The sequence below is a fragment of the Nothobranchius furzeri genome, chromosome 16 (genome assembly GCF_043380555.1).
Source record: "Nothobranchius furzeri strain GRZ-AD chromosome 16, NfurGRZ-RIMD1, whole genome shotgun sequence".
In the NCBI taxonomy this organism is placed as follows: Eukaryota; Metazoa; Chordata; class Actinopteri; order Cyprinodontiformes; family Nothobranchiidae; genus Nothobranchius; species Nothobranchius furzeri.
Window position 1 is genome coordinate 30,916,794 of NC_091756.1, and position 71,685 is coordinate 30,988,478.

The window sequence follows — 71,685 nt, forward strand, 5'->3', positions numbered from 1 at the left end:
AAAACAAGATTTTTGCGCCGTTGTCAATGCCTTTTTTTTTTTTTTTTTTTACTACAGCTAATAAAACTACAGAGTTAAGCGGTACATTCAGTATTTCCGTCTTCTTTCCTGATCGGTTATTTTTGAGCTGCCTAGTCCCGCCCCTCAGCCTGTCAGTTACCAGACTCTTTCTGTGCAGAATTAAACAGGACGAGTTTGGCAGGCCAGGCTAAAGATTCCCAGGATTGTGCGGGCTTGATTTAAACTCATGTCAATTGGATTTGATGCATGAAAGTTTTCATAATAAAACTTGAACTGATTTGATAAAAGCAATGACTCAATTTCTTTGTTTTATTTATTCGTACAAAGAATATCATGGATGCACAATGAAGCTAAAGAGCAGCAGCAGCAAGAGTTCAGAGACTCCAGACAACTTCTCACCATGGCCTCCCTCTTGGGATTCAGTGAAGTCTGTTCTACATCACTTCACATGACTTCTTTGAATGGACCACATCAGTATTCTTGACTGGGTAAAAGAAAAGGAGGAAATTAGTAGACTGATGTGCACCATGTCTGAAATATTCTTCATTTAATCCTTCACAATAGCACTGTTGCCACTTGGATTCAAGGTCTCACCCATCTCCTGTGTAGCCCTCAGGAATGGGTGGGACCCAGTTAAATTCTGGCCATCCCAGGGTCTCTTTCACATTTTGTTCTTGCAGCCACTTTGTTAGAGGCTCAAAGTATTTCATTAGTGAGTTGGCATTTATCTCTCTGGTGCCAATGGCCTCCTGGAGCACATCAGGCCAAGGTTTGGAAGAACCAGCCTGAAGAACTTTCCTTTGAGAAGGACAGACATTAATGTTGCTTTTTCAGTGTTTTGAACTCAAGATCTGGCTTGGGCATACTTTAGAATGGCTCCTGCTTCTGCAGACCGGTAGATGTCACATGTGTGCAGAGGGCCAGTGTGATGGGCTGCTTCACACAGCTTCTCGTGAAACTGGAACTGCAGGATGAAGCTGATAAAATAGCTGCAGAAGACAGGGGAGAAAAAAAATTAGGTTGGTTGCGTTAGAAACTTGACCCGTTTCATATTATACCACTTTGCATCCCTCTGCTGACAAACCACACTTGTTTGTGGAGCAGATAGGTGTCCGAGGGGGCACTCATTACCTCCTTTATGGCTGTTAGCTGTGATGCTAGCGATTAGCATTTTCAGTTTGCCAATCAATAAAAAGCACAGAAGAAAAAGAAGTTTGCTTTTTCTATTGACTTCATGGCAGAGACTGGAAGTAAAAAGTAAGTAATGTCTTTGGAGGTGAAGCAAAGAGCTAAAACCAGAGAGAACGTCGGCATGTCCTACACTAGTTTGAGGGAGCTAAACAAGGTTACAGAACCACATACAGATTGTGACATGGCTTTGTTGCTACTGGACTAAAAAAAGTTATACATTTTGTTCAACTGTGTAGAACATTACTTTGTTTTAGTATTAATTTGCACATGCTAATGTTACTTTGTTAAAGCTAGCTACAACAGGGCTGTTTATGACAGATGTAATTCCACTTTCTACCAGTAGGGCAGAAGAGCAGGAAACTACTCTATTCCTTTAAAGAACCAGACAATAAGTTATTTTAACCTGAAGGGCATTAACAAAAGGAATCTAGAATGGTCATTGGGCTTGTTGAATTTGCCCCATGGTCTAGAACAAGAATTTGGTCTAAAATTTACTTTTTTTTTTTTTTTACCTTATTTTTTTTCAACCCTAGAAAGCCAATGTGTCCTACTTGTCCCCTGGCACCATTCCACTTGGACTGGAAAACATGTGATCAGATACCTGATGTATGGATAAGATACCTGACGTATGGATAATTTGCAGGGATGTGGAATTTTGCACCAGGATCAAATTGGTCCTCTGTACGCTTGGTGGGTGGGCAAATTCCTTGGTATTTGGTTCTATAAGAAAAGAGTGCCAAAAAAATATAAATTTTAAATACATAAAAAAAGAGGTACATTCCGAAAAGGCTAGGACTATTACACATAATATGTAAAAATCCTGTTAGCTTAAACTGTAGCAATATGTAAATTTTAATTGAACCCCACCTGAGGTACCACCACTCAGAGTTGTATTTATCAGGAGGGGTGCGCCCATCAAACACCCCCCATCTCCACTGGTCAACAAGGTAGCCAAAAGGAAGGAAGGCAATCTTCACCAGAGCCATATTCAACAGGAAGTTAAGGTCAGTTTCTGGGGAGGAAACATCCAAAGTTGGTTTAGGCAAAACTCAGGTTTGAAGACTGATATTCAACAGGGTGGCATTGTTACCTTCGTCAGAGGTCGCAGATTCTAGCAGGTTAATTTTGTGCAGGTGCCTTGGGGTCGAAACAGAAAGTGCCATAAGATCGCCGATGGCTTCGTGAAATCCGGGGTTGGCTCCAGCGCGAAAGCCCACAGGTTGGTCCTTGTACTGCATGAAATACTCGATGTATGCCATCTCACGGTGAGCAGTGATGAGCTGCTCCATGGTCACTGTGGTGCACTGCATAATCCTGAGGAGGTTTAATGATTATTGAATACAAGCTTTACAGGTAAATAGTTTACCAGATAAACAAGCTTACCTGAAGTCTTTGCGGTTGTAAAAGTCCCAGGCAGACGTTTGACACACTACCTCTCGATCCTCAGGCTTAACAAGCATAGAACCTTCCCAGAATTCTTCAGGCATTTCTGCTAAATCCAAGGAGGTGAAGAACTCCTCGGCCACACGGAACATGTGTGTAGCATTGTAGCCCTGTGGGCAATAAGAGTCATTTTACAAACATTCAGAAAATTTAGAAGCCTTTCCCACTGCAGTAGCACAAGTTTCCCCACTGACTTGTTTAACCATTTCAGCCGTCACATCCACGTTGGGTTTGTCAGGAAATGGGACCATCATGTCAAAGATGTTGTTCCAGGTCTGGGCCCACATATTTCCTTAGAGTGAGGATGGAAACACTTACAAGGCTATTCTGACTCCATATGAGATATTCCACTAAAGAAATCCCTTCACAAAGAAGGTTTATTCAGTTCCATGTCTGCATCATGATACCATGCTGCTACTGACCTTAGCTAACATTAAGGAATTGTAAAAACAGCTTCATTTTTGGACACATTTCCCATTTAAAACTACTTTTTTTTTTTTTTAAACATCTGTAACCAAATGCACCGTACCCAGCAGGTGTGCAGGAATCGGTCCCTTCAGGTTGATATATCTGGGTCCATAGAAGTTGTAGAGCTTGCGGCGCACAAATGCATGCAGGTTCAGGTAAAGTGGCTCGATGGTCATGTAGAGCTTTTCAATATCCTGTTCAAAAGTTGGAGTCTCGAACCAAGAGCGCCACTCTGCTCCAGTGTCATTGAATCCTACAGAATTAGACATCCCAAATTAGATCAGTTTACATCCTCTGTGTTGGATTTCTTTTGCCATTTGTCTTTGCAGTTTTTCCATTTAATAAATATATTCTCACCATCTCCTCTAGAGGCTTTGTTGCTGAGCTCGACAAACCTGGGGTAGTACTCCTTTATAGGCACGCCGGAGTCATTGTGCCAGGCTTCCCAAACGTAGAGCAACGTCTTGTAGCTCCTGGATTTGGCCATGATGTCGGTTAGCTCTTTAAAGACAAATGACAATTTTCTCTCAGAGCAGACAAGCTCCAGTAGAAACAAGTCGCGGCTGCTAAGAGGACAAATGTGAAGTTTCCCACATTAATATTTGCATTTCCTGTAACTGTACATTTTTACACCTCTTTTACATATTTCTCGTTTCATTCTGGTGAATCATTTGTAGCCTCCAGAAATGGTCAGTTTTTCATCTACAGTTTAACCTCTCCAGTATCCGGTCAGATGGAGACATTAGTCTGAAGCTGCTGCCTTTAATCTGCAAGAAAGATACTGTACTTTGCCCAAGGTCCCTCGCAAGCTCCCTCTTATCTAAGACTGCTTTGCTACACGGAAAAAGGAGGATGAACATTCATAATTAGATCATTTAATGAAATGAACTTTTATAAGAAAGAACCATTATAAATAATGAAGTGTTACAATAATGAAATGGAATTAATATGGTTAAATGAAATGTTTGATTAATCTGTGCTTAGTTTAATAAGGATGAAATGAAATATATGACCCATATATTTAATCAGCGTACGTGACTGGAGAAGACACTCACCATATCTCCATGACGCAAGTTAAAATTAACGTCACTGCACATAGATATTTTCTTATCCACAAAATCAGCATCTTCATATCTGAGGGAGGTATGTATCTGAGGTTGGTTGGCAAAACCCCTTTTCATGGCAAGTTCTGATTTGTCAGTAAACCAAAATATGGCCATTATTATAACAGAATTACTTCCTAAGTGATTCAGTTGAGCTAACTCTGACTGGCCATCGGAGGAAACCTCTTCTCCCATCGCATCTTTTGACAAGCTGTCAAAACCTGTTACATGCTACAGCTGACCGCAAACTGCTCCTTCAGAATAAAGCTGAACCAGCTCCGACTCCTTATGAGTCTTCCATAGTTTCAAATAACTACCTGTTGTGACCTGGAGACATCGAGACCGGTCTAGTGGCGCTGCGGTTTCTTCTACGGACTTCATTACCTTTGGGGTCCATGGACTTCCTGACATTTTGGATCTACAACAGGGGTCTCCGAGAGGGTACGTAGACTCGACAGATTGCGTCTGATGTAGTTTTATAAACCACTTATAGTTTATAGCAGACCAAATTCACTCCCACTCAGAACTCAGTTCATCCAGACAAAAAGGTTCTGATATCACATTCACACTTCACACCTCACATTCCATCCACTTAGACTCAAAGTGTTCCCTAGTTGTCATGTTTTTGTTTAAAAAAATAAATGTCTTACTTTATACACCTGATTCTGTCTGAATTGATACAAAATGTTTTACGATCCCTAAACAATTCTAATTCTCCTGGTTAAACATTCAAAGATCAGATTGGATTTCCATATTTATATAGAAATTCCCATCTTATTGGTCAAATGTAGTGTAGTATATTGAGCTTACAAAGCACCCAGAATACATACATACGCACGCCAGGCCGTCGTCATACGTTGTTGGGTAGTTTTCACTTCCTGCCAGAGTTTCCCTGGCTCAAATTGAGACAGAGGTGGTACCATCCTGACCATGCGCCAGCACATGCATACTCTGCATTCAACTGCCTCACTTTTTTAAAGGCTACATATTTTTTCGTAAAGTGTTCTAATCTAATCTTCTGTTGATTAATTGAATATTCCACTTGACAACATTTCAAGTGAAACTGGTTTGCTGCTAATAATTATGAAATAAAATGACAAAATCACGCTGAAACAGACCATTACAAAAGGTTCACTATGCATTAGTGTTCAGTTCCCTTTTCCCATCAGATATTTATAGTTAAAGTATTTTAAAATTGTTAACCTACATTTCAACATTTTGAGTTTATATTAATATATTAATAGCACTCATCTTAGTCAAAATAACAAATATAATGCATTTCATTGACATGCATTTGTATTGGAAATGGTAACATTTAATTTCTGCTGCTAACAATGTAATGGTGGCATGTCTGTGTACGGGTTGGAAATATCCAGTTCAAATTATGTTCAAAGAAAGATGAGTTTGTGAATTATATACTACAACGGCTTGCCATAAACTCATCAGCAGCGGCTCTGATCCAAAGTGCTGCAGGATGGAGAATAAACAGGATGATGGGGACTTCTCGTCCGCTTTTAGAATTTAGTCTTAGTTTTACGATAATCATATATTTTTCTATGCGCCACTTGATCGTGAGACTGCTACCAGTTAGCTTTAGCATTAGCCAATATGTGTTTAGCTGCACTTTTGATCCCAAACTATGGACCGGTTCTGCCTTTGTTGGTTCCTTTATTTTCCTCCACTGCATCCAGATGACCACATTGTGCGCCAGTAAAAAGCATTTCTTACACGTAACTTACTTTTGTTCAATAAAGTTCTGGGGAAAATAGTAAAACAAAGATGTTGCACCAGTGCTACGTTTTTTGTCACAATGTACAAAATGATATGAAAAAGCCTGGCGGAAAATCAGGATGTCAGTAGCACCAACCACAGATATGTACCTACTAGCGAGAAAAGGCAACTTTTGATCTTTTTCTGCAGCGGTTTTAGTGCTTTTCGGTGCACCGCTGCTGATACAGCGCCCCTATAGTGGCGCAACGCTGCAACTGCAGTTACAACATCCATATAGCTGGGGGCAGAGTAAGATCAGGCTGGGGCAGCACAAAATTAGCTGGAGTCAGCCACCATGCAAATTTGAATGCAGGAAAAACCCCACTTCCTGCGCATAGCGAAGGTTTGGCTCCCCACAAATACCTCTGTCACCGGTTTTCTGCTTGATCGGTGAACTAAAGATCGGCATACTATTTGGAGAAATTTTAATTGTCAGTGTTGCATATCAGCTATTTAACACTATTGCCCAGATTGAGGTTACACATCTTCACCATCTTCTGGTGTAAAGCAATAACTTCATTAGGGATTATAATTGCAGCTGTGGCTCGTTAAACACAATATTGCAACTTTCGTGCTTAAAGGAGTCATTTTACTGTCCTCACAAGACCTTTCAGTTTTAAGCCTACACATTTATAATTTATTGAATCTACATGAGTGGGGTCAAATGAAACATTTTAATTCATATTGTTCATTGTTATGTCAGTGCTATATAAATATTTTCATGGATTTGTAATGCCTTAATTTTGTGAAGTTAGTGCACACCGTAGTCATAAATGCTATAGTTCTAAATATTAACATGATCATTTTTCAGCCTTTGTTTCATCATTTTTGTTTTCACCAAGAATTCTCATTATGGTGCACCCCTAATTACATCAATATTTAGGTTAACCAACTGGTGCCACATGTCAGACCATTAACTACTTGAAACATGACGGCTATCAGAAAAACGGTTAACCCTCATTCACATATACTTCACATCTGGTTGGGTTCACTCACCAGGTTCCAGGCTCCAGCTTATGTTTGGCCGTGGGTGTACCTTAGTTGTTGAATAAATATGTTGCATGATGCTGAGAATGGTGTCCAACTACAGACAAATAAAGGAGGGATAGTCAAGATCAGTTTTCTAAACACTGTAAAAAAAAAAAAAGCTTATGGAAATATTAGAGCAAGAGAGACAACCAAACCTCCTCTCTTTCCTTCTGGGGAAGGTTGGCAGGTCCCAGCAGCATGATGCCCTCCATCAGCCTCATGTCTTCAAAGTCAAGAAGCTCATTAGAAAAGACCTGCTTGGCCTTCTTCCCCCAGGCCTTAAGGAAGGCTTGTCCCTCTAGAGCTGCACTAACCTGAAAAGAAATGGCAGACATGAAAGGATGTTTTAGTCATGTTGAAGGGCATTTATGTGAATCCCTTAAAATGAGTCTTCATATTTGTAGACATCTTCCTGAACTAGAAACTAAATCACCCAAAGGCTTGCCCAAAAGGATGTTGCTACCAAATGGAAACAGTACAACTCCGTTTAACAGAAAAACACAAGACCCAGTTCAGATCTGATGTCCAATGCAGGGTGAGCTAATACACATTCCCACCCAAGAATTTTCTTAATGCACTAAAAAAAAAAAAAAAAAAAAAAAAAAGATTGAAGGATTCTCACCATCAGACAAAGACTTGCAGAACTGACCTGACTGGGTCAGGACTGCTGTGTAACATTAGACAAAACATGAAAAACGACTGCATGCTGTAAACTTCTGTAAGATTTAAGATCAACCATCTAAACCACAGGATATTGTGGGAAATGCTGCATTTACCTGCAATATTTAGCTCCTCATTACAAAAATGTGTGACATTCTGAGTCATTTTCCTTCAGATGAAAACAAATGGCTTTTGGCAGAATTCTTACTTGATTACTAAATACACATTCAAGAACAAGATCCAGCTGCATGGTGGCACAGATGAAGCCCTGCAGCCTTGCAATAGAAGGTCTCCAGGCCAAAAATCATGTATGTTAACATAACTTGGCAAGTTCTTTTGTATAAATGTGTCTGCAGAACGAAAACTACCCATGAACAAATGTTTAACGTTTGAGCCAACAAACAGATTCAGAAAATTAAAACTAGCCCATCAGAGAAAAAGCTAGATGAAGAGACCAGAGAGGTGTGCATCATTAACATCCTATCTGGGAACATTGCTGCTTTGATTTAAAATTAAAATTAATGTGAGACAGGGGATCTCAGAACCCTGATTTTATTTAGTATGGCTACTCCATTTTATTTAAACCTGCTTCAGACTGGAGTCTGAAGTTGTGACGAGACTTTCTGGCACAAAGACTGGGGGGTGACCCTACCTGGAGGTTGGCGTTATAATCCGTTAGATTTGTGTAGTAGTTCCAGCTGGCTGACACGCTGAAGAAGAACACCTCCTCAGCAGTGCTGTTGTAATCTCTGAGGAACCTCTGCGCGTCAGCGGTGCTGTTGGTGTAGTTTCCAGGCTGCCAGCTCTCTCGCAGTGCTTCACAGCGCAGCAGCACTGGCAGAAGCATCAGTAGAGACTTTACTAACCTGTCCACACCACCTCCACCCATGGCTGGCTCCAACTTAACAAGGGTTGAGGAGAAGAAAAGGGTTCAAATCCTACAAACAAGCCACCTCATCCACTTCTCCAACCGGTGTGTCTTTTCTCCCAACCTGGCAGCTGCTGCTGCTGAAATGCTCAGAAAGCAACAAGCGCTTCTTTTAAAGTGTGTTTCCCCACCAAAAACAGCCCGCTTCGAAGACCACAATACCCCAACCTCAACCGAGTGAGGACCACCGTGTCTCTCCTCTGAAGAATGACCTCTTTATAGCAGTTCTTCCACCAGCAGCAGCTCACCGAGGAGAGGTGGAGCAGATTGGCGCAATCAGGCACACCAGGTGAGGTCAATTATCCCCCAAAATAAAAATAAAATCCACACGGACCCTTTTTCTATCAAGATTAAGATTGGGACATACTGGGCTTAATAATACGATGCATCTGATAGGGAAACATCCCACAGGTTTGTGTGGATGTGGGGTGGGGGGGAGAAACAGTGGAACATGTTTTATGTGACAACATAAAATATAAGGAAAGTAGAGGACAGCTCAGGGAGAAATTGAAAAACATAGGAGGTGAAGTGATGAATATAAAGAATTTGTTAAATGGTGAAGAAAGGAAATATAAGTTGGTTGTTTGGCATCTAAAGCACAGTGGTTTGTTGAATAGAATTTAGTTTATTTGTTTGTTTATTTATTTATTTTATGCTCTTATGAGCTGAGTAAGCTTGTTGCAAGGCAGAAGCCATCTGGCTCTCCACTTGATGTTCTACCGCCTCGTCTCTGGAAGGCTATCACTAGATCAGGGTACATCTGTGGTGCTTCTGTTATTAGACCTGACAGCAGCCTTCGACACAGTTGACCACGTGATTCTACTCGATCGCTTGGAACGATGGGTTGGGATCAAAGGGTCAGCTCTGGACTGGTTTAGATCGTATCTCCAAAACAGGACATTCCGTGTTAAACTGGGTGATGTTTTTTCTTCTTGGGAGGGGCTCCGGTGGGGGGTCCCGCAGGGGTCGATCCTTGGTCCACTTTTGTTTGCCATTTATCTGCTACCTCTGGGGTCAATCTTTCGTAAACATGGCCTATCATTCCATCTGTATGCTGACAATTGCCATATTTACTCTCCATTGTGTCAGGAGAAAGGTCACTCTATTCAGTCCTTTGTCTCCTGTGTTAATGAGGTGAAGTCTTGGCTAATGTCCAACTATCTACATCTGAATGAGGGAAAGACAGAGCTCATTGTTTTTCACCCCAACAGCAGGAATGTGGATCGTTATGCTGATCTTGGCCCTCTTTCTCCATACTCAAAACCAGTTGTTACCAGTTTGGGGGTGAAACTTGATGTAGGACTTAAATTTGATGCTCACATCAATTCTGTGATCCGGTCCAGTTTCTTTCACCTGAGACGCCTTGCTAAAATCAAGCATATGCTGTTGAGAGCCCACCTGGAGCGGGTACTGCATGCCTTTGTAATTTCTCTGCTTGACTACTGCAGCTCTCTCTACGCAGGGTTGTGTCAGTCAACACTGCGTCGCCTACAGGTTGTGCAGAACAGCGCTGCCAGGTTCCTGACTGGGACCAGGAAACGGGACCACATCAGTCCAGTTCTGGCCTCCCTGCACTGGCTTCCGATTTCCTATTGCTCACAATTCAAAATACTCGTCTTTGTTTATCATTTCTTCCAGGGTGGTGCTCCCCCCTATCTGGCTACACTCCTGAACAGACATTCCCCATCTCGCGCTCTGCGCTCCTCTGACCAAGGCCTGCTCGCTGTTCCTCGGTCTAGGTGTCGTACCCGTGGGGACCGGGCTTTCTCAGTCCTAGCACCGTTACTCTGGAACCAGTTGCCACCCTCAGTTAGGCTGTCCCCTTCTCTGCCAGTCTTTAAGAATCACCTAAAAACACACCTCCTCCGCTTGGCGTTTCCAGAACATGTTTGATTATGGCCCTCTATTATGTTGAATCCATTCCACAGTTTTCATTGGTACACTCAATCCATCCACTCAATCCAATTGTGTTTCACACATTTGTATTTTACCGGAATGTTTCATTGGAAAGGAGAGGAGAGGAGGAGGGTCCGATCGATAGTTGAATCTCAGATAGAGGAGGAGCAATGTGGTTTTCGTCCTGGCCGTGGAACTGTGGACCAGCTCTATACCCTTGCAAGGGTGATGGAGGGGGCATGGGAGTTTGCCCAACCAATCCACATGTGCTTTGTGGATTTGGAGAAGGCTTATGACCGTGTCCCCAGGGGCACCCTGTGGGGGACGCTCCAGGAGTATGGGGTGGGTGGCTTTCTGTTAAGGGCCATTCAGTCCCTTTACCAGAGGAGCGTGAGTTTGGTCCGCATAGCCGGTAGTAAGTCGGACCTGTTCCCAGTGAGGGTTGGACTCCGCCAGGGCTGCCCTTTGTCACCGGTTCTGTTCATCACTTTTATGGACAGAATTTCTAGACGCAGCCGTGGTGTGGAGTGTGTCGAGTTTGGTGGCAGGAGAATCTCGTCTCTGCTTTTTGTGGATGATGTGGTCCTCCTAGCTTCATCCAGCTCTGACCTTCAGCTCTTGCTGGGTAGGTTCGCGGCCGAATGTGAAGCGGCTGGGATGAGGATCAGCACCTCCAAATCTGAGACCACGGTTCTCGACCGGAAAAGGGTGGCTTGCCACCTCCGGGTCGGGGGAGAGGTCCTACCTCAAGTGGAGGAGTTTAAGTATCTCGGGGTCTTGTTCACGAGTGAGGGTAGGAGGGATCGGGAGATCGACAGGCGGATTGGTTCGGCGTCTGCAGTGATGCGGACGCTGAGCCGATCTGTCGTGGGGAAGAGGGAGCTGAGCCAGAAAGCCAGGCTCTCGATTTACCGGTCGATCTGCGTCCCAATCCTCACCTATGGTCATGAGCTTTGGGTAATGACCGAAAGAACGAGATCGCGGATACAAGCGGCCGAAATGAGTTTCCTCCGTAGGGTGGCCGGGCTCAGCCTTAGAGATAGGGTGAGGAGCTCGGACATTCGGGAGGGACTCGGAGTAGAACCGCTGCTCCTCTGGATCGAAAGGAGCCAGTTGAGGTGGTTTGGGCATCTGGTCAGGATGCCTCCTGGACGCCTCCCCGGGGAGGTGTTTCGGGCATGTCCTGCCGGCAGAAGGCCCCCGGGTCGACCCAGGACACGTTGGAGAGGTTACATCTCCAATCTGGTCCGGAAACGCCTTGGGGTCCTGCCGGAGGAGCTGGTGGACAAGGCCGGGGAGAGGACGGCCTGGAGCTCCCTAGTTGGGATGCTGCCCCCGCGACCCGGACCCGGATAAGCGGAGGAAGACGACGACGACGACGACAGAATGTTTCATCTATCTTGTTATTTCCATTTTGTATTTTGTAATTTGTATTTTGTAATTTGAATTTCTTTTATTGTTGATTTATTCAGTATAATTACTTACAACTGTACCATGTTCAGCGCTTTGGGCTTCCTGACAGGGTTGCGGAAGGCGCTTTATAAATAAAGCTTTGATTGATTGATTGATTGATCTTTCACCAAATACAATATTTACTAAGACATCACAATATAACTATAGACACATTACTTGTGTGTGTGTGTGTGTGTGTGTGTGTGTGTGTGTGTGTGTGTGTGTGTGTGTGTGTGTGTGTGTGTGTGTGTGTGTGTGTGTGTGTGTGTGTGTGTGTCTGCCTGCCTGCTCTGTCTTCTCGATCCCCAGTGAGTCGTGGAGGATGGCTGCTTATACTGAGCCAGGATTCTCTGGAGGTTTCTTCCTGTTAAAAGGGAGTTTTCCTCTCCATTGTCGCTGCATGCTTGCTTAGTATGAGGATTGCTGTATAGTCACTGACACTAGTCAGTGACTTGATGCAATTTGCTGGGTTCCTTATATAGGAAACATTATTTCTGATTGGCTTAATGAACTGTGAATTGGAATGTTTATTATGTGAAGTGCATTGAGATGACTCTTGTCGTGATTTGGCGCTATATAAATAAACTTGAATTGAATTGAATTGAATTGTTGTCGTCGCGTTTAAACTTTTGATATTTTACGATGAAAAGAACACCTAAGCCATCGGCATCAGCATTCCGAAAGCAAAGGAAGGTGGAAGAAAAAAAAAAAAAACGGGTCCAAAGCAGAGGTATGTAGACTTTATAAATTTGGCAAAGGAACTTTTTGCATTACAATTTTAGCTAACTGCCTCTCCTGCCACGCACGGTCCACGGACGGACCCTCACTAGCTGTTTACATACACAATACAGTATCTCATAACTTTAACCAATTAATTTTTCTTTTGAATCGTCGTGTCCAGATGCAGTGAGACATATCTGCAGCCACGACAGGCACCTGTTGACACCATGGGGGCCGGGACTGTCTTCTACACCTGTTGAGTCTCACTAAGATGATGAAGAATGTAAGATATTTTTTTACTGGTTTTTGGAGTATTATTGCAGCCTTTTTATGAACTTCGATTCAAGTTTTAAGTATACATACAATACGAATTTAATATTTTCATATCAGAAGAATGTTAGGTGTGTGTGTAGCAAAATTTCAACTTTGTCAGACGCATCGGGCGGGCGGCACCGCCGTGGCCATGGCGGGGACTCCCCCGCTGACCGGCGGCAGCGGGGAATCCCCCGCTGCCGCCGGTTCTGCGTCGGTGTTTCCTTGTTTAATAAATGAAATCCTCAGAGTGCCTCAGATCACCGGTTCTTCTTCCTCATATTCTACAATTTATTTGATGCTGAAGAGCACCTGAGAGTGAGACATGCGTTTTTTCAAATATTCCCCATGGATGCTCTCACTTCCACCTGTTTTTGATAATTTTATTCATGTTTTCATGGAACAGATTAAAAAAGATCAATAAAATAAAAAGTCCAGTAACATTAAAAATAATGAAAAGCATCACTGCACATGGCTGAGGAAAATTGAATGTGAAAGTGGCACTGTTCTTAATTCATGCATCAGAGAGTTAAGTTGCTTTGTGTGTGTGTGTGTGTGTGTGTGTGTGTGTGTGTGTGTGTGTGTGTGTGTGTGTGTGTGTGTGTGTGTGTGTGTGTGTGTGTGTGTGTGTGTGTGTTTATTTTCTCACAGAAGAAGAACCCAACACCAGCAGACTCAGTGCTCCAATCCAACAGCCTGAAGAGACACCATCATCAGCTTCAACAGATGTCTGTGAACATGTATGAGCTGCTGGCCCCATGGATCCTGCTGACTGGCCACAGCAGTTGAACAGAATGGAAAGTAGAACTTTTTTTATGACAACGCTGATATTTGAGTTTTGCTTTTGATTGCACAGTTTAATGCTGCTGTTGATCCCCCCCCCCCTCCCCCCTCCCCAATGACATTTGCACGACATTTTGAGTTGTTGGTTTTTGTAATATTCTCAGGTTACTTATCTTTCAAGCTTACATTTATTCTTCAGGCTGTTGACTTTAAAGAGTTGCTGTGTGAATATTTAAAATAAAAAATTTGTAACTAAGGAATAACTGTGGAGTTGCTTTTTCCAATGTGTGGTGGGTGGGTGGACTTGGGTTTGGGTGAGAGGCGGGGGGGGGGGGGCGCAAATGGGCAGTCTCGCCTTGGGCACCAAATTACCTAGAGCCGGCCCTGGAATGAGGGAAAGACAGAGCTCATTGTTTTTTTACCCCAACAGCAGGAATGTGGATCGTTATGTTGATCTTGGCCATCTTTCTCCCTACTCAAAACCAAGTGTTACCAGTTTGGGGGTGAAACTTGATGCTGGACTTAAATTTGATGCTCACATCAATTCTGTGATCCGGTCCAGTTTCTTTCACCTGAGACGCCTTGCAAAAATCAAACATATGCTGTCGAGAGCCCACCTGGAGCGGGTACTGCACGCCTTTGTTATTTCTAGGCTTGACTACTGCAACTCTCTCTATGCAGGGTTGTGTCAGTCATCACTGCATCACCTACAGGTTGTGCAGAACAGCACAGCCAGGTTCCTGACTGGGACCAGGAAACGGGACCACATCAGTCCGGTTCTGGCCTCCCTGCACTGGCTTCCGGTTTGCTATCGCTCACAATTCAAAATCCTCGTCTTTGTTTATCATTTCTTCCAGGGTGGTGGTCCCCCCTATCTAGCCACACTCCTGAACAGACATTCCCCATCACGTGCTCTGTGCTCCTCTGACCAAGGCCTGCTCGCTATCCCTCGGTCTAGGTGTCGTACTCGCGGGGACCGGGCTTTCTCAGTCCTAGCACCGTCACTCTGGAACCAGTTGCCACCCTCAGTTAGGCTGTCCCCATCTCTGCCAGTCTTTAAGAGTCGCCTAAAAACCCACCTCCTCTGCTTGGAGTTTCCAGAACATGTTTGATTTTGGCCCTCTTTTATGTTGAATTTATTTCACAGTTTTCATTGGTTCACTCTATCCATTGTTTTACAAATTTGTCCTGTACCAGAATGTTTAACCTATTTTGTAATTTGAATTGCTTTTATTTTTGATTTATTCAATATATTTACCTTCAACTGAACCATGTTCAGCGCTTTGGGCTTCCTGACAGGGTTGCGGAAGGCGCTTTATAAATAAATTGATTGATTGATTGATTGATTGATTGATTGATTGATTGATTGATTACTCCGACTCACACTCCAGCACAGTAGGTGGCGGAAATGCACCTAGCAGTTAGTTGCCACCTGCCAAAAAACTCGAAGAAGAAGAAGAAGAAGAAGAAGAAGAAGACCCTTTTTCTGAAGCACATCATCAACAAGCGGTATGAAAAGCTAGAAGCTTGCTTTGCAGAGCAGGAAACAAAACACTGTTAGATCTGTGCGCTTGGATAAATAAATGTGTGCAGCAGAGTGAAGGCTCCTCAGTAAAGCTGCACAGTGGAGTGTCGGGGAGGAAATCCACATATTTCACTCTCAGTTCCAATTCCCCAACTTGGAGACCACAAAGGGAGGGCTTCTTGTTTTTTGTTTTTTTAATAGCGGGTGGCATCTAGCATCAGGTGCATTTTCGTCATCTACTGTGAAGGAGTGTGAGTCCAAGTGGGACAGTCACTGTATAAAATTATACTCATCTATACATTATTATATATTATAAATATACTATATTCTCCAAATTAGTCCACTTTTCTCAGGAAGTCAAACAAAAACTCAGAAATACATTTTACCCCACACCTTTATATTCGATTCGCCACATGCTTTCACCTTTAATTTGTCTTCTAATACTTCCCTATGTTCTGCAAAAACACACAAGCGTCTTCCTGTCCTGTCCACAGTCACATAGACCTGTTGTTAGTAGGGAAACAACTGTGAAATTCTGCCACACTATACAGTTCTTCTAACCTTGCAGTTAGCTTAGTTTCTTGTTTTGCATAACAATCAGCCATCTCATTTCCCTCTACCCTTCTGTGAGCTGGAACCCTCATGAATCTCATTTCTGAACCAACCTTGCTTAATCTAAATAAGCATTCGTGCATCTCAAACTTAATATCGGGTCTACCATCTGTCAACTGAAGGGACATTAGTGCTTAAAGAGAGTCTGAACATATTATACCCTTTTTTTATCCTATTTTGTTCCATCCATTGCATTCCATCCACGATCCCTGAATTTAGATAAAACTAAAGGAATGTTCTGTGGAAATTATAAAGGGAATTTAAACCTAGGAATAAATATAGAGGGTATTACAATAGAGGTAGTGTTGAAAATGTAATGCTTAGGAATATTTATTGGCAGTAAACTAAGCTGGAAACCACATATCCGACACATACAGATTAAGATTTCAAAAAGTGCTTCAATCACCAGTAGAACAAAATACATTTTACAATACAATGTGCTGTATATATTGCATTGCTCATTGGTATTGCCTTACCCAACGTACTGTATAGAGGTGTGGGGCAATAACTATAAAAGTTCATTAAATTCACTCTTCATTCTCCAAAAACCGACAGTAAGAATTATTCAAAAGGAAAGATTTAATGATCACACAAATAGGCGCGCAGATAGGGTGGGGGACGGGGACGGGGGGGGGGGGGGGGGGGAGACGGGTCTGTCCCCCCCCAGATTCAGATCGACCCCGATCCATCCCCCGCACTAAGGCCAAAAAGAAAACAATATCGGAGGTTAAGCGATTGAAGATCCTGTTTCCAATGACATTGAATGCAGCATGACGTAAACAAACACCAACTCCAGAGGCGCAAAAGTGGATGCTGCTAGGATGCTGGACGAAGCGATAAAGGCAAGCAACGATTATTGCATATTTAAAAAAGACCAACAGTAGGCGGGACCGATCTGTCTGTTTATGCATGCTGTTTATAGTTTCAGAACATTGTTGTCAGAGTTGGGACTTACTCGTTAAAAGCGCCAAGCCTCATTGCTGACATTAACAAGTCTCATCTACAAATATGATCCCTCATGAAGGATCCCAGTTGGGCAGAGGAGGAGATGCGTGCAGCATGAAGAGCGCAAATGTTAGATAAAACGTATAATTGCCGGCAGGTCTGGTCTTTGTTGACTGATCACTTTGTCTGGTAATGACTGACTCTGATTATGAAGCAGAATATTGACTCTGATGAAGAAATTCACTCATCCAGCCGGAAAGCTTGACGCTGCTGCAGCATCAGACAGCTGGTGCTGCACGAGAGGTGTGTGGAGCTTACAAACTCCAAACGTTGGGTTTGATGTTTGATTAACCTTCTTTGGGACATGATGGATGTAGAAATGATGATAAAAACACCGCTAACGTGATAGACGTAGCGACAATGTAAAAAAAAGCCATAGAAAAGACACAGATGCCAATGCATTACATATGGAAGTCAAAGTGTGCCACATAATCACAAAAATAAATAGTAAAAGTAAAATATAACATTTAAAAAGAGCTTTATGTATGTACAGTATATCTAAATTAAAACTTTCCAAACATAATGAAAAATTCTAGATAATGTAAAAATATGAAGGAACATCTGTAGGTCAGGCTGAAATGTTTGGGAACTACTGCTCTAAGTGATAACTGAATATCGTTTTAAAAATATATTTTATGTGCAGTTTTTTAGGGCTTTTATGTTTTCTGTAAAGATTGGTATGCTGAAACTCATTTAATGTTTTGCATAAAGCATGAGGTTTTGGTTAGTAATTGATTGGGAGAATAACAAATGACTGACTTGGATAGTGTTGATCAGGCAGAGCTTTGTTGCCAGCGTTCCATTGCACAATGGCTTCAAACACGTATATAAAAGTGTTAGTTTTTTTCGTAAACCATTGGATGAAATTACACAAACCGACTAAGCTCTAGTTAACGTTCTTGCAATAGTGTGTGTATGTGTACGTGCGTGTGTGTGTGTGTATGTTTTTGGGGGAGGGTACATTGGAACTTTGTCTCCCCCAGTTTGAAAATTCTATCTGCACCCCTGCACACAAATAACTTATTTCTGCATTCTAAACTTTTATCATTCTTTGATTTGGTGGACTTTTACACTGCACAGTTATTATACAAAGCCAGTAAAGGTACACTTCCTATAAATATTCAGAAGCTCTTTTCACAGAGAGAAGGGAGCTACACTTTGGGGTGGGGGTGGGGGTGGGGGGGGGGCAACCATCAAGGTCCAAGGTTGTCTTTATTAATCCCCAAGGGGGAAGTTGAATTGCCTTGGACAAGTAAAAAACAACAACAACATGCACATACACACAACAAAACATTCACTGGACACTGCTATAAGCCACAACCATGATAAAAATATCAAATATACAATCATACAAAATGCTTGTTGTAAAAACGCACTGCAGCGGGAATAAAAGAGTTCCTAAAATGTTCAGTGGAACAACGGGGCATTAACATTCGCCCACTAAAAGAATTCCAGAGAGCCTTAAAAATCTGGTGAAGGGGGTGATCCTCCAGAGACATAACTGTCTTAAGTTTACTCTTCATCCTTTTGTCGATGATCATGTCAAATGAGTCCAAGCTTTGCCCAACCACTGAGCCAGATTTCTTGATCATTTCGTTGACCCTGTTTTTGTCCTCAGCAGTGAGGCTCCTGCCCCAACACAACACAGCATAAGACAACACACTGGCCATAATCCCCTGATAAAACACATTCAAGAGCCTCCTACTTATATCAAAGGATCTTAGCTTCCTAAGAAAAAACAATCTGGACCGGGCCTTTTTAACAACAGCATGACTGTTCCTTTTCCAGTTTAACTTATCGTCGAGGTACACCCCTAGATATTTATATGTCTCCACAGTTTCAACAGGTTGGCCTTTGATGACCATTGGAGAGAATGTTTGTTTTTTCTTTCTAAAATCAATAACTAGCTCTTGTGTTTTGCCAACATTAAGTTGTAGAAAATTGGCATCACACCATCTAACAAAGGAGTTAACTTCCTCCCTGTAAGCCGGGTCGTCACCCCGGGAGATCAGGCCCAGTAGGGCAGTGTCATCAGAGAACTTCTGTAAGTGACAAGATGGTAAACTGTGCATAGTCAGCTGCATACAGTGTAAATAAAAAGGAGATAAAACTGTCCCTTGTGGTGCACCAGAGTTTGTAAAAATCAAGTCCGAGCACTTACCCCCAACCCTCACAAACTGAGGCCTGTTTAAGAGATAGTCTAAAATCCAGGCAGTGGTGGATTTGTGCAGCTTAAAATCCAATAACTTCTTTTCTAAAATATGGGTCTGAATGGTATTAAAAGCACTAGAAAAATCAAAGAACATAAGTGGTGGTATTAAATGGTGGTATGGTAAGCAGGATGTTCTTCAGTATGACCAGTATGTTGATGATATTCTCACATCACACAATAGCAGGCACGTGCGGGGGGGGGGGGGGGGGGGGGGGGGCTTGAGACCCTGCCCCTTTTGTCCCATGTGCCCAAAGTGCCCTTTTTGAGGTTTAATGATTTTTTTATATTTATTAATTTTTTTTTTGAATTTTCTGTTTGTGCCCCCTCAACAATAACAAAACTAATAATTAATAAAATTTCTGTTTAATAAAGTTATATAGCTGGCGTGAGTCACGTGACCATACCTACCGTCTCTTCCTCACGCCTGAGCGCACAGCCGGTTACAACAAGCTGCAAGCACCCACGTTTTCTTCATGGCCGAGCGAGCGGTGCAGAGCTTTTAGGACATACATATTGATTGGGAGAAACGGACTAACACCGGTAAGTAGGATGCACACTACTATACACAGTTATTTGATTATTTTGTACAGTATTAAGTTGTTTTGTGGCACTAGGTGTGTGATATATTACTAGCTGGGTGTGTGTCTGTGGCTGGGTACCGATTCTGAACCTCAGTAGCTTTAGGATTAACCAAAAACATTCTGTACATAAGTACTTGTACGAAAATATTTTTTCAATCTTAAATATTGGGAATTTGCCAATAAAATGTTGTTGTTGTTAACTAGGTACCGCAAAGTTGCATTCCTATCGCTGCTGCGTGTCACGTGACTGGTGTCTAACACAGCCCTGCTTCTTGTTTACAAAATCACTTCCTGGTTCGCAGACTGATCAAATTTGAACAAATTTAAAATTTAGCTACCTTTTGTGAAAGGAAATAAGAAAAATACTAAATGTAACATCCGTCACAAGTTTTGTGTTACAAAATATTCAGTCCTTGTCTGTAAATTCTGTCCAGCGTTTTAGGGAACATAGTTTTGTTTTAGATTTTAAGGTTTCACAGCCCTTCTGGTGGGTTTTATAGTTCACTAATACTATGCATATTCTCAAAATGTTGGAGTTTATATTTGCTCTCATTTTGAATGCATTGTATTAAAAACATTATGTTTTAAAGATGTGCATTAAAAAATACTGTTTTCACAGCAAAATTATTTTATCTGTACAGTTCTCTGTTTTGCACAAAGTAGATAGTAAAACTGAATAAAAGCATAAACATTGTTTTATTCTTTATTTGTATTATAATTACTAAAGCACTATGATTAAAATATTATGGAAATATTCTGGATCAGCATCATGAAGCAAATTTGTGGCCAAATTATATACAGTTAGTTTTCTGGAAAAGGAATGAAATGTCCCAGTATGTGTATGCATGAGTTTTATATGCATGAAAATATATTTGTAAATTAATTATGATATATCATTGTACAGACATGCCTCGTAAGGAGAGGAGGCGGAAGCAGCGACAGAAAGAGCTATGTGAGGCAGCTAAAGGCAGTGGGTCCCTCACCAGCTGGATAAAAAAAGACTACAGGTAAGTTGCATCACAGCAACAAGTGCAGAAACAATAATATACACAACTGCAATGTTTTGATGCCAGAAAATGTTTTTTGTTAGCTACTTGATCATGGATTAGGTGCAAGACCTGTTAAATGTGAATAACTACATAATTCATTCATACAATAGCTAATTTTGCCTTGTTCTCAGATGGTCAGCAAGTGGAGAGTGATAGATCACATGAGGAGACTGAAGACACACACACACACACACACACACACACACACACACACACACACACAACTCTTTCTATTTATATTTCTGTCACATTCTTATCTCTGACATAAACGCCTCTATTATCCACTAATGTTTAGATTTCCATTTATTTACCACAGGTTTTGTCTCAGATATTTCTGTCTTACAGTTCTAAGAGTTTTCACCAATTTTTGCCATTTTTTTAGTATCTTACATTAATTTTGTAATTGACTAACATTTCTCCTCTGTTCGTTTTACTACCTACAGTCTGAGATCAACACAGCCTTGCCCTCCAGCATCATCAGCAACAGCAAGAGGAGCAACCCTGCAACAGCTACAGTGGGGCAACAAAGTATTTAGTTAGCCACCGATTGTGCAAGTTCTCCCACTTAAAATGATGACAGAGGTCAGTAATTTACATCATAGGTCACTTCAACTGTGAGAGACAGAATGTGAAAAAAAAATCCATGAATTCACATGGCAGGATTTTTAAAGAATTTATTTGTAAATCAGGGTGGAAAATAAGTATTTGGTCACTTCAAACAAGGACAATCTCTGGCTCTCACAGACCTGTAACATCTTCTTTAAGAAGCTTTTCTGTCCTCCACTCGTTACCTGTATTAATGGCACCTGTTTGAACACATTATCTGTATAAAAGACACCTGTCCACAGCCTCAAACAGTCAGACTCCAAACTCCACTATGGCCAAGACCAAAGAGCTTTCGAAGGACACCAGGAAAAGAATTGTAGACCTGCACCAGACTGGGAAGAGTGAATCTACAATAGGCAAGCAGCTTGGTGTGAAAAAATCAACTGTGGGAGCAATTATCAGAAAATGGAAGACATACAAGACCACTGATAATCTCCCTTGATCTGGGGCTCCACGCAAGATCTCATCCCATGGGGTCAAAATGATCATGAGAACGGTGAGCAAGAATCCCAGAACCACACGGGGGGACCTGGTGAATGACCTGCAGAGAGCTGGGACCACAGTAACAAAGGTCACCATCAGTAACACACTACAACGGCAGGGAACCAAATCCTGCAGTGCCAGACGTGTTCCGCTGCTGAAGCCAGTGCATGTCCAGGCCCGTCTGAAGTTTGCCAGAGAGCACATGGATGATCCAACAGATGATTGGGAGAATGTCATGTGGTCAGATGAAACCAAAGTAGAACTTCTTGGCATAGGCGTCATTTTAACCGGGGACGCCGGGGACATGTCCCCGGCAAAATTCGTGATTGGCAGCTGTGTCCCCCCCACTTTCAAAAAAGCCTGCTGATGAGGATTTTTGTTTTACCAGCTCAGATCTTATACCAGGGGTCGGTAACCTGTTCCCATCAAAGAGCCATTATTACCCATTTCCCACGGTAAAGAAAACACCGCAGCAGCCGCAGCGTTGCGGGCGGGGCCTACCCTCGAGAGCTGCTCACAACAGGTGACAGCAGCCGGGGGCATCGCACCCGTGGGGGACAACACCCACACTTTTCCAGCTGTTTTGCTCACCTCCACACCAGTCTGGTTTATTTACGTCGCACTCACTCTGTTTGCCTCATCTCCTTCTTCACCTCCCAGCCGATGTCGGGTTTCCAGGAGAGCAGGAGAGGGAGGGACGGAAGAGCTCGACTGAATTCACAATTTTACATCTTGACATTAGCTGTACAAAGTCTGAGTTTGATAAAGTGAAGAACAACCATTTGCAGAGGTTTATAACTGGCGGCGCCAGGTTTTCATTTTTGGGTGGGCCACGGTAATTTTGGACAGACCTTAATAAGCAGTGACTTAAGTGAAGCAGGCAGGTCGCGCTAGAAAATTTAGTTTAAAAAGACATCATAAATGTTTTCCCCGTCATTTTTATTTCTAAAATATGAAGTAAAAACTCCCAATTTAATTTTCATTCATTTGTCATTAATATGTAGTCTACACCCGTGCGTTAAGTGGACCAACTTCCAGTAAACGCAAAGCATCCAGCCCATCTCTCCAAATGCGTAAAATGTGCATCAGCCGCTAGTTAGGCGTGCCGCGCGCACCGTCAGCTGATCAGCCCAGACAAAAGCAGAGCAAATAGAGAAAGAATAGAGGATAATTCTGTCTGGATGTGGATGGAGATTACATTTTACAGCAGCCTGATCATCATTTAAATACGTAAACCATCACCTGTCTTCTAGTCCACGCTATCAGCATTATTTTAATTGGGGTGTGTGTGTGTGTGTGTGTGTGTGTGTGTGTGTGTGTGTGTGTGTGTGTGTGTGTGTGTGTGTGTGTGTGTGTGTGTGTGTGTGTGTGTGTGTGTGTGTGTGTTTTCCACTTCAAACACTGGTCTAACCAACCAGACCAGCGTGTCCAGTAACACATTAATGATTAACCCCAGAGCCACGCGCACTGCACTGTACTGACTGTAAATGAGGGGGAAACTATTTAATCGGATCCTTTACTTTTCAACATGGTTTAATGTAAAGTTTCATTCAGTACAAACTTTAGTTACACCCATCTAACGAGACAGAGCCTGGATGTGTATTCTGAACAGTTTAAACATGTTTGAAACGGAGACATGCGTGACGCGTCTAAAATTCGCACCTGCTCCGCTATTACGGAAATTAAACTAACAAGATGAATAACATGAACTTATTTTAGGCACAGACAACATCCCCCACACTTTTGAAAAGCTTGCAACGCGCCTGGTCACTCGTGTACGTCTTAATTATCTTTCATTAGACGATAATCAATAAAACGATTTATATAAAATGGATCCAGAAGTTGTAGCCCGTCTCTGCCTTCAATTTTTGGTATTTTTCACCCTGTTGATGGTTTTACTGAGCAGGTGCCACTTTTGTCCTACGTTTCTTTTTAAAACATGTTTAGACTGTTCAGAATACAAATCCAGGCTCTGTCACGTTTGATTGTTGGCATTAAACTTTGTAGGTGGGGAAGGTCGGAAAGCAGCTCAGAAGCGCCGATATGATTACGCACAAGCGTGACGCGTCAACCCGGTCTCACAGTAAGACCGGGTTGGAACTGTTCAGGTTTACGCAGACAATCTTTACATTTAGAATTGGCTTACAGATGTAAAATTAATGCAGTAAAATATAAAGCTTTTTATTTAAATATCCATTCATTATTTCACAAGCACAGAGAGCCGCATGCGGTTCCAGAGCCGCCGACCCCTGTGCTAGCCTACTTTATTGTCCCCAGCAATTTTTAAACCCCACTCAAGTGTATGGTTATTGTCCCCAGCAATTCTGAAAACAAACTGACGCCCTTGCTTCTTGGTATAAACTCAACTCATCGTGTTTGGAGGAAGAAGAATACTGAGTTGCATCCCAATAACACCATACCTACTGTGAAGCATGGGGGTGGGAACATCATGCTTTGGGGCTGTTTTTCTGCTAAGAGGACAGGACGACTGATCCGTGTTAAGGACAGAATGAATGGGGCCATGTATCATGAGATTCTGAACCAAAACCTCCTTCCATCAGTGAGAGCTTTGAAGATGAAACGTGGCTGGGTCTTCCAACATGACAATGATCCCAAACACACCACCCGGGAAACAAAGGAGTGGCTCCGTAAGAAGCATTTGAAAGTCCTGGAGTGGCCTAGCCAGTCTCCAGACCTCAACCCCATAGAAAATCTGTGGAGGGAGTTGAAAGTCTGTGTTGCTCAGCGACAGCCCCAAAACATCACTGCTCTCGAGAAGATCTGCATGGAGGAATGGGCCAAAATACCAGCTACTGTGTGTGCAAACCTGGTAAAGACCTATAGTAATAGTTTGACCTCTGTTATTGCCAACAAAGGTTATGTTACAAAGTATTGAGTTGAATTTTTGTTATTGACCAAATACTTATTTTCCACCCTGATTTACAAATAAATTCTTTAAAAATCCTGCCATGTGAATTCATGGATTTTTTTTTCACATTCTGTCTCTCACAGTTGAAGTGTACCTATGATGTAAATTACTGACCTCTGTCATCATTTTAAGTGGGAGAACTTGCACGATTGGTGGCTGACTAAATACTTTTTTGCCCCACTGTACATTGTACCCCATCATCAGGTAAAATAGGACAGCAATAGATCAGGAAGTGGAGCAGGTTGTCCAGTAATCGGAAGGTTGCAGGTTTGATCCTGACTTTAATCAGACATTGATGCTGTTGTGTCCTTGGGCAAGACACTTAACCTGCTTTGCCTGCTGGTGGTGGTCGGAGGGACTGGTGGCGCCTGTGCTCAGCAGCTTCACCTCTGTCAGTGTGCTCCAGAGCAGCTATGGCTACATCATAGCTCATCACCATCAGTGTGTTAATGTGTGTGTGTGTGTGAATGACTGATTGTGTTGTAATGTGCCTTGGGGGGTTGTAGAACCCTAAGAAGGCATTATACAAATACAGACCATTTACCAAAACAAGTTATTTTTGCTTTACATTGTCCTTATGTGGTAAGGGTGTATATAATGATTTGCTTCCATTTTGAATTTCTAATAAATATGATTTGTTATTCAGCCGGGTATACTGTGGTTATGTCATGGTGTTTGAAAATATTATTCTGTGTACCCCTTTTTAAATTTGAGCACCCGCCCCTTCAAAGGTCTCTGCACAGCCCTGCACAATAGCCTTGAACAACTTAAAGTTATCACAGCAAATGTGAAACTTATATTAAAGGCAGGAGGATTTGAAATTAAACCCTGGCTTTTTTCAGGGCAAAGTGGGAGGACAGACTGTAAAGGAAATAAAGAGGAATCTGAGACACAGACTCTCATTCTCCCAAACCAGATGTTGTCATGGTTATGCTTTCTCTCTGTTGCTGTTGCTCTTCTCTTTCATTGTTTGCAGGTGAGCTGGTTGGGGAGCCACAGCAGCTAATTACCGTCAGCCTGGCCAGAGAATTTAAGGAGTGGCGCTGCCACACCTCATCTCCGGATACATATATACATACATACATACATACATACATACATACATATTATATGTGTGTATATATATATATATATATATATATATACACGCGCGCGCACACGCACACACACGGCGATGAGGTGTGGCAGCGCTGCTCCTTAAATCCTCTATATTTTTATTTTTTTTTTCTCCCCATGTTTGATTTTGTTTAATGAGCGCTGTTCCAGACCGCACTCCACACTAGTGATGGTGATGTGAAGCTTTTTGAACCAACAAAGCTTCACAATCCAATTGTATTGAAAAAAGGTTCAAGGGTCGATGCTTCAAAACTCTATGAGGACATCTGCTGGTAAATGTTTGTATTTCATTGTATTGTCAGCCAATTCTACTGAAAATGAATGGTGTATTGAACTCTATGGACAAATAAAGCATTAAAAAGCGTCCTCGGGATCATATAATAAAAGTATCTTGAATTTGAACATTACATTAAATATAATAAAATTGCTTTTCTTGGTGTGAATAGTTGAAATGAAATGATGTTTATTTGGGACAGTGCATGTTAATGGACATACATGTAGGGACAACATGAATGTAAACAGGCCCGATTGTAGCCTAGGGCTGATTTCCATCTGTAGTCCTGAGGACTTCGTGTAGGTGAGTTTGGTGAGGGGGGTTGTGAACAGGTGGTTGTGCATGGTGACAATATGGGGATCAAATGTCATTTTTATTCAAAAACAGAATTTGTTCAACAGTTCCAGGGCTGAGTCTATTTCTTTTTTTGCTGACAACCTCCCCAGCTTTAGAAAAAACCCTTTCACAGGGAACAGAGGACGCTGGGATGCACAAAACCTCCTTGGCAAGTACATATAAACTAGGGTACACATGTTTCTGTTTTGCCCAATATTTAAGAGGGTCCTCCCCTCTTGGAATGTTTGGTTCCACAAGATATCGCTGAACCTCGACTGTGGCATTTGCTGTGGCACTGGACACCTTCCTTTTCTCTGAGACCTGGCTGTCCAGCAAATCCCACAGGCCAGCCACTGAAATGATCAGAAACAAAGTGTCAGAAAAGGGCACCATATGCATGAGAACTTTAAGCTGTTACCTGAGGATTCTGCCAATGAGGAAGCTGCAGGCTGTGGTGGGTCAAGGGTTGTGCTACTGTTTCGCAGCAGAGTGGCACATTTGGCGGTCAGTCTTCTTACCGCAGTCTCTGAATTTGTAGCATTACAGAACCCCATCACCTTGAATCTGGGGTCCAGGAGAGTGGCGAGAGAATGTTGACTGGCTGTCTCATAGTGGCTTAGCTTTTCGTTCATGAGCTGCACAATGTTACTACACAGTTTGCTGGCCACAACACCCCTGACCTGCCTCTGTTTTGAGGTGATGCTGTGCCTCAGCATACAAATTAAGGGTATAACTTTTGACCCTGACACAGATTTCTCTGCCGACAGCTCCACAGTTGCTTCTTTTAAGGGTGACAATACCTCAAGGCATTCAGAGATGGTGTCATATTCTGCAGAGGTCAGGGGAGCCACATCAGTATGTAAGGACGCCAGAGCTGCACTTACTGGTTCACGCTGCTCATACAGCCTGGACAACATATCAAAAGTGCTGTTCCATCTTGTGTCCACCTCCTGAATCAATTTATGGACAGGGGCCACTGCCTCCATCTGCCTCTGTAGGAAAAGCAGCCTCTCTCTGGCCAAAGTACTGGTCCTGAAGTAGGCAGCAACCTTTCTGGCCTTGCCCCTCATGTCCTCAAGACCAGGGGTCAAATCAAGGGCCTTCCTTACTACCAGATTCAGGGCATGTGCAATGCAGTGACTGTGCCTTGCATCCAAATTATTTGCACATGCCAGCATGTTTGCGGCACCATCAGTCACAAGGCACATGAGTTTGGACTGTATGTTCCATTCCTCCATCAAAGTAGCCAAAACTTTAGCGATGTTAGCTGCTGTATGCTTCTCAGGAAAATTCCGAACAGTCAGTAACATAGAAGTTAACTCATCGCTTTCATTAATCAAATGGCAGGTTATGGCAAGGTAGGCATCCATGTGAATAGATGTCCACATGTCAGATGTCAGACTAACTGCAGGGGCTTTCTGAATGATTTCCTTGGCCTTCTCTTTCTCCCTCTTATATCTGGCATCAACCATGCTCTTCAGTGCCTGCCGTGATGGAAGGACATATGTGGGATCCAAAAGGCTTACAAAGACTCTGAACCCTTCGTCATCCACAATGCTAAAAGGCTGCAAATCTTTAACAAACATATTGACCAGGGCCTCATCAATGTTGTCCTTTCTGCTGTCTACAATAAAACAAAACAAGTTATTTAAACAGATAATGTGACATTAAAACACATACATACTGACATTTACCCTGACTGCTGGCTGCAGCTCGAGCAGAAGTGTCATGCTTGGCACGAAAGTGCCTCAACATTGATGAGGTGTTGTTATTGTAAGCCAGTTGTTGGTTGCAAATAACACACTGCACCTGCAACACATAACAAATATTATTGAAAGAATACATTTTTATGGGATACGTGATGAAATATATCTAATTTACACATATTCACATTCTCTACATATTCAAATATTTTACTTTTCACATTTCTATTGGATTATTAGGCAGGAATAATTAGCTCAATTTATGTATCTTTTTTTTAGAAATAGAGTAACAAAATGAAGATTAGAAAATTCACATAAGGATGGTAAATACTAAATTCCATTACACGAACAACCAAACTGAAAAGCTCATCAACTATTATATTAATTACCAATAAAAGAGGAAAAAATCATACCAAACTAGATTTTAATTTAATTAAAGGAAAATGACAGACGGTCTAAAAGATACAGCCCTACAATATGCACCAAGTATTACTACTATAAAGGTAATTTACTAGACTAGATCAAATACATTTTCAAACCTTATTTGGAGAGATTAAATTGAAATGTTCCCACATCTCAGAACGCCCTCTTTTTGCTACAGGATCTATTTTTGCGACTCCGTGTTTAATCACTGAATACTGAATCCTGAACCGTCAATCTCAGGTGATACACACCTGCGCCTCTCGGTTTGCGTTGCTTTAAATGTTTGACACGACGTGTGAAGCAGTCCCGTGGGTGGAAGGGTGAATCGAAGCTTCGTCGCTCATTGGTCACGTGACTTTCAGTAAACAAATCAAGCTCCGACACAGTGCTTTGCTCTGCGGTGGTTCGTTTTGGTGATACAAGCTTCGAATCCTGCGTGTCACAGGTAACATCACTACTCCACACTAGTTGGTGGCGGTAATGCACCATTCGTTGTTTGCCAACCGCCAATGAAACACCAGAAGAAGAAGAACACCTCATCGCTGGTTGATACTCTACTGTTGGGTACATTTAGCCATGTCCTGACCTGTGCCGTAGGTCTGAAATACGTTTTACCTGTACTAATCCTGCTCTGCTATCTTGTCTGTACCAGCCCTGGATTTTCTCCACCTGCCTGAGGTGTGCCTTATCCCAGCATCGTTCAGCTCCTCTGGCCTCCCGCTCTCCACTGCTCACCTGCCTTCCTGGATCCAACATCTCCTCCAGCAACCATCTCCACCCTGCATCAACCTGACTTGCCTCTCCCTCCACTCAGTAAGCCCATTCCTCTCATTGTTATACATTTCTTGGTTCTCATTTTCTAGTCACTCACACCGCTGTTCTTCTTTTAGAGTCGCAGTCGCATTGTTTCCTGTCCCGTTTGGATCAGCGCCCTTTGTTACCCCTTTTGTTTCTTTTTCTATAATAAAAGTATTTAATTATTCTCTCTTACCTTCTCCGTGTGATTCTTCATGTGGGTTAAGAAATTACCACCCATCATGACAGATGTGCAACAAAGAAAACAAAGGACTAGGTTATGCAGTAGAAGAGGATAAACTATGTCATGACTGCACTAATTTTTCAAAAAGAAAGAGAAAGATAGAACTTGCACATGACCTCCTGCAAGAGCAGATCAGAGCCCAAACACCAAATCCCTTAACACAAAAGGTTCTCCTTAGTCAAATATCAGGGCTGTACTACCCTGTTGGCCTTGTGACTCCTGCAAAGCAAAAAGAAGCTATGTTGGTGAGAAGAGCATTCCAGGAAGCCAAAGATGTTCCAAACCACTTTGTGAAGGACACATGGGATGTACCACTTACTGAAGACCTCAGAGAAGATGCAGTAAAGATCTTTGAAGAATATGCCCAACTAGGTAGAATCAAATTTTTCAGGGCTCTAACCCCCTTGTGAGTTTGCAGTGATCCTGTTGCTGTTACATTCTCTGATGGGAGTGAACAGAGTGAACAGGCGGCGATGTACCTGAGGTGGAGTTCACAAGAAGGCCCAGTCATTAGGTTGGTGGAATCGAAGGCTAAGTTAACACCTTTGGATCAAAAGGGTGATGTAGTCAAAGCAGAGGTATGTGGAGCAGTGTTTGCATCATGCCTGAAAACATACTTTGAGCTTCACAGCAGGGGCGGCGTTAGGCCCGGCTACTTGGGCTGAAGCCCCGGATGTTTTATGAAAAGCCCCGGATCTAAATTGCAGAAGTAACATGCAGTACCAAAGTCCAACAGAGAGGGAGCAGCTGGCAGTAGTTTGTATACAGCCTGCCTGAGCCTCCACCACTGAAGAAGCCTTTCAGCAGCCGGCTTCTTCCACACTCTCTGCCGGAAACACATGAGTGAATATGGACTGTTCTGTCCCAAGTAAAAGATTAAAAAGGATTCATGATAATTTAGTGATAAAAACGTCATATTTCATTTGTGGTAATTGATGTTAAAAAAGAGAGTCATTTAGTTAAAAAAATATTTTCTATACAGTCAGCATTAGTTTTTCTGTATCTTATTTTGAAGGAGAAATCTGTGTTCACAATGCATTGTGGGAAGCAGAAGCTACAGTCAGTTGGGAAAAAACGTTGTACAGAAAGCCTGCTTATCCGTGTTTAAACTTCATCTCCTGTGCCCTGAATCTTTATATACATCATCGAAAGCAATGACTGTAAGTTTATTACATGTTCTGGTTCTTTTATATGTTCATAACAGCTGATTTAGAGATCGTTTTGTGATTGTGCTTGTTCCAGGAATTAGCCTTATCCCAGAAACGGCTTTTGCTTAGAGCATGGTCTATTAACATAGCAATGATGCTAGCGGCCTAATTTGCATATCAGAGGATTGTTCAAACTACTGTTTTCATTACTTAGCAGCTAAGACTAACTTTGAAACATGTTTTATATTAATAGATATTTCTTTTTATGCATTTATTTCACATGTTAAAGAGCTAAATGGTATTTTATTTCTGGTTTATTTTCAGTTTCACTCAGCACTTTCATCGAGCTATTCAAGCCACAATTGTAAAAGATTGTAAGCTGTCAAGAAGACCGTAATAAAGGAGTAAGACGCTCAGTTTCCTGGCTCATGAAAAATGAGTTTGGCTTGCTGTTGACCTGCGTTAACATACACGGTGTATCCAACACGTAGCGATAACAGTACAGTGAAAAGTCACGTCAGCAGTTGGTGGAAGATAAAGTATATGCCACAGCGATGGATGCCCACGGGGAGAAGGCAGAAGAAATGGCTAACTCAGGAGACAAAGCATCATCAGAAGCTAGCTCTCGATCCAAATACTCTGGCTCCAAGCGCTCATCTTCCAAGTTGTCCTCAAGGTCCAGTGTATTAGAAGCAGCCATCTTTGCAAGAGCTTCTGCTGAAGCTACAAACACCAAAGCCTTGTACAGTAAGAGACAATTGGAAATTAAAAAGCAGCAAGCAAACCTGGAAATGGATTTACAGATATTAGAGATAGAAAAAAAAGCTGCAGCCGCTAAGGTAAAAGCAGAGGTCCTGGAAGCTGCCGCAGCTGTCGAACAAGACAAAGGAGAAAGTTTAAAAAGTTCAGTCCCACCACAAGTTACCAGACAGAGAACTATGGAGTATGTGCAACATCAAAGCCAGCTAAAGTCACACCCGGCTGAAGAAGCAACACCTCAAGTCAAACTGACAGCAAAGGCACCATCATTCACTCCAAGGGAGCCAACCTGCTCTCCACCTGTACTCTCAAAAATGTACACAGAGGAGGAAACTTTTGGCCCACCAAGAGAGTATGTTGAACCGAAAAGTCACCATGCTCCTCACAATAGTGATACACCTATGGCTGACTTTGCTAAGTTCCTTGCACGCAGAGAGTTAATCACAACAGGGCTCTTTAAGTTTGATGACAACCCCGAAAATTTTAGAGCATGGCAGTCTTCATTCTTAAATGCAACTGGAGGCATTGATCTTACATACAGCCAGCAGTTAGATCTCCTAGTCAAATGGCTCGGTAAAGAGTCCTCAGAGCATGTTAAAAGAATCCGGGCTGTTTATACCAGTAGCCCCAAAGCTGCCTTCCAGTTGTCATGGGATAGGCTGGAGGAGTGTTATGCTACACCTGAAGTAGTAGAGAATGCCCTGTTTAAAAAACTGGACGGTTTTCCTCGCCTTACAAATAGAGACAATGTTAAACTTAGGGAACTAGGAGATTTGCTCCTAGAGCTGCAGGTCGCTAAAGACGAAGCCTACCTCCCAGGCCTCGCTTACCTTGACTCGCCACGCGGGGTTAAGCCCATAGTGGAAAAGCTGCCTCCAAGCTCACAAGATAAATGGCTCCACACTGGTTCAAAATACAAACAGAATTATAATGTGACATTCCCTCCATTCTCATACTTTGTAAAGTTTGTCCAAGAGGAGGCAAAAGCGAGAAACGATCCAAGTTTTGTGTCGTGCAGCAGCCAACCCCTCAACAAAGGTGAGAGACCACCATTCAAACAAACTAGCTACAAATCACCTCTAACTGTAAATAGAACAGAGGTTGATACAAGTGCCTCTGCTAGTATCAGAGAGGATGATCTAACACGTTATTGTCCAGTCCACAAGAAAACGCATCCTCTAGCCAAATGTAGAGCTTTCCGGATCAAACCACTACAAGAAAGACAAAACATACTCAAAGAACACAAACGATGTTTTCGCTGTTGTTCTCCCATGCACACAATAAAGGACTGCGACCTGAAGGTCAAGTGTGAGGAGTGCCAAAGTGAAAAACATTGCTCTGCCATGCACCCTGCCACGGGTCAAAAACCCCAGCCACAAAATGCACCTGAACCAGAGCCTCAGCTCCATGACAACACTCTACCCAAGGTAACGTCACGATGCACTGAGATCTGTGGTGAAGGCTGTCCTCCGCGTTCTTGCTCCAAGGTATGTCTAGTTCGAGTTTTCCCTAAAGGTCAACCAGAACGGTCTGTTAAGATGTACGCCATTCTTGATGATCAGAGCAATTGCTCGCTGGCACGTCCTGAATTCTTTGAGCTATTTGGAATCAAGGGTAGCCCTCTGACATACCATATGAGAACGTGTGCTGGTTTAACTCAAATGCTCGGCAGGAAAGCAGTGGGGTTCCAGATTGAGCCTATAGGTGAAGGCCCACGTCTAGATCTTCCTCCTCTCATTGAATGTGATGAGATAGTATTTAACAGAGATGAAATACCTACACCTGAAGTCGCTCTTGCCCATGCCCACTTGAAACATCTGGCTCCCCTGATACCTAAGCGCGACCCAGCAGCCCAGATTGCAGTTTTACTGGGCAGAGACATCATACAAGTCCACAAGGCACGACAACAAGTCAACGGACCCCACAACGCTCCCTTTGCTCAGCGCCTAGACCTAGGCTGGGTAATCGTGGGGGAAGTATGCCTCAATGCTCACAGGCCAACGGTCAATGCCTATAAAACTCACGTGCTGTCTAACGGACGACCATCTCTCCTCACTCCTTGTCCTAACAGCATGAAGATCAAAGAAAAACCATGCTATGGCGGGGAGCACAAGAGTAGCTTCTTAAAACACAGTTCAAAACTCAACGCAGCAGAAGAAAAGCTTGGAGAGAAAGTTTTTGAGCACACAGAGTATGACAACCAGCATGCCCTGTCCTTTGAGGATGAGACCTTCCTTAAGATAATGGAAAAGGAAGTCCACCAGGATGGAAACAATAACTGGATTGCTCCTTTACCATTCAAGTCCCCTCGCTTGCCACTTCCAAATAACAGAGACCAAGCACTGTCTAGACTTAACTCACTGAGACGCAACTTAACCAAAAACCCTCAAATGAAAGAGCAGTTCTCAGAATTTATGGACAAGCTGTTTAAAAACAACCACGCAGAGATTGCGCCACCCATTGATGAGAACACTGAGTGCTGGTACCTGCCTATTTTCGGCGTATATCATCCCCAGAAGCCCGGTCAGATACGGGTGGTCTTTGACTCTAGTGCCGAGCAGTCCGGCGTGTCACTCAATTCAGTGTTATTAACAGGCCCTGATCTCAATAACACCCTCCTTGGTGTCCTGATTCGGTTTAGGAAGGAGCTCATTGCAACCACCGCTGACATCCAGCAGATGTTTTACGGGTTCCTGGTTAGACCAGACCACAGAGATTATTTGAGGTTCCTGTGGCACAAGGACAATGACTTGTCAAAAGAGGTGCAGGAGTACCGCATGCGGGTACATGTTTTTGGTAATAGCCCGTCACCAGCAGTAGCCATCTATTGTCTTCGAAGAGCCATCCAAGAAGGTGAGGCAAAGTTTGGAGCAGACACAAGACACTTTGTCGGGAGACACTTCTATGTCGATGACGGGCTGATTTCAGTTCCCACAGAGTCTGTAGCCATCGACCTGCTCAAGCGCACATGTGCATCCTTAGCTGAGTCTAACCTCAAGCTCCACAAAATCGCCTCGAATAGTGTCACAGTCATGCAAGCATTCAAGCCAGAAGATTTGGCCTCCGGCATCAAAGACTTGAGTCTCGGCGACGATGCTTTACCGGCCCAAAGAAGTTTAGGAATGTGCTGGGACATTAACACTGACTCATTTACCTTCAAGGTAGCTGTCGATGATAAACCCTATACCCGCCGCGGGGTTCTCTCAGTGATTAATAGCATCTTCGACCCCTTAGGACTAGCATCGCCAGTGACAATCAAAGGCAGACTCTTGTTACGCAAAATGTCAAAAGGAGTCCAAGATTGGGATGCTTCTCTCCCCCAAGAGGAGATGGATGCATGGGAAACATGGAAAATGTCCCTCCAAGATCTGAGCAGCCTCAGAGTGCCACGCTGCTATGTACCGGCCTCCCTTTCCAAGTCCACTTACACTGAACTATGTGTCTTTAGTGACGCCTCAAGCTGGGCTGTTGCCGCAGTTGCATATTTGAGAACAGTCAACGCGGATGGACAATGTGAAGTTGGATTTGTGCTTGGGAAAGCAAAACTTTCACCTCAACCAGAACCCACAATACCTCGTCTTGAGCTTTGTGGAGCAGTTCTAGCGGTGGAGATGGCAGAGCTCATTCTGGATGAACTTGATCATAAACCAAACACTGTCAAATTCTACTGTGACAGCAAGGTGGTTCTTGGGTACATTTGCAACAATTCAAAGCGCTTTTACGTCTACGTACATAATCGAGTTCATCGTATACGCCAGTCCACATCCCCTGAACAGTGGCATTATGTTACATCAGAGCAAAACCCAGCTGATCTAGCAACCAGGTCGGTACCAGCATCGCAGCTCATGGACACTATGTGGTTTAAGGGACCAGACTTCCTTTACAAACTACATGAACCAGAGACACATGAATCGTTTGAGCTGGTTGAACCTGAAGTGGACTCTGAAATCCGACAAGTTGGTACTTTCATTACTCAGACTAAGAAGAGCGGACTCACACCAGAACGCTTCCAACGCTTTTCAAGCTGGACATCACTGGTACGTGCCATTGCCTTCTTAGTTCACCAAGCTCGTTCTCACTCATCAAGCAACTCGTCAAATCATTCATGTAGGGGCTGGCATAGATGCAGAGAACCACGCACTCCAGAGGAGTTGGATGCCGCCAGTAACCTCATTCTCCAGTCTGTTCAAAAGGACGCCTTTCCTGATGAGTATGCTGCTCTCCAAACCAGTCAAACCATCCACAGCTCTAGCCCCATTGTGGCCCTTGACCCCTTCTTGGATGAAAGCCTCATCAAGGTTGGAGGTCGCCTCAAACATGCTTCATTGGACCCAGCGTTAAAGAATCCAAAAATTCTGCCAACCAAGCACCATGTGTCAAGGTTGATTGTCCTACACTATCACGCTAAGGTTGTGCATCAAGGAAGGCAGTTCACAGAGAGTGCAGTTAGACAAGCTGGACTGTGGATTGTAGGCTGCAAAAGACTGGTCTCATCCATCATCCACCACTGCATAACATGCAAGAAACTCAGGGGGAAACTAGAGACTCAAAAAATGGCAGATCTCCCGCCTGAAAGACTTGAAACATGCCCTCCATTTTCATACGTCGGGTTGGATGTGTTTGGCCCATGGTCAGTGGTCACTCGACGCACACGAGGTGGCGCAGCACAAAGTAAGAGGTGGGCAATACTTTTTACATGCATGACTACAAGAGGTGTACACATCGAAGTCATTGAATCTATGGACACTTGCAGCTGCATAAATGCAATACGCAGATTCTTTGCAATAAGAGGCCCAGCCAAGCAAATGCGGTCAGACAGGGGCACCAACTTCATCGCAGCAAGCGTGGAGCTTGGCATGGCACAACCAAACAACAACCCTCCCGACATTGTCAACCATCTTCACGCCAACGGTTGCACATGGGAGTTCAACCCCCCACATGCGTCCCACATGGGAGGCATCTGGGAAAGGATGATTGGGGTAACTCGCCGAATATTGGATTCAATGCTCTTGCAGAACAAGCACACCCGTCTGACACATGAGGTGCTTTGTACCCTAATGGCTGAGGTATCGTCCATAATCAACGCAAGGCCCTTGGTCCCTATCTCAACTGACCCTTCCTCACCATTCATACTCTGTCCTGCGATGATACTGACCCAAAAGCAGGGCGTTCCTTCTCCACCAGGAGACTTTTGTGGAAAAGACTTGCTCAAAAACCAATGGAAACAAGTGCAAGCACTCGCCAATGGTTTCTGGAGTCGCTGGAGAAACGAATATCTCAACACCCTCCAATCAAGGCGCAAGTGGCATGGAACACACCGCAACCTTCAGTCAGGCGACATTGTGTTGTTGAAACACAATCAAGCACCCAGAAACGAATGGACAATGGCTATTGTCACTGCGACCTTTCCAAGCCGTGATGGGAAGGTCAGAAAGGTCGAAGTGAGGACATCTTCCCAGGGAGTCTCAAAGACTTACCTGCGTCCCATTTCAGATGTTGTTGTGCTCTTAGAAAAGGAAATGACTGAGAAAAAGTAGTGGTGGCATCAGTAATGCCAGGCGGGGAGTGTTCTGTCCCAAGTAAAAGATTAAAAAGGATTCATGATAATTTAGTGATAAAAACGTCATATTTCATTTTGTGGTAACTGATGTTAAAAAAGAGAGTCATTTAGTTAAAAAAATATTTTCTATACAGTCAGCATTAGTTTTTCTGTATCTTATTTTGAAGGAGAAATCTGTGTTCACAATGCATTGTGGGAAGCAGAAGCTACAGTCAGTTGGGAAAAAACGTTGTACAGAAAGCCTGCTTATCCGTGTTTAAACTTCATCTCCTGTGCCCTGAATCTTTATATACATCATCGAAAGCAATGACTGTAAGTTTATTACATGTTCTGGTTCTTTTATATGTTCATAACAGCTGATTTAGAGATCGTTTTGTGATTGTGCTTGTTCCAGGAATTAGCCTTATCCCAGAAACGGCTTTTGCTTAGAGCATGGTCTATTAACATAGCAATGATGCTAGCGGCCTAATTTGCATATCAGAGGATTGTTCAAACTACTGTTTTCATTACTTAGCAGCTGAGACTAACTTTGAAACATGTTTTATATTAATAGATATTTCTTTTTATGCATTTATTTCACATGTTAAAGAGCTAAATGGTATTTTATTTCTGGTTTATTTTCAGTTTCACTCAGCACTTTCATCGAGCTATTCAAGCCACAATTGTAAAAGATTGTAAGCTGTCAAGAAGACCGTAATAAAGGAGTAAGACGCTCAGTTTCCTGGCTCATGAAAAATGAGTTTGGCTTGCTGTTGACCTGCGTTAACATACACGGTGTATCCAACACGTAGCGATAACAGTACATGGACATAAGGATGTTTTTTAGACAAAAAGTACAAAGACAGAACCACAGCTTTGATGATACTGGTGTTGACTCAGGTTTGTGAGCCTTATTTGAAAATATTTGTTGTGCTGCTGGTTTGCCTAAAGTTAGCTTACTATCAGGTAAAGTTGTTGGAGAAAGAAAGGGAATATTTGCTATCATCTCACACTAAACAGTAACAGGAACAATACTCTGCCCTGAATATGCTTAACATGTAGCTTCAGATTAAAAATTATGTGGTGCAACACAAATATATATGATGTTGACGTGTGTGTCATGTGTGTGTGTGTGTGTGTGTGTGTGTGTGTGGCTGTGTGGCCCCGGCCCTTATTCAGTCCTAAATCCGCCCCTGCTACACAGCAGGATCAAGGTTGGGAGATGGTACCATTTTGTTGATAGCCAGACAGTCCTTGACACCATCCAGAGGGAAAGTTATGGTTTCCACACATTCTTTGCCAACAGGATTGGAGAAATTCAAGGCAACACAAAGGTTTAAGATTGGTGGTGGGTTCCTGGTTCCTTAAATATTGCAGACTTAACCACAAGAGGAGCCAAGCCTCAAGACCTGGATGAAGAGTCTGAATGGTAGAAAGGTCCTGTATTTTTGACATTGTCAGTGCACGAATGGCCAATCGAGTCTGCCATAGAACTTGAAGCTACTGCTAGAGACAGTGTCACAAAACTACAAAAGAAAGCATGTGTTGCTGTTCTAACAAGAAGTAAAGGAAGGGGAAGGCAAGAAGAGTCAATACAGTATCAAAACAAAGTCCAATCAGACCTGAAACGGTCTCCTCATCAGTCATTAGTTCAAAACCTCATAAACATTAAACATTTAAGCAATCATGTCCAATTGGTCAAGACTATTGAATGGGTCTGGAGGGCGGTAAAAAAGTCCTTCAGATCGAAACCAGCTGTGGATCAATCAAAGTGGGAGGCAGTTCCTTTGCAAGGAACTATTTCTGTGACAGAACAAAAAGATACTTTAACCCTTATGTTGTGTTAGGGTCAAAACTGACCCGTTTTCGAGTTTAACTGTGTAAAAAAATACACTTTCCTTTTTTGTCCTGGAATGAGGCTTCATCTAATCCTCAGATACACATCTATTTAAATGCAGCAAAATCAATTTTTACAATTTTAGTAAATTCTAAAGGTCTAAAAAAAAAAGTTACATCTGTGGTGTTACAGGTCCAAAATGACCCGGCAGAGAAAACTGGCTGTTGTATGCATCACTTAAAAGCTGTGGGTTGTTCTGAGGATCAATTATGGTCCAATGTGCACAGTTATGGCCCACATCACCAACACACACGCGCGCGCACGCACGCACACACACACACACACAGTTCAAATTATGGTTTGTTTTAATTGTTTCCTTTGTTTAGATTATGGTTAATTCAGAACAACATACCTGCGCTAACACAATATTATTTTCAATGTTCAGTTCATGGTGAATGCAGGTGCATGTGCGCACACACAACCACACACACACAGTGTTGTTTATCATTGTTCATTTTATGGTTAAATTATTTGGTCAGCTGGTCTGGTGAAATAAAAGTGGGTTTTATGGGGGAAAAAATTGACTTGTTGTCTTTATCCTATCATTTATATATGTGGGTATGTTTTGACCTGAAACACCAAAGATGACACTATTGCTAATAATTTTATATAGTAAAAAAAAATTTTTTTTGGGGGTAGGTGTACTTATTATTACTTAATATCAGTTTATAACACATGTAGAGTTTATTATTGCTCATTCTATAAGAAAAAGAAATATATTTAGTGAATTTAAACAGTTTTACAATCAAAAACGAGTGGTATATTTTAAAATACTGTGTCTGTGGAGCCAACTAAAAAACAATTCACACACTGGTTCCATTTCTATGAAAACACACTAAGCCAGCAATTAGCTGAAAAGCAACATTTGAAGAAAACTGGAGATTTTAAGCATTTTCAAGCATTTTTAAATCATGGGTCCAAATGGACCCGCTACCACCACAGGTGTAAACAGCTTTCTAACACAGTACAAGGATTAGGAGATATATACCTTGCTGCACAACAATGCATGACAATCCCAAGTACTACTACAGACAGGTTGGATGTTTATAGAGACCAGACCTCTGGATTGCTAATTTGTGGTGGAAGAGTCCAATCCTTCAAAAATGATCAACTTGGAGTTCCCATTCTGCCTTATGATGCTTGGGTTTCTACCTTGTTAGCCCGTAAAGCTCATAACAAGACTACTAACAAATAAATTGAGGTTTCTCAAACCAAGAAAATGAAAAGGGAACATACAGAAGAAAACTTATGTTATCTGCCCCTTTTTAACTAAAATGACATTTTTACAATTAAATAACAATAATTATAAATTAGCCTATACAAAATAATTGCTCGACTGGTTAGCTGACTTGAGTTCAATTTGTAAAGAAGAAAGAGAAAATTAATAGTAATAATAACAATTCAAAAAGCTAAAGGATTTTTGCACATATACCTATTCATACATGCATACATTAAAGTGCATCACATACCCATATGCTCGCACATACTTCATCTATACATATCCATATAGACATACACACGTATCCACATATACACAAGTCCTCAGAAGCGAAAATGCTTTTAAAAGGGAGGGAGAAGTACTAACTCTCGCTGCAGGCGTGTTGTGTGAGAGTGCAGTTATTTACTGGTTAATATATTTTTGGGTTCAGTTGCTTTCATGTGGCCTAATGTGAGTCTATTTGGGATCATTGGAATGATCAGCAGCATTTCTTGATGTGACTTTATGGCAGTCGCCCAGGGCATCATCACAAGGAGGATGGCATTCATTTACTTTTGTTTTATTTGGTATTTTTTCAGTCATTTTTGGAAATAGTGATTAATTTTGATTAATTCACAGCCTATGTTTAATTACATTTAAAAATTAGTTTGACATCCCCAGTTATAATAAATGTCTACAGATGAGATCAAACAAAACAGATGAGAATTCCCCAAATAAACATTTATTTTGCTGATAAACTAAATAAATGATTGTCTAATCGTGCTGCAGACACGTGTCGTCAATAATTTGGCACTTCAGTGCATCTTAGTTAAAATGTAAATATTCTGCCTAAAACTGGCAGTGTTGTGCCGTTGTCAGGTAAAAACTCTGCACTGTATTTTAATTTAAATCTGCCACCGCTATTGGCTAAGAAGTATGCTATGATGTAAACTGGTACATTATGATGTCACAATGCTGTCGTGAGCCTGAGTGTGTGTATTTGTTAGCGGCTCCGCCCTCTCGGTCGGCCAGGCAACAGCATATGTTGCATTTTTCAAACATGACGTGGGAGTGGAGTTAGACTCTGGTAGGGGTTGACTAAGCTGTTTAACTTGGACCAAGCATTTTAGGTCACAGATAGGTGTAGCTTAGGGTCTCTGTCTATATACCTTATAAGACAATTTAGGTGATGGCATGTTGTTTTTCTGCTATTGAACTGTTTTCTAATATTGTTGTGTTTAATAAAGTGAAGGAAGGAGAGAAATAACGTTTCCCTAGCAGTTTTTAACAATGTCCCCATGTAATCCGATTAATCGATTAATCGTGTCGAGACCCCATCCGATTCATCGATTATCCAAATAATCGTTTGTTGCAGCCCTAATTTACACAATACCCTTTGTCCCCTGAAGCAATGCTTTTTTTAGGTTCCTGTGCATCCTGACTCACAATTTCTTTTTTTGGTTTGCTTTCATCTACAAAACTTAAAGCTCAACTTCAAAAATCCCGCTATTCTCTCTAAAACCTTGTTTATGTGGATGATCTTAACCTAACAAGGAACAAAGCCAGTAAAAAGAATCTACAGTGGGTAAAAAATCTCCGGTCTGGTATTTGGGACACACTGCTGTCAGGTGAAGGCCGATCCAGTCAGGAAGACAGGAAACCATGTTGAATACCTCAACACCCCTGACTAAGGAGCAGATGATGCAGTTTTTAGACCTTGCTAATTAGTCCCCCGTAATGCGAAAATACCCAGCCCCTTTACACATTTCACTTTTCTGCTGGATTTAACCCAAAGTTGCAGAATTATAAGAAAAATTATTATAAAATTATAATTTTTATGTTCTCTGGTATCTAGACTGTTGTAAATAGCCTCATGAATAGCTTCAGCTCAATAAGATTGAAGAGCTGTAAAGAAAGTGCCTTACTGCCATTTTAAAATGACAAACTCTTTTACCCCTTCAACTGAAACAGCCTTTGTAAGTCTAAAATAGGATATATTCATTCTAACACAACTCTGGTTTTACCAGACTCGGTTTCCTGTGGGAACAGTTTAGCTGTTGAGGTAGCTAAATCTGCGTCCAAGGACACCTTTTGCTACTGGATTAAGATTAAAAATGCAACTTTGTCTCTATTTTACACTTGGTAAACTTGTTCCTTTTAACGCTGCCGCTCTGGTGGCACGTGGCCCAGGCCATGTGTCAACAGGGGGATGAATCATTTCATTTAACTTGTCATTCACCTTGACCACCTATCATTTACTTTAACTTGTCATTTAAATTGACCATCTATCATTTAATTTAACTTGTCATTTGTTTTGGTTCCAACGGTCTTAATTTAACAACATCAGTCCCTTTCTGAAATGTAAACTTCAGCTCAGCTCAGCTCGTGCAGGTTTCCAGCCAAATGTTTACAGTGGCAGTCTAAACAACCAAGCCAAAAATATTAAGAACTCTTTTACCTGTTTTCTTTTACTGTTTGTATTAATTAGGTTAATTTAGAAAAAAGTGGTTTCATTTTGATCTTTGTCATTTTCTTTGGAGTGATGAGCTGATTTTGTGAAACGTATTGTTAAATTTTACAGTGGGACCTTCTGACCATATTCTGTTTTATTATTTTAGTTATTCTGTTTTATTTTATTTTATTGGGATATTTTCTTTGGTCTTGGTACTGGAATTGTACACAACGCAGTACAATCATGGTTTCTACCAACAAATAATTAATAGCCAAAACTATCTTCTGGTTATTAGTTCTACTTAGTGACGTTTTGTTTAAGTAACTGCTACAGTAAGGGTGGTCTGCCATTGTTTTTTTTAACCATTTGCTTGTTTTGAATAGGTCAGGCAGCTAGGGTTAGATACAAGCATTTAGGTTTTTATTATATGATGTTTTAGGGGTTGTGAGAGCTAGATTTTGTTTGATTATTTTGACCGTCGTCCACCCTGAAACAAACGCAGTGGTTCCAGACCGTTAGAAACTAGATTTCCTACCCTAGTCAGGGTTCATGGTTAAAACTCTGTTCTTTTCCTTTGCTGAGACGGTCTTTTCTTATCTAATGGTTTATATTATGACGACTTCATGTTGTTTGAGTTCATTCAGTCCTGGGGCGATATATGTTAACCTTTTCTTTTCTGTGACTGGTGTTTACATGTTTTGTTTTGACCCTAAGTCGCCTAATCTTTAAACACTTATGGACATCCTGACTAGTGATTTTGTTTTAGTTTCCTGGTTTTCCTGCCATAAGCAGACTTCTTACCCAGTTGGGATTTCTGGACATAATGATTTGACTTGCTGTGTTACAAAAAGGTGTTCGGGTCTTTCATAGCTTTAGAAACTTCCTGTTAAATGAGTCTTGTCAACCAATGATGGGTTATTTAAATTACTGGTGTAGGTTAGTTTAATATATCATGGAACATGAGTTAATGAATATGCTTTGGTGTGGTTTGTTGATAAACTGAGTCATAATTCTAGCTCAATAATGGGTTACCTTACTCAGGTCTTTTGATATGACATTGTGTTTATTGTTATTATTTTATCTTTTGTTGTTCAGTTACATTCAGGGGGAACGCAATGCTAGGTTTTTGTTTGTATTTCATGGTCATTTTTAACTCATAAAAGAATGTCTCAGGGCATTTTCTGTCCATCTCAGTATTTTGTAACTCTGTAACTGGAGGGGGCCCGGCCTTCTTCGTCCTGTTTGTATGCTGACCTCACATGTGTGTGTGGTCTTGATTTTAGCTTAGGGTGATATCTTGTGGACTGTGGTGGTCAGTTTCTGGTGAATTTCAGCCCCCACTGGGGGTCCCGATTGGACTGATCAGAAAGAATATTGGATAGTCGTTGCTGAAGACAAGTCAAATTCCACAGTGGTCTCGCAGACTCTTGTGCTTTCTCGCTACAGGCCGTGAAACCAAAGAGATTGGGGTCCTGATGCATGTGCTGCTACCAGATGGGGCATCAAGGTCACTCATCCCTCCCACTGCTACAGAAGTGCTGAGGGGGCCGCCACGACTGCACCATCCTCATGCTTGCTCACCAAGGACGGTAGATAAGTACATGATCTGCCTTAAGCTTGCAGGGTCCATCCACCACACCACTGCTGATGTTTGGTGGTCTTAGCATCTGACGGAACGAGCGGAAACAGCAGCAGTTGGGGGGAACAACGGAATCGACACCTGGTGGTTGAGACTCCTCCTGAGTCCGTCCACATGACACTGTGACCTGCCTCCAACAATGTCAAGATCCAGCACCCCAAATCTCCCATCTGGTTTCATGGCTCCCTGACCAAAATGACATCCCCACACCGTCCCACCCGTCACAGGATCCCACGTTGCTATAACAACATCAAAGTTGCTGACACACGCCTTTTGCTCAGGATGGCTCTTTCCTGCCACACAACTGGTGTGGCCTAAAGTGCAGATTGGCTCCCTGCCACCCGCCTCACATCGCATGAGGACGACGTCTCTACGAGGACATTCGAGCTGAAGTAAGAGAGTCTGGGTCTGTTATGACCCTTTGCCCTTTTGTCCACCTACAAAAACCAAGCCCCACACATCGGCAGCCCCACCACCAGGATCCTTCTGCATCATATCGACGAAAGTGCAACACCATCCCAACGTGATCTTCATTGCTTTGCCCCCACTGCAGTCCCGCATTAACCCTACTGATAAGCCCTGTGACCCTCGGCTCTGCCCCAATTAGAGCTACTAAGCCCCGTGATGCATCGCATGATTCATAGATTGGCTGTCAAAAAGAAATTGGTATTGGCTTTTGTGACAATGTTTGTTTTTTTTGTGTTTAAGCCTTGTTTGAGGTAAAAGACTGGTTGACAGGCTCATGACAGATGCTTTAGTTCATAGTTTCCCCTAATAAAGTTAGTTTCATTGTGGTTTCTACAATGCAGTTTCTGTAACCACTGTTGATGTCCTGGTAATCAGCTTAGTTAATTTTCTTTTCTTTTATTTCTTTAACTTAATCGGTTTAATCGTTATCCTTTGATTGTGAATCAGAATAGTTGTTTTGACTTGGTCTTCCAGGTTGAATAGTTTTGCAGCTGCTTTAATTTTGTTACTCCTTTTGTGATTCTGTGGTACAGGTTGTTCCTTCTCTTACAGCCCTTTTGTTTTGGAGGTCGTTACTTATGTTGTGGGTTTTTTGTGTGTGAGAGGTTGATTTTTACGGCTACAAACGTATGTGTCTTGATCGTGGTATTGTGATTGATTAATCTGCCAATTTATGGGATGAATTTCGTTTAAACAGGGGGGATTGTTAGATAAATTATGGATACATTTTAATTTTTAAACAACTTAATCAGTTTTCTAAAGCTTCATCCAGTTTATTTTACCCTAGCAACAGACAGGCGTTTGACCTTGCCTCTTTCCAGTCCTGGCTTACCAGTAAGAACGCCCTGGGCCCGCGATGGTTGTCTCCCTGCTCGCTGAGAGCCTAAAGGAATGTCAAAGTGTGTACGCCAATGTTTTAGTGTGTAAATGTGTGTGCGTTTTACCATTTTGTGTGTCCTTAATACTCTGAGGGCTTTGTCTGATGAGAGTGAACTGACAACCCTTGTGTGGTGTGTATTTGTTTTTGCTCTCCCTTTGCAAAGTCTAAATTGTTTGGTTGTTGGTCAATTATTGGTATGGGTTATCAGCTTATGGTTAAATCGGCTTATCAATATAACCCCTGCGTGTTTAACTTTCCCTCAGGTAACCTTGGATGGGAAAATGAAATTACCTAACACACAGCGATGCTCAGTTTCTCTAACAAGACAACAGCGGAATTCGCTGTGGCTCTTTCCTCTGTTCTACATTACTTGAATGTCTTTAAAACCACAAGTAGAAGCGCTCAAAGAATTTCTTCCAAAAAAAAAAAAATCAAGTTGTTTGCACCGTTGTCAGACGCTATTATTTTTTACTACAGCTAAAATAAACTATCGCGCGCTACAATCAGTATTTCCGTCATTTTTCTGATCGGCTATTTTTGAGCTGCCTAGTCCCGCCCCTCAGCCTGTCAGTTACCAGACTCTTTCTGTGCAGAATTAAACAGGACGGGTTTGGTAGGCCAGGCTTAAGATTCCCAGGATTGTGCGGGCTTGATTTAAACTCATGTCAATTGGATTTGATGCATGAAAGTTCTAATAAAATTTGAACTGATTTGATAAAAGCAATGACTCAATTTATTTGTTTTATTTATTCGTACAAAGAATATCATAGATGTACAATGAAGCTAAAGAGCTGCAGCAGCAAGAGTTCAGAGACTCCAGACAACTTCTCGCCATGGCCTCCCTCTTGGGATTCAGTGAAGTCTGTTCTACATCACTTCACATGACTTCTTTGAATGGACCACATCAGTATTCTTGACTGGGTACAAGAAAAGGAGGAAATTAGTAGACTGATGTGCACCATGTCTGAAATATTCTTCATTTAATACTTCACAATAGCACTGTTGCCACTTGGATTCAAGGTCTCACCCATCTCCTGTGTAGCCCTCAGGAATAGGTGGGACCCAGTTAAATTCAGGCCATCCCAGGGTCTCTTTCACATTTTGTTCTTGCAGCCACTTTGTTACAGGCTCAAAGTATTTCATTAGTGAGTTGGCATTTATCTCTCTGGTGCCAATGGCCTCCTGGAGCACATCAGGCCAAGGTTTGGAAGAGCCAGCCTGAAGAACTTTCCTTTGAGAAGGACAGACATTAATGTTGCATTTTCAGTGTTTTGAACTCAAGATCTGGCTTGGGCATACTTTAGAATGGCTCCTGCTTCTGCAGACTGGTAGATATCACATGTGTGCAGAGGGCCAGTGTGATGGGCTGCTTCACACAGCTTCTCGTGAAACTGGAACTGCAGGATGTAGCTGATAAAATAGCTGCAGAAGACAGGGGAGAAAAAAAAATTAGGTTGGTCGCGTTAGAAACTTGACCTTTTTCATATTACACCACTTTGCATCCCTCTGCTGACGAACAACCACACTTGTTTGTGGAGCAGATGGGTGTCCGAGGGGGCACTCATTACCTCCTTTATGGCTGTTAGCTGTGATGCTAGCGATTAGCATTCTCAGTTTGCCAATCAATAAAAAGACAGAAGAAAAAGAAGTTTGCTTTTTCTATTGGCTTCATGGCAGAGACTGGAAGTAAAAAGTAAGTAATGTCTTTGGAGGTGAAGCAAAGAGCTAAAACCAGAGAGAACGTCGGCATGGCCTACACTAGTTTGAGGGAGCTAAAGTAACAAAACCACATACAGATTGTGACATGGCTTTGTTGCTAATGGACTAATAAGTTACACGTTTTGTTCAACAGTGTAGAACTTTACTTTGTTTTAGTATTAATTTGCTCATGCCAATGTTAGCTCATTAAAGCTAGCTACAACAGGGCTGTTTATGACGGATGTAATTCCACTTTCTACCAGTATTGCAGAGGAGCAGGAAACTACTTATTACCTTTAAAGAACCAGGGAATAAGTTATTTTACCTGAAGGGCACTAACAAAATGAATCTAGAATGGTCATTGGGCTTGTTTAATTTGCCCCTTGGGCTAGAAGAATTTAGTCTAGAATTTTTTTTTACCTGCTTACAATTGTAGTACAATTTCACTTCAACTAAAAATTTTATTTGGTATACACTACTAGTTTTAGCTGCAAGCCGTTTGAAAATTGTGTTCCATGTTCCCCTTTAAGCACAAACCCATTCAAAGGATTTTTGTATGATCATGTTGGAGATGTATATTCAACCCCAGAAAGCCAATGGGTCCTACTTGTTGCCTGGGACCATTCCACTTTGACTGAAAAACATGAGATCAGATACCTGATGTATGGATAATTATCAGGGATGTGGAATTTTGCACCAGGATCAAATTGGTCCTCTGTACGCTTGGTGGGCGGGCAAATTCCTTGGTATTTGGTTCTATAAGAAAAGAGTGCCAAAAAAAATTTAATAAAAGAGGTACATTCCGAAAAGGCTAAGCATTAAGACTATTACACAAAAGTATGTAAAAATCCTAATATTAGCTAAAACTGTAGCAATATGTAAATTTAAACTAAGCCCCACCTGAGGTACCACCACTCAGAGTTGTATTTATCAGGAGTGGTGCGCCCATCAAACACCCCCCATCTCCACTGGTCAATGAGGTAGCCAAAAGGAAGGAAGGCAATCTTCTCCAGAGCCATATTCAACAGGAAGTTGAGGTCAGTTTCTGGGGAGGAAACATCCAAAGTTGGTTTTGGTAAAACTCAGGTTTGAAGACTGATATTCAACAGGGTGGCATTGTTACCTTCGTCAGAGGTAGCAGATTCTAGCAGGTTAATTTTGTGCAGGTGCTTTGGGGTCAAAACAGAAAGTGACATAAGATCGCCGATGGCTTCGTGAAATCCGGGGTTGGCTCCATCGCGAAAGCCCACAGGCTGGTCCTTGTACTGCAAGAAATACTCAATGTGTCCCATCTCATGGTGAGCAGTGATGAACTGCTCCATGGTCACTGTGGTGCACTGCTTAATCCTGAGGAGGTTTAATGATTATTGAATACAAGCTTTACAGATTAATAGTTTACCAGATAAACCAGCTTACCTGAAGTCTTTGCGGTTGTAGAAGTCCCAGGCAGACGCGTGACACACTACCTCTCGATCCTCCGGCTTAACAAGCATAGAACCTTCCCAGAATTCTTCAGGCATTTCTGCTAAATCCAAGGAGGTGAAGAACTCCTCGGCCACACGGAACATGTGTGTAGCATTGTAGCCCTGTGGGTAATAAGAGTCATTTTACAAACATTCAGAAAATTTAGAAGCCTTTCCCACTGCAGTAGCACAAGTTTTCCCACTGACTTGTTTAACCATTTCAGCTGTCACATCCAGGTTGGGTTTGTCAGGAAATGGGACCATCATGTCAAAGATGTTGTTCCAGGTCTGGGCCCACATATTTCCTGAGAGTGAGGATGGAAACACTTACAAGGCTATTCTGACTCCATATGAGATATTCCACTAAAGGAAATGCCTTCACAAAGAATGTTTATTCAGTTCCATGTCTGCATCATTATACCATGCTGCTACTGACCTCAGTTAACATTAAGGAATTGTAAAAACAGCTCCATTTATGGACATATTTCCCATTTTAAACTACCTTTTTTTTAAAAACACATCTGTAACCAAATGCACCGTACCCAGCAGGTGTGCAGGAATCGGTCCCTTCAGGTTGATATATCTGGGTCCATAGAAGTTGTAGAGCTTGCGGCGCACAAATGCATGCAGGTTCAGGTAAAGTGGCTCGATGGTCCTGTAGAGCTTTTCTATATCCTGCTCAAAAGTTTGAGACTCGAACCAAGAGCGCCACTCTGCTCCAGTGTCATTGAATCCTACAGAATTAGACGTCCCAAATTAGATCAGTTTACATCCTCTGTGTTGGATTTCTTTTTGCCATTTGTCTTTGCAGTTTTTCCATTTAATAAATATATTCTCACCATCTCCTCTAGAGGCTTTGTTGCTGAGCTCGACAAACCTGGGGTAGTACTCCTTTATAGGCACGCCGGAGTCATTGTGCCAGGCTTCCCAAACGTAGAGCAACGTCTTGTAGCTCCTGGATTTGGCCATGATGTCTGTTAGCTCTTTAAAGACAAATGACAATTTTCTCTCAGAGCAGACAAGCTACAGTAGAAACAAGTCGCAGCTGCTAAGAGGACAAATGTGAAGTTTCCCTCATTTGCATTTCCTGTAACTGTACATTTTTACACATTTCTCTTTTACATATTTCTCTTGGTTTCATTCTGGTGAAACATTTGTAGCCTCCAGAAATGGTCAGTTTTTCATCTACAGTTTAACCTCTCCAGTATCCGGTCAGATGGAGACATTAGTCTGAAGCTGCCGCCTTTAATCTGCAAGAAAGATACTGTACTTTGCCCAAGGTCCCTCGCAAGCTCCCTCTTATCCAAGACTGCTTTGCTTCACGGAAAAAAATGAACCTTCATAATTAGATCATTTAATGAAATGAACTTTTATAAGAATGAACCATTATAAATAATGAAGTGTTAAAATAATGATGAAATGGAATGAACAATGTGGTTAAATGAAAGGTTTGATTAATCTGTGCTTAGTTTAATAAGGATGAAATGAAATATATGACCCATATATTTAATCGCGTACATGACTGGACAAGACACACTCACCATATCTCCATGACGCAAGTTAAAATTAACGTCACTGCACATAGATATTTTCTTATCCACAAAATCAGCATCTTCATATCTGAGGGAGGTATGTATCTGAGGTTGGTTGGCAAAACCCCTTTTCATGGCAAGTTCTGATTTGTCAGTAAACCAAAATATGGCCATTATTAAAACAGAATTACTTCCTAAGTGATTCAGTTGAGTTAACTCTGACTGGCCATCGGAGGAAACCTCTTCTCCCATCGCATCTTTTGACAAGCTGTCAAAACCTGTTACATGCTACAGCTGACCGCAAACTGTTCCTTCAGAATAAAGCTGAACCAGCTCCGACTCCTTAAGAGTCTTCCATAGTTTCAAATAACTACCTGTTGTGACCTGGAGACATCTCGAGACCGGTCTAGTGGCACTGCGGTTTCTTCTACGGACTTCAGTACCTTTGGGGTCCATGGACTTCCTGACATTCTGGATCTACAACAGGGGTCTCCGAGAGGGTATGTAGACTAGACAGATTGTGTCTGATGTGGTTTTATAAACCATCACTTATAGTTTATAGCAGACCAAATTCACTCCCACTCAGAACTCCTTATCTCCAGATACGAAGGTTCTGATAACATCACATTCACACATCATCACACCTCACATTCCATCCACTTAGATTCATTCATCACATTAAGTGTTCCCTAGTTGTCATGTTTTTAGTTGTTTAGAAATAAATTTCTTACTTTTTATGAACTTGATTCTGTCTGAATTGATACTAAATGTTTTACGAACCATGAATAAACAAATAATTCTAATTCTTCTGGTTAAACATTCAAAGACCAATCGGATTGGATTTCCATATTTATATAGAAATTCACATCTTATTGGTCAAATGTAGTGTAGTATATTGAGTTAAAAAGCACCCAAAATACATACATTTGCTAACCCTACACATTCACGCAAGGCCGTCGTCATACGTTGTTGGGTAGTTTTCACATCCTGCCAGGGTTTTTCCTGGCTCAAATTGAGGCAGAGGTGGTACCATTCTGACCATGCGCCAGCACATGCATACTCTGTGCATTCAACTGCCTCACTTTAAAGGCTAAATATTTTTTTCGTTAAGTGTTCTAATCTAAGCTTCTGTTGATTAATTTAATATTCCATTTGACAACATTTCAAGGGAAACAAAACTGGTTTGCTGCTAGAAATTATGAAATAAAACGACAAAATAATCATGCTGAAATAACAGACTCTTAATATAAAAGGCTCAATAATATGCATTGGTGTTTAGTTCCCTTTTCCCATCAGATATTTAGTTAAAATATTTTTAAATTGTTAACCTTCATTTCAATAACATTTTAGGTTTATATTAATAGCACTCATCTTAAATAAAATAGCAGATAAATATATCCAGTAAAATATAATGCATTTCTATTGGAAATGATAACATTTAATTTCTGCTGCTAACAATGTAATGGTGGCATGTCTATGTACGGGTTGGTAATAATCCAGTTCAAATTATGTTCAAAGAAAGAAGCGCTTGTGAATCATATGCTACAACGGCTTGCCGTACAAACTCATATCTGCAGCGGTTCTGATACAAAGCACTGCAGGATGCAGAATAAACAGGATGGTGGGGACTTTTCATCCGCTTGTAGAATTTAGTCTTAGTTTTACGTTAATCATATTTTTCTGTGCGCCACTTGATCGTGAGACTGCTAGCCATTAGCTTTAGCATTAGCCAATCTGCGTGTAGCTGCACTTTTGATCCCAAACATTGGACCGGTTCTGCCTTTGTTGGTTCCTTTATTTTCCTCCACTTCATCCAGATGACCACATTGTGCGCCAGAAAAAAGCATTTCTTACACGTAACTTATTTTTGTTCAATAAAGTTCTGGGGAAAATAACAATTCAAAGATGTTGCACCAGTGCTACATTTAAAAATAGACACGCAGACAGTTTTTTGTCACAATGTACAGCCCTAATCTGATATGGAAGAGCCTGGGGGAAAATCAGGATGTCAGTAGCACCAACCACAGATATGTACCTACTAGCGAGAAAAGCAACTTTTGATCTTTTTCTGCAACGGTTTTAGTGCTTTTTGGTGCACCGCTGCTGATACAGCGCCCCTATAGTGGCGCAACGCTGCAACTGCAGTTAAAACATCCATATAGCTGGGGGCAGAGTAAGATCAGGCTGGGGCAGCACAAAATTAGCTGGAGTCAGCCGCCATGCAAATTTGAATGCAGGAAAAACCCCGCTTCCTGCGCATAGCGGAGGTTGGGCTCCCCACAGATACCTCTGCCTCTGGTTTTCTGCTTGATCGGTGAACTAAAGATCAGCAAACTATTTGGAGAAATTTTAATCGTCAGTGTTGCATATCAGCTATTTAACACTATTGCCCAGATTGAAGTTACACATCTTCACCATCTTCTGGTGTAAAGCAATAACTTCATTAGGGATTAAAATTGCAGCCGTGGCTCGTTAAACACAATATTGCAACTTTCGTGCTTAAAGGGGTCATTTTACTGTCCTCACAAGACCTTTCAGTTTTAAGCCTACACATTTATAATTTATTGAATCTACATGAGTGGGGTCAAATGAAACATTTTAATTCATATTGTTCATTGTTATGTCAGTGCTATATAAATATTTTCATGGATTTGAAATGCCTTAATTTTGTGAAGTTAGTGCACACCGTAGTCATAAATGCTATGGTTCTAAATATTGACATGATCATTTTTCAGCCTTTGTTTCATCATTTTTGTTTTCACCAAGAATTCTCATTATGGTGCACCCCTAATTACATCAATATTTAGGTTAACCAACTGGTGCCACATGTCAGACCATTAACTACTTGAAACATGACGGCTATCAGAAAAACGGTTAACCCTCATTCACATATACTTCACATCTGGTTGGGTTCACTCACCAGGTTCCAGGCTCCAGCTTATGTTTGGCCGTGGGTGTACCTTAGTTGTTGAATAAATACGTTGCATGATGCTGAGAATGGTGTTGTACTACAGACGAATTAAGAAGGGATAGTCAAGATCTCAGTTTTCAAAACACTCTGTAAAAAGCTTATGGAAATATTAGAGCAAGATAGAGACAACCAAACCTCCTCTCTTTCCTTCTGGGGAAGGTTGGCAGGTCCCAGCAGCATGATGCCCTCCATCAGCCTCTTGTCTTCAAAGTCAAGAAGCTCATTAGAAAAGACCTGCTTGGCCTTCTTCCCCCAGGCCTCAGTGAAGGCTTGTTCCTCTAGAGCTGCACTAACCTGAAAAGAAATGGCAGACATGAAAGGATGTTTTAGTCATGTTGAAGGGCATTTATGTGAATCCCTTAAAATGAGTCTTCATATTTGTAGACATCTTCCTGAACTAGATACCAAATCACCCAAAGGCTTGTCCAAAAGGATTTTGCTACCAAATGTAAACAGTAACACTCTGTTTAACAGAAAAACACAAGACCCAGTTCAGATCTGATGTCCAATGCAGGGTGAGCTAATACATTCCCACCCCAAGAATTTTTTCTTTATGCACTAAAAAAGATCGAAGGATTCTCACCATTAGACAAAGACTTGCAGAACTGACCTGACTGGGTCAGGACTGCTGTGTAACATTAGACAAAACATGAAAAACGACTGCATGCTGTAAACTTCTGTAAGATTTAAGATCAACCATCTAAACCACAGGATATTGTGGGAAATGCTGCATTTACCTGCAGTATTTAGCTCCTCATTACAAAAATGGGTGACATTCTGAGTCATTTTCCTTCAGATGAAAACAAATGGCTTTGGCAGAATTCTTACTTGATTACTAAATACACATTCAAGAACAAGATCCAGCTGCATGGTGGCACAGCTGAAGCCCTGCAGCCTTGCAATAGAAGGTCTCCAGGCCAAAAATCATGTATGTTAACATAACTTGGCAAGTTCTTTTGTATAAATGTGTCTGCAGAACGAAAACTACCCATGGACAAATGTTTAACGTTTGAGCCAACAAACAGATTCAGAAAATTAAAACTAGCCCATCAGATAAAAAGCTAGATGAAGAGACCAGAGAGGTGTGCATCATTAACATCCTATCTGGGAACATTGCTGCTTTGATTTAAAATTGAAATTAATGTGAGACAGGTGATCTCAGAACCCTGATTTTATTTAGTATGGCTACTCCGTTTAATTTAAACCTGCTTCAGTCTGGAGTCAGAAGTTGTGACGAGACTTTCTGGCACCAAGACTGGGGGGTGTCCCTACCTGGAGGTTGGAGTTATAATCCGTTAGGTTTGTGTCGTAGTTCCAGCTGGCTGACACGCTGAAGAAGAACACCTCCTCAGCAGTGCTGTTGTAATCTCTGAGGAACCTCTGCGCGTCAGCTGTGCTGTTGGTGTAGTTTCCAGGCTGCCAACTCTCTCGCAGTGCTTCACAGCACAGCAGCACTGGCAGAAGCAACAGCAGAGACTTTACTAACCTGTCCACACCACCTCCACCCATGGCTGGCTCCAACTTAACAAGGGTTGAGGAGAAGAAAAGGGTTCAAATCCTACAAACGAGCCGCCTCATCCACTTCTCCAACCGATTTCTCCCAACCTGGCGGCTGCTGCTACTGAAATGCCCAGAAAGCAACAAGCGCTTCTTTTAAAGTGTGTTTCCCCACCAAAAACAGCCCGCCTCGAAGACCACAATGTCCCAACCTCAACCGAGTGAGGACCACCGTGTCTCTCCTCCGAAGATTGAACCCAACCTGCTTTGAAATGACCTCTTTATAGCAGTTCTTCCACCAGCAGCAGCTCGCTGAGGAGAGGCAGAGCAGGCTGGCGCAATCAGGCGCACCAGGTGAGGTCAATTATCTCCCAAAATAAAAATAAAATCCACATGGACCTTTTTTCTGAAGCACATCATTAACAAGTGGTGTGAAAAGCTAAAAGCTCGCTTTGCAGAGCAGGAAACAAAACACTGTTAGATCTGTGCGCTTGGATAAATAAATGTGTCCAGCAGAGTGAAGGCTCCTCAGTAACGCTGCACCGTGGTGTCGGGGAGGAAATCCTCATACTCTCAGTTCCCATTCCCAGCTCGGAGACCACGATGGGAGGGCTTCTTGTTTTTTTTTTTTTCTTTTTTTCTTTTTTTTAATAGCGGGTGGCATCATCAGGTGCATTTTCGCCATCTACTGTGAAGGAGTGTGAGTCCAAGTGGGACAGTCACTGTATAAAATTATACTCATCTATACATTATTATATATTATAAATATCCTATATTCTCCAAATTAGTCCACTTTTCTCAGGAAGTCAAACAAAAACTCAGAAATACATTTTACCCCACACCTTTATATTCAATTCGCCACATGCTTTCACCTTTAATTTGTCTTCTAATACTTCCCTATGTTCTGCAAAAACACAACACAACCGTCTTCCTGTCCTGTCCACAGTCACATAGACCTGTGGTTAGTAGGGAAACAACTGTGAAATTCTGCCACACTATACAGTTCTTCTAACCTTGCAGTTAGCTTAGTTTCTTGTTTGCATAAAAATCAGCCATCTCATTTCCCTCTACCCTTCTGTGAGCTGGAACCCTCATGAATCTCATTTCTGAACCAACCTTGCTTAATCTAAATAAGCATTCGTGCATCTCAAACTTAATATTGGGTCTACTATCTGTCAACTGAAGGGACATTATTGAGAGTCTGAACATATTATACCCTTTTTTATCCTATTTTGTTCCATCCATTGCATTCCATCCGCTATCCCTGAATTTAGATAAAACTAAAGGAATGTTATGTGGAAAATATTAAGGGAATTTAAACCTAGGAATAAATATAGAGGGTATTACAATAGAGGTAGTGTTGAAAATTTAATGCTTAGGAATATTTATTGGCAGTAAACTAAGCTGGAAACCACATATCCGACACATACAGATTAAGATTTCAAAAAGTGCTTCAATCACCAATAGAACAAAATACATTTTACAATACAATGTGCTGTATATATTGTATTGCTCATTGGTATTGCCTTACCGAACTTACTGTATAGAGGTGTGGGGCAATAACTATAAAAGTTCATTAAATTCACTCTTCATTCTCCAAAAACCGACAGTAAGAATTATTCATAAGGAAAGATTTAATGATCACACAAATAGGCGCGCAGATAGGGTGGGGGACGGGGGACGGGGGGGGGGGGGGGGGACGGGGACGGATGGATACCTGGTTGGCGCGGATGGATACCTGGTTGGCACGGATGTATACTCGGCGCGGATCATCGTACGTATGGACGGACGCCAGGCTCGCGGAGTTTGTTCCCCATGCAGCAGAACAGTCGCACCTTCGCCACCAGCAGCGCTTCTCCCTTCTCATCGCGCGGGACAAGTAAATAATTTATGTACTTTCACCAGAGTTTAATCCTTAAATCCGACTTTCATTCTTTTTATTTTGTTTTGTTTACCTCTGAAATTTCCAGCCGGGCTTTCCCCGGGCCACACTTCACCGTCCGCGTCTGAAGCAGCGCTCGGATGTGAGAAAACCGAGACAAGACTTTCGCAGACAGGAGCGGTTTCCAACTAAGTTTAGCTCTTTTAGCAGCTGTTTATTGTGATAAAGTGATAAATTGTTTCTACAGGTCGTTGTTCATGTGGCTTTGACTCAAATTCAAATAATAAACATTTTACTCATAAATTTTTATATTTGTTTAGAAAAGTTGAGCTAGGATAACTCCCCTTGCTGTTTTCAGAGACAACAACAGCAACAGTTGGCTTCCGCTCATACAGATGAGCTGTGGCCAGGGTATCCACGGGTCCTTAAAAAGTCTTAAATTTGCTTTTCCAAATTTAAGGCCTTAAAAATCCTTAAAAATGACAAATAATCCTTAAATACAGTTTCCAAAGGTCTTAAATTTCCAAAGACCCAATAAACAAGATTATTTTATTTCTATAAAATTTTCGTGAATTTCTAGTCAGTGCTCAGCATTTTTTGTGTATGATGTTGGCGTAAGTGGAACCGTACACATTCAGTTGTTTGTGAAAGGGGGCTATTTTTAGATGAGCACATTAACTGGTTAAGCTAGTGGGAGCTTGCGCCATGGGGATGTGCAAGTTTAATGGTAACTTGGTTAAACCCAAGTTCGCGACGTGGTTAGCACCGGTTCAAGGCAATAGCTGGAAATTTTAGCTTAAATTTAATTTTAAAAATAGCTTAAATTTGGTCAAAGTGGCCTTAAAAAAGGTCTTAAAAAGTCTTAAATTTGGCTCCCTTAAACCTGCAGATAACCTGTGTGGCATAATTTCCAGCTCTCGCTCCTATTCACCAGAGGCGATCCTATATGCAAACTAAAGGGGGGCATTGGAAGGGCACCCCAGAAATTTAACCCCCTCCCCAGGCCAGATAGTTTGTGTGTGCATGTATGTATGTCTGTATGTATGCATGTGTGTGTGTGCGTGTGTGTGTGTGTGTGTGTGTATATATATATATTTACTTTTTTCTTTAGCAGGCCATATTGTGCAGAAGAGAAGATCTAATTTGTCACCAGACAATGTGAACAAGCTGGTCTGCTTGACTGACTGGTGGAAGAAGGAGAAGTAGAGCTTGGACTGATTGACCAAATGCTACTGACTGTAAATAGTTAATCATGACCTGTAGACCTACAGTGCAGAATTTGTTGAACTGAATAAACAGCTATTGAACACAAATACTTATTGATCATTATTTATTTTCATAATCAGTTATCGTAGTAAAACTGCTTTATCAGTCTGTGGTGCATTATTGAAACAAGAAATATGCCTCCATTCTCAAAGACTTGCCTTTATTCATTATCTAGGTAGCACACACATATGCCTTTGGCAGAATTTGAATGAGCCATTTTAATCTAGATTAATCTAGATTAATTCCAAGATTACAGTGAGATTAATCTAGATTAAAAATTAATCTATGCCCACCACTTATATATATATGTGTGTGTGTGTGTGTGTGTGTGTGTGTGTGTGTGTGTGTGTGTTTGTGTGTGTGTGTGTGTGTGTGTGTGTGTGTGTGTGTGTGTGTGTGTGTGTGTGTTAGGGCTGTCGCAATAATCGCAAGAACAATAAATCGCGATATTAAGAAACCCACCGCGCTGCATGACGTGGCACCGCAATTACCGCACTTGATTAAATCTCGCGACAGCACATGCTGAGAGGTAAAGTCCGCGCTGATCGGGGAGATAGTAGGGCACTTTTTTTTATTTCTGTTAGATGTTGCAGCCAAATTTGCATTTCAAAGTTAAACCTCCTGAATGTTGTTTAAGTTCAGTCAGAGAATGCCGTTACTGCCCTTTGATCTGCATTCAATAAAGTGTTAAAAATGGCCATGTATTTTTTTCTAACATTTTTTAAATGTGTAAGCATAATGCTTCAAAGGAAATATTGCCATGAGTTTAGTAATTAACAAACAAATTTGCTAAGTACATTAATAAAAATGGGGTGCAATAATATCGCATATCACAATATTGAGCTAACCTGACTGACCGCAGGGGGAATTCCTCAATCGCGACAGCCCTAGTGTGTGTGTGTGTGTGTGTGTGTGTGTGTGTGTGTGTGTGTGTGTGTGTGTGTGTGTGTGTATATGTATGTATGTATGTATGTATGTGTACATGTATTCAGGAACTGCGCTGCTCTGGGTGGCTGCATGTTGGAGTAGCTCTGTTGACTATATGTAAGTTTTGACTTTTTATTTTTATTTTATGACATTTTTTCTTCTAGTTTCTCAAGAAAAACGGTAGTTGTTTGGGGCCTTTTACTTTTCTGTTTCTGGTGCTGTGAAGCTTAAAGGATTTTTACTGCTATTTTTTCACTTTTTTCACTTTTTGAGCATTTGTTATAATGCGTAACCATGGCAACAAGCTGGTTTATAATCGGGAGCAGCTGATTAACATTGGAAAGGCTGAAATAATACCTCAACTTAAGCCACAAATCCCAAATGAGCTAAAACACAAGAAGCGTGGGTGCAGACAGAGAAAGAGAAAATTCAAACTATCTCTTCCATCGATCATAATGGGCAATGTGAGATCACTGGCCAAAAGATGGATGAACTCCAAGCCCTTTCAAGGACTCAGCCAGAGTTTCGGCAGTGCAGTGTTATGTGTTTCACTGAGACGTGGCTGCAGGACCATATCCCCGATTCCATTGTCTCTCTGCCAGGATTCCTGACTGTACGAGCAGACAGAGATCTGAAGAGGAGCGAGAAAAGAAAAGGAGGTGGAGTGGCAGTGCTTGTCAACAACAGATGGTGCCATCCAGGTCGTGTTTCAGTGAAATGTCGTCTCTGCAGCACAGATGTTGAACTCTTGGCAGTAAGTTGTCGCCCATATTATTTTCCAAGAGAGTTCACCAGTGTTGTCTTGGCAACCGTTTATATTCCACCTTCAGCCATGCATGTGATGTGATGAAAGTGCATGGGATGCCACCAGTTCCGTTGTCGCTAAGCTACAAACCCAGCACCCCAATACATTTGTGGCTATATCTGCTGAATTTATTCATGCCTCACTCGCTGCTACACTTCCAACATCTAAACAGTTTGGCAGATGCTCCACCAGAGAAAACAAGACATTGGATTTGTGTTATGCAAATATAAAGAATGCATACATGTCCAAAACAAGACCTCCTCTAGGACAATCAGATCACAATCTTGTTTTTCTCTGCTCAGAAAACAAACCACTTGTTCAGAGGCAACCTGTGACACGAAGAACTGTGAGAAAATGGTCGCAGGACACTGAAGAAGCCCTGCAGGGTTGTTTTGAGACCACAGATTGGATGACTCTCTGCCAAGGATATAAAGAGGACATCAATGCCATGACTGGAAGTGTCACTGACTATATAAACTTCTGTGTGGACAACATCATACCCACCAGAACAGTGAGATGCTTTGCTAATAACAAACCCTGGATCACCATTGAACTGAAAAATCTGCTAAATGAGAAAAAAGAGCATTCAAGGAGGGAGACAGGGAATCATTGAGGAGTATACAGAAGCAAGTGAAGATCAAGGTCAGAGACAGCAAGGAGGCATACAGGAAGAAGCTGGAGAACATACTACAGAGGGACAATATCAGAGATGTCTGGTCAGGGATGAAGAAGATCACATGCTTCAAGCAGAGGAAGTATTGCACAGATGGCAGCCTGGAGACAGCCAATGAACTGAACAATTTCTTCAATAAGTTCAGTTCAGGAACAAACCCAGCATCCTCCTCGCCTGTCCCCAACCAATCAGACATCCCATCCTCCTCTGATCCAACATTTTCCTGTCACACGCCAGCTCTTTTGTCCTCTAACACAGTCATGGACTCTTCTGGTTCTATAAATCTGTCTTCAACCAAGTCATGAGATGCTGCTGCCCCATTTACCTCCCCCTCCCACCTATCTGTCTCTAGAAGTCAGGTGAAGAGGCAGCTGGAGAGACTGAACAGGAACAAGGCTGCAGGTCCAGATGGCGTCAGCCCCAGAGTACTGAAGGCCTGTGCAGAGCAGCTCTGTGGGATTCTGCAGCACCTCTTCAACCTCAACCTGGCCCAGGAGAAGGTTCCAGTCCTGTGGAAGACATCCGGCTTTGTTCCAGTTCCAAAGAAAACTCCCCCATCAGTCAATGATGACTACAGACTGGTTGCCCTGACATCCCACATCATGAAGGTCCTGGAGCGACTCCTGTTGGTCCACCTGAATAAGCAAACTAGGACATATCAGGACCCGCTGCAGTTTGCTTATCGCCATGGAGTTGGAGTTGAAGATGCCATCATCCGTTGAAGATGCCATCATCCAGCTGATGATATTCAAGATATTGTAGAAGAGTATAATTTACAGGTAATGGCAATAACAGAAACACATTTGGATTTGACAATAAATAGTTCTTTGTTAAACATAAATGGGTACAGTCTTTGTAGATTGGATAGAACTTTACATGGAGGTGGTGTCACTTGTTATATTCAAAATCATATTAAGGTAAGAACAGAGTTCACAATTACAGGTGTGGATGCACTCTGGTTAGTTACAATTTCCTCATTTGAAATCTGTTTCAGTTGGATGCTGCTACAGACCACCGGATGCTGCTATAATGCATCTCAATCAAATAGGTGAAATGTTAGATATGGTTTGTGACACAGGAAATGAGATTTACCTATTAGGGGACTTAAACATAGACTGGAAATCAAGAAATTGCTCATTAAAGAGCAAATTACTCTCCTTTGCTAATACTTTTAAGTTGTCACAAGTTGTAAAAGATTTCACAAGAGTGCAGGTTAAAAATAATGGTGTATGCTCTAATGAGTATTGATTTAATTTTTACTAATATGGCTGAATTGTGTTCTGAGGCAATTTCTCTTCCAGTTGGTTGCAGTGACAATAATTTGTTGCTATTAAAAGAAAAGTTAAGGTGCCAAAAGGTCAACAATTTATATATTAAAGAATTTTTAAAAACTTTAGAGAGAATGATTTTGTAGAAGAAATAAGAAACATAGATTGGAAAGATGTAACAAAGGAGAAGGATCCAGGAAAGGCTGTAGAGATCTTTGACAATTTGTTAACAAAGGTGATAAATAAACATGCACCGATGAGGAAACAGGCAGTAAGAAATTTAGCTTCTGGATAAAGAACATATGAGGCAGAGGGACAAATTAAAATTAGACGAAATAAAAACAAATCAATTGGAAACATGGTGCAAATATCGCAAAATAAGGAACATTGAAACCAAACTGAATAAAAACAAAAAACAATTATTTTATCATAGAAGAATCATAGAAGCTAAATTAGGCAATTCAAAGGTGTGGGGTACATTAAATGAACTTATGGGGGTTAAAAAAGGAAGGCACCTACTCTTCTAGAGGCAGACGGAGATTTTTTTAACCAAACCGAAAGAAATAGCTGATTATTTAAAACTGTTTTTAATCAATAAAATTAAAACATTGAATAATACCAGGGAGGAGAGAAAAGATGAAAATACATCTTATCAAAGAATTAAGGATGATATAATGCAAATGAAAGACTGTGAGTTTAAGTTTATGGAGGTGTCAGAGGATTACATTAAAAAATGTATCTTAAATAGTAAAGATAAACCCCCTGGAATGGACAATATTGATATGAGATTGCTAAAATTGGTGGTAGATTTTATTTTACTGCCAGTTTCACATATAATTAACATACGTTTTAAGAAAAGTCTTTTTCCAGCCCAATGGAAAAAGGCAAAAGTTATTCCATTAATCAAAAATAACAGAGAACCACTGTCTGGTAAAAATAGTCAGCCAATAAGTTTGTGTCACGAACTCCTCCAGCTGATTGCATTCCAATCATTCCTGCCACCAACGTGGCAGCTGACATCATCACGCCGACACTACTTAAGGAAGTGCTGGCGTTTCATTCATTGCTCAGTCATCGTTCTCACCAGACTTTGTATCGAGTCTCCAGGCTTACCAGCCCTCAAAACCTTCTAACCAAACCTTCAGGAGATAACCACGCCGGTTATTTCCGTCACTCCGCGTCTGGGCAACAGAATCTCTCAGTCACGCTTCAGATCTGCCAACGAACCTGACAGGATGACTGAGCCCCAAGTTGACCCAGCAGAGTTCGCGCGTCTGCGTGTCGAAGTGGCTCAACAGCGCGCAACCTTGGATCAACATACGGCAGAAATGAACCAGCTCCGTGCCGTAGCTGATCGCCAAGCCACCAAGATCGAGTCACTCACCAAAACCATCAATCAGCCTCGCCCTTTTCGCCTTACTCCAGAGGCTGTCCGTGCTTTCCATGAGCTGGTCGGACATTTCACTAAGGAACCCATCCTCCTCCACCCGGACCAGACCCGGCCCTTCGTCGTGGAGGTGGACGCCTCTGATGTGGGAGCGGGAGCCGTTCTCTCGCAACGGGGTCCAGACTCTAAGCTCCACCCATGTGCCTACTTCTCCCGGAAGTTTTCCCCCACACAGCAGAACTACGGGGTCGGTGACAGAGAGCTGCTGGCTATAAAATGGGCTCTGGAGGAATGGAGGCAGTGGCTCCTGGGGACCACCGATCCCTATCTGATCTGGACCGACCACCAGAATCTCATTCATCTACAGTCTGCCCGCCAACTCAACCCTCGTCAGGCTCGGTGGGCCCTCTTTTTCGAGCCGTACCACTTCCATATCGCCTACCGGCCCGGCTCCAAGAACCTCAAGGCGGACGCTCTCTCTCGGCGTTTCGCACCAGATGCCGGTCCCCCGGAGCCTCGGACCATTCTACCGACTCAACGCTTCCTGGCCTCCCTCCAATGGCCATTGGAGCAGTCCATACAGGTGGCACTTCCTGGCGATCCGGTGCCGCCGGAGACTCCACCGAAACGTCTCTACGTTCCCGCCTCCTGCCGACAAGAGGCGCTCACGTGGGGGCACTGTTCACGGCTCGCGGGACATCAAGGACAAGCCCGTACCCTCCAGTTCCTCCATCGGGCTCGCTGGTGGCCGTCCATGAGGAAGGACGTCCGCGAGTTCACAGCTGCATGTGATGTGTGTGCTCGCTCCAAGTCCTCCAACCGACCCGGCGCTGGAGAGTTGCAGCCTCTCCCTGTGCCCAAGCGGCCGTGGTCACACATCGGGCTGGACTTTGTCACGGGACTGCCGGCGGTCGACCACCTGGACACCATACTGACTATCACGGACCGTTTCTCCAAGGCCGTGCACTTAGTGGCCCTAGCCGGCCTCCCCACTGCCAAGAGGACGGCTGAACTGCTCCTGGAACAGGTGGTGCGGCTCCATGGTTTCCCTCAGGACGTGGTTTCCGACCGAGGACCCCCAGTTCGTCTCACGCTTCTGGAAAGCGTTCTGTCGCCTGGTCGGTGCTTCCACCAGTCTGTCCTCTGGATGCCATCCGCAGACAAATGGTCAGACAGAGAGAGCTAACCAGCAGCTTGGACGCTACCTGCGCTGCTTCGCTTCATCCCAGCCTACCACCTGGCCCCGCTTTCTCCTGTGGGCGGAGCTGTCACACAACCTCCAGACCTCCTCTGCCACGAGTCTGTCTCCCTCCGAGACCTGTTACGGTTATCAGCCTCCACTGTTTGACCATCAGGTGCCCGAGGTGGAGGTCCCTGCTGCCCAGACGATGGTCCGCCGCTGTCGGCTCGCCTGGATCTGGGCCCGTGCGGCCATTACCCGGGCCAGCACGGAGTATGCCCGTCAGTATCGCCGCCACCTCTGGCCTGGCCCCGTCTTCCGGTCTGGCGACCGGGTGTGGCTCTCCTCCGCTAACCTGAGGATGCCGGCTGGCTCCCGGAAGCTCACTCCTCCTGGGTCCGTTCCCTGTCCTCGAGGTCATCAATCCAGTCACCTGCCGTCTGCGCCTCCCGGCTACTCTCCGGATTCACCCGGTCTTTCACGTCTCCCAGCTTAAGCCGGTGGTCTCCTCTCCTCTCCACCCTCCACCAGTCTGGGTGCCTCCGCCCCGCAGGGTTGAGGCAGATCACACCTACACGGTCCGCAGGATTCTGGACGCTCGCCGCCGGGGACGCGGTTGGCAGTACCTCGTGGACTGGGAGGTGTACGGGCCTGAGGAACGTTCTTGGGAGCCCACGAGCTCATTTGTCGACCCTGCCCTGCTAACTGACTTCTGGGCCTGCCGTCCTGCGGCTTCGGGAGCCGTCCCTAGGGGGGGGGGGGGGGGGGGGGTCCTGTCACGAACTCCTCCAGCTGATTGCATTCCAATCATTCCTGCCACCAACGTGGCGGCTGACGTCATCACGCTGACACTACTTAAGGAAGTGCCGGTGTTTCATTCATTGCTCAGTCATCGTTCTCACCAGACTTTGTATCGAGTCTCCAGGCTTACCAGCCCTCAAAACCTTCTAACCAAACCTTCAGGAGATAACCATGCCGGTTATTTCCGTCACTCCGCGTCTGGGCAACAGAATCTCTCAGTCACGCTTCAGATCTGCCAACGAACCTGACAGTTTGTTACCAGCATTAAGCAAAATTTTGGAAAGAGTAGCATATGAACAAATACAAGAATGTTTTATAACAAATAGATTAAACACAACTTATCAACATGCATATAAGGCGGGTCACTCCACTACTACTGCACTTGCTCAGATTACTGATCATTGGTTAGAAGAAATAAATGATAAAAAGTTATTTGTTAGTATATTTTTAGGTTTGAGTGCAGCTTTTGATGCGATTGATCATAAAATCTTATTAAAAAATTAGAACATTATAGATTTCAGTCGTCCGCCATTAAGTGGGCAGAAAGTTATTTAATGAATCGTAAATTAAACTTCTATTTTAATGGCAGTTATTCTGAAACAGGTCAGTTAGATTGTGGAGTGCCACAGGGCAGTTGTTTGGGCCCTCTTTTGTTTTTTCTTTTTATTAATGACTTACCTTTGATTTTAAAACATGCAACCATGGCTATATATGCAGATGACACTACATTATTTGCATCAGCAAAAACAGAAGGCCAATTAAATTATATTTTTAGAAAGGAGTTGGATTTAGTTACACAATGGATTAGAATGAACAAACTAGAAATCAATGCAGAAAAAACTAAATGTATGATAGTTGGAAATAAATATACACTACAGATGACACATAAACTGCATTTGAAGCTAGGTAATATAGAGATAGAGCAGGTAGAAGAAGCATGATTGTTGGGGGTAATTGTGGATTCTAGATTGTCATGGTGTTGGAAAGGCCACCAGGTGGCACACTTGCGCACTCAGCTCTCACTCTCTCAGAGCAGAGCTGGTGACAGTGCAGAGGAGACTACCGAGCTGAGCAGGTGGAGAAGCGCATGAGACAGCAGAGTGGAGGAGAGTTTTACTTAGCTAGTTCCCAGGTTAAGTCAGTTTTGTGTGCGTGAATGACTGCTAAACCACACACTCACCTACCACTATCCCTGTTAATGTTAATGAGTAGAATACTCATTGCTCAGCCCTGCATCATTGTTCTGCGTGCCCCTGTGCATTGCTGTTGCTACTACTTTTCACGTGAGAATAAAGAGGCCAAGTTGAAATAAAGCCTGAACCTGTGTTCTTACCGACACCCCAGGAAGACACCCTTTAACTCCCTCCCTGATACAGTCCATCTACCTACTAACAATCTAACACTGGTCCTTCGAGCCGGATCCTGTGCATTTCCTGGAGACAAGTCAGTAGTATGCAGCCAACCTCAGCTACGACTCAGACTGTCAGGCCTCAACGTCAGTCCCAGCTACCCGCCTACCTCCAAGACTATGACCTTTCAGGCGGTGTTCAGCATCCTAGTCAACCAGCACAGCATGCATGGGGCACTGAAGAGGTTCAACAGCAGCAAGTGGAAGAGGGGATGTCCATACCATCCCTCTCGAGATGCTCCAGTCCAGGCATCCAGTGGGAAGTTCTAGATGAATTCCCTTCATATCCCGACAACACTCATCGACCTCAGGGTCCCGTCAGACAAGGCCCTCGGTTAGGAGCTGCCTCAACGGATCATATCCCGCATACTAGTCAACCCCCGCACACTTTACCCTACTGCCGACCATGGGAGGATAACGTGCCAAGACCACAGGTCAATTTCAGTCAAGAGTGGGGGCACCCTCAGCCTCTGAGGAAGGAAGAAGTAATAGCACCGGGGTCACCCTTCAGACCTTCCGGTCCAGCTCCTAGGCTCCCATCCCACAGCCGATTGACAGGCACTCCGATACAAGCTGGGGATCCATTCAGACAATCAGACCAGCCAATCCAGGATCCGGTCTATAACATGCTTAGCAAGATGCTCCACGAGTTGCAGGTAGTGAAGGACCAGGTCGCCGCCATCACACCCAGTAGATCAAAGGCATCCAATGCTGGCCAGCAATCATGCAATAGTGCTGGCCCAAGGGATCAGATGAGCAGCCCCTACACAAATACACCGTATCCACCGAGCCTACTTTCAGGTAGGCCTACTCAACATTGGTCACAATGGTCTGGGTACGAACAACCTACACCTGTCTACTCCCAGCCTCACCTGTCCTGGCAAAACCCACAGTCCTCACACCCGCTAGCTACTCCATTGGCCCAGGAGAAGACCTACAGAGGCCCGCAACCGACAATCCCGGACTTTCGCAGTAAAGATCCAAGTGAGTTCACCCGCCTGCGAATAGCTTTGGAAAACCTCCTACCCCCTGATGCTACCGAGCTATTCAGATATCAGATCCTAGTCGACCATTTAAAGCTAGAAGAGGCTCGTCTTGTAGCTGATTCTTTCCTCCACTCACCCTACCCCTACAGTGACACAATGGCTGCTTTGAATGAGAGGTATGGACAGCCTCATCGCCTAGCCCTCCAAAGAATAGCCAAAGTGATGGATTTGCCAGACATCAGAAGAGGTGATGCCAAAGCATTCGAGCGGTTCGCTCTCCAGATTCAGTCTCTTGTGGGAATGCTACGGACCTTGGGAAGGGAGGGTCAGGCCGAGCTAAGGTGTGGGTCACATGTCGAACGGCTGTTGGGTAAGCTGCCTGCAGAAATGAGAGCAGCATTTCGCCGGCAGCTAGGGCGTCGGGCTGGTACAGTTTATACCCTGCAAGAACTGGCAGATTGGCTTCAGTATGAGACGTGGTGCCAAGGCTCAGATCCTCAGTCTAGCATCAAAAGTACACAACGCGTACCTAATCCAAACCAATGGCGAGAGAATAAGTCACCAGCAGCCCGTCCTGCCACAGTGTTGCATGGAGCTAACAACACCTCAGAGGTACAATCTCATGAGCCGTTACCATCTAGGACACCCCAGTCATCAAAGCTGAAAGCGACCTCTAAGGTTTTCTGTCCGTATTGCAACAATGATGAACATTACCTGAGCCAGTGTACTATATTCAAGGCCTTTAACAAAGACCAGATGGTGGACTGGATTCGTACTAACCATCGCTGCTGGCGCTGCGCACGTTCACACCAGGCCGCGCAGTGTACCCTTAAGAAAGCATGCAACCTCTGCAAAGGCAAGCATCTGCAGGTCCTTCATGAAGTCAATGCTAAACCTGCAAACCAGGATTCCTGTCTGTTGAGTTCCACTACGAAGACCCTGTTTCTGGACAAACCCGCAGATGACAGAAGGGTGCTTCTCAAGGTTGTTGGTGTAGTAATTCACCACCAAGGTAAAAGCCTCAGCACTTATGCCATCCTCGATGACGGGTCTGAGCGCACTATACTGCTCTCACCAGCCGCAGCTGAGCTCGGAATCCAAGGCTCCAGAGAAAGTCTAGCCTTAAGGACCATCCGTCAGGATGTAAGTACCATTAATGGCTCCTCAGTTTCCTTTCAGATATCCCCTGCCAAGCAACCACAGAAGAGGTTCCGGATTACCTCAGCCTTCACTGCTCAGAGCCTGGGGCTTGCAGAGCATTCCTACCCTGCCTCCGTCATTCAGAGATTCAAGCACCTGAGAGATATCCCTATTCAGCCTTTTGAACATGTCCATCCTCTTCTCCTGATTGGTGCTGATCATACCCATCTGATTACTCCCACTGCTCCGGTCCGGCTGGCAGCACCAGATGGCCCAGCTGCCATCAAGACCCGCCTAGGATGGGAGCTCCAGGGTCCTGCCCGCCACCTCCAGACCCAGATGCCATCACCACAATGTCTCCACATCTCTCTCAGTCCTGCCGAGGTGGAGCTGAAGAGGAACGTTGAGAGGCTGTGGCAACTCGACCAACTACCTTACCGCTGCAAGAAGCAGGTGACCAGGTCAAGGGAGGATCAGGAAGCCATTGCCCTTCTAGAGGCAAAGACCACCAGGCAGGAGGTGAGTGGGGTGCTCCGCTATGCCACTCCACTGCTTAGGAGAAAGGGCTTCCCCCAGTTCCAAGCTCCCTAAGAAGCAGTGATGCCACTCCTCAGAGGTACCGAAAGACGCCTGGCCAAAGACCCTGTTAAAGCAATGGCATACACGGCCGAAGTCCATAAACTCCTGGAGAGCGGGATTGTAGCAAAACTCCCTGCAGAGGCGACCCCAGTAGGGAAAGCTGGTACCTACCACATCACCTTATAAGCCATAATGGGAAGAACAGACTAGTTTTTAACTGTTCCTTTCAGTATCTGGGCCTCAATCTCAACGAGTGGCTACTTCCTGGACCCACTTTGAGCCCCTCCCTCTTAGGTGTTCTTGTGCGCTTCAGGGAACACAGCGTGGCCATTAGTGGAGACATACGCGGCATGTTCTATCAAGTGCTGCTTCTGCCTGAAGACAAGCCTTTGCTACGCTTCCTCTGGCGAGATTTGGTGAGTAGTGAGCTACCTGATGTGTTTGAGTGGCAGGTTCTGCCTTTTGGAACAACCTGCAGTCCCTGTTGTGCATCCTTTGCCCTCCAAAGGCATGTTAGCCTGCACAGCACCCCTGATGAGGACATCCGATCCTCAGTAGAAAGGAGATTCTATGTGGATAACTGTCTTCAAAGCTTCTCATCTGGCCAGGCAGCAACTCACATGATCGACAAGCTCAGAGCTGTGCTAGCAGCCGGAGGATTTGATATTCGGCAATGGGCCAGTAACATGCCCGAAGTTGTAAATCACCTACCACCTGAAGCCAGATCCCCTAAACTTGAGCTATGGCTTTCACAGGACAAAGCAGAAGCGCAGGAGTCTACTCTAGGATTAAGTTGGAACTGCAGCACTGATCATCTTGGCTTCAAGCACAGACCCGTCTCCTACAGCATCCTTACCATGAGGACCATCTATCGCGTATTGGTGATGCAATACGACCCGCTAGGTGCCCTCCTACCCTTTACCACCCGAGCGAAAGTAATAGTACAGCAGTTGTGGGACAAGACGAGGGGTTGGGACGACCCTTCCTTGCCGGATCATCTACTGCAGGCATGGAAAGAGTGGGAAGCAGACCTTCAACACCTGCCACAAATAACCATCCCAAGGTGCTACACCCCTGCATACATGGATGACCCCCCAAGTGACCCATGAGGCACACATATTCTTGGATGCCTCAGAGAGAGCATATGGGTCTGTAGCCTACCTCCGCTCTGTGGGACCCGATGGACATGTTAACATTTCATTCTTACTAGCAAGATCCCGTGTGGCACCACGGAGGCAGCAATCCATACCCAGACTGGAGCTGTGTGCTGCTCTTACCGGAGCACAACTGGCAAAACTACTAACCAACGAGCTCACCTTGTCCATACAAGAGGTGATGTGCTGGTCAGACTCTACTACAGTCCTCCACTGGTTACGTTCTGAGTCCTGCCATGTCAAGGTGTTTGTCGGCACACGGGTGGCCGAGATTCAGGAACTCACTAAGGCGGAGGCATGGCGGTATGTAGGATCCCAACAGAATCCTGCAGATGACCTAACTCGAGGCCAGAAGTTGAAGGACCTATTTGGACCAAATCGTTGGTTCCAGGGACCTCCTTTCCTGCTGCAGCCCAGCAGTGAATGGCCTTTGAACCCATGTGCACCTGTGCCTCCTGATGACAATGAACGAAAGAAGGGTGCCTTTTGTGGCCTTACCATCTCCCCTTCATTGGCGGATAGGAAAGAGTATCGCAGCTGGAAAGAGCAAGTTGAAGCTACAGCGGAACAGATTCACAAAGACTCCAACCAGACAGGTCAACCCCCTGCTGAGACCTACCGTGAAGCAGAGCGTCAAGTCTTTAGGCAGGCTCAGATGGACAGCTTTCCTGAAGACTACCTTCTTTTACAGACTGGTAAATCCCTTCAGCGCAACAGCAGGCTGCTGTGCCTATTCCCAGAGTTTGAGGATTCCAGTCAACTTATCCGGGTAGGAGGTCGTCTGCGACGTAGCAGAGCTCTCAGTCCAGAGGTGGTGCACCCCATTGTCTTGGACCCCATGCACCAGAGTTGCCAGCTATTGATCAAGGACTATGATGACAGACTGCATCATCCTGGGCCTGAAAGAGTCTATGCAGAGCTACGTAGGAAGGTGTGGATCCTCAGAGGCCGTGAGGCCATAAAGAAACACCAACGCCAATGCTTAGAATGCTGTAAGCTTAAAGCCAAACCCGCCAGCCAGAAAATGGTAGACCTGCCTCCAGCCCGACTGCAGTTATTTAAACCGGCGTTTCACTCCACAGGAATGGACTGCTTTGGACCCCTCACCATCAAGATTGGGCGTCATACTGAGAAACGATGGGGCTTGATATTCAAGTGCCTCACCACCCGAGCCGTTCATTTGGAGGTGCTCACATCCATTGACAGTGATGCATTCCTTATGGCCTTGAGAAGGTTTATTGCCCGCCGTGGCTCTCCACTCGAACTGTATTCGGACCATGGCACCAACTTCCACGGGGGACAGAAGGAACTGGAGACCAGCTTTAACCAGCTTAACCCACAGCTGCAAGACATTTTAGCTAAAAAGCAAATCCACTTCAACTACAACCCCCCTGCTGCCCCGCATTTCGGAGGAGTCTG

At 43.2% G+C, this 71,685-nt stretch overlaps 3 protein-coding genes and 1 long non-coding RNA gene across 5 annotated transcripts; 2 read left to right on the forward strand and 2 right to left on the reverse strand.

Moving 5' to 3' along the window:
• Positions 1-316: 316 nt before the first annotated feature.
• Positions 317-8,821, reverse strand: LOC107373324 (angiotensin-converting enzyme). Its single transcript, XM_054749094.2, has 14 exons — positions 8,678-8,821; positions 8,338-8,586; positions 7,181-7,339; positions 6,993-7,080; positions 3,481-3,624; positions 3,185-3,376; positions 2,850-2,947; positions 2,596-2,765; positions 2,303-2,526; positions 2,080-2,224; positions 1,834-1,932; positions 888-1,010; positions 616-819; positions 317-505 (listed from the first exon to the last, which is right to left on the reverse strand). Exons 2-14 carry the CDS (start codon positions 8,572-8,574, stop codon positions 493-495), a joined length of 1,896 nt encoding a protein of 631 aa, XP_054605069.1. The 5' UTR covers positions 8,575-8,586; positions 8,678-8,821; the 3' UTR covers positions 317-492.
• Positions 8,822-21,197: 12,376 nt separating this feature from the next.
• LOC139063520 (uncharacterized) lies at positions 21,198-29,903 on the forward strand. The gene is made up of 3 exons (XR_011516884.1): positions 21,198-21,275; positions 29,283-29,443; positions 29,521-29,903. It is a non-coding gene; the product is annotated as an uncharacterized lncRNA (long non-coding RNA).
• Positions 29,904-30,457: 554 nt separating this feature from the next.
• LOC129166540 (uncharacterized) lies at positions 30,458-38,115 on the forward strand. 2 transcript variants are annotated; one of them, XR_011516880.1, is made up of 2 exons: positions 30,458-37,448; positions 37,761-38,115. XR_011516880.1 is itself a non-coding variant. In XM_054749091.2 (2 exons), exon 2 carries the CDS (start codon positions 31,372-31,374, stop codon positions 37,111-37,113), a length of 5,742 nt encoding a protein of 1,913 aa, XP_054605066.1. In that variant the 5' UTR covers positions 30,458-30,829; positions 31,142-31,371; the 3' UTR covers positions 37,114-38,115. The 2 variants fall into 2 exon arrangements, 1 of the variants encoding a protein (XP_054605066.1); XM_054749091.2 differs by having other exon boundaries at positions 30,458-30,829; positions 31,142-38,115.
• Positions 38,116-46,377: 8,262 nt separating this feature from the next.
• On the reverse strand, positions 46,378-55,121 carry LOC107374473 (angiotensin-converting enzyme). The gene is made up of 14 exons (XM_054749095.2): positions 55,023-55,121; positions 54,586-54,934; positions 53,449-53,607; positions 53,263-53,350; positions 49,650-49,793; positions 49,353-49,544; positions 49,018-49,115; positions 48,764-48,933; positions 48,471-48,694; positions 48,248-48,392; positions 48,005-48,103; positions 46,949-47,071; positions 46,677-46,880; positions 46,378-46,566 (listed from the first exon to the last, which is right to left on the reverse strand). Exons 2-14 carry the CDS (start codon positions 54,820-54,822, stop codon positions 46,554-46,556), a joined length of 1,896 nt encoding a protein of 631 aa, XP_054605070.1. The 5' UTR covers positions 54,823-54,934; positions 55,023-55,121; the 3' UTR covers positions 46,378-46,553.
• Positions 55,122-71,685: the final 16,564 nt, after the last annotated feature.

Bases quoted from the DNA above. Each gene is read 5' to 3' on its own strand.
- LOC107373324 (XM_054749094.2), bottom strand. From the start codon at position 8,574: ATGGGTGGAGGTGGTGTGGACAGGTTAGTAAAGTCTCTACTGATGCTT. The intron at 2,766-2,849 runs GTCAGTGGGGAA...TATTGCCCACAG, and splicing joins CGGCTGAAATGGTTAAACAA to GGCTACAATGCTACACACAT. The intron at 820-887 runs GTATGCCCAAGC...TCCTTCTCAAAG, and splicing joins GAAGCAGGAGCCATTCTAAA to GAAAGTTCTTCAGGCTGGTT.
- LOC129166540 (XM_054749091.2), top strand. From the start codon at position 31,372: ATGGATGCCCACGGGGAGAAGGCAGAAGAAATGGCTAACTCAGGAGAC.
- LOC107374473 (XM_054749095.2), bottom strand. From the start codon at position 54,822: ATGGGTGGAGGTGGTGTGGACAGGTTAGTAAAGTCTCTGCTGTTGCTT. The intron at 48,393-48,470 runs GTAACAATGCCA...TTTCCTCCCCAG, and splicing joins ATCTGCTACCTCTGACGAAG to AAACTGACCTCAACTTCCTG. The intron at 47,072-48,004 runs GTATCTGATCTC...TGTCTTCTGCAG, and splicing joins GATAATTATCCATACATCAG to CTATTTTATCAGCTACATCC.